The sequence below is a fragment of the Papaver somniferum genome, chromosome 7, assembly GCF_003573695.1.
Source record: "Papaver somniferum cultivar HN1 chromosome 7, ASM357369v1, whole genome shotgun sequence".
Taxonomy (NCBI): Eukaryota; Viridiplantae; Streptophyta; class Magnoliopsida; order Ranunculales; family Papaveraceae; genus Papaver; species Papaver somniferum.
This window is the reverse complement of record NC_039364.1, coordinates 224,240-295,673: the sequence shown is the minus strand read 5'-3', so window position 1 is coordinate 295,673 and position 71,434 is coordinate 224,240. Positions and strand designations below refer to the sequence as shown.

At 36.3% G+C, this 71,434-nt stretch overlaps 6 protein-coding genes and 2 long non-coding RNA genes across 10 annotated transcripts; 4 read left to right on the top strand and 4 right to left on the bottom strand.

The window, feature by feature from the left end:
* Positions 1 to 25,625: 25,625 nt before the first annotated feature.
* Positions 25,626 to 31,736, top strand: LOC113293933 (exportin-T-like). Of its 2 annotated transcripts, XM_026542374.1 has the most exons (16): positions 25,629 to 25,744; positions 25,834 to 27,602; positions 27,714 to 27,809; positions 27,898 to 27,987; positions 28,178 to 28,282; positions 28,403 to 28,462; positions 28,823 to 28,885; positions 29,083 to 29,178; positions 29,373 to 29,537; positions 29,846 to 30,019; positions 30,142 to 30,207; positions 30,298 to 30,396; positions 30,514 to 30,660; positions 30,886 to 31,064; positions 31,150 to 31,200; positions 31,293 to 31,736. In XM_026542374.1, exons 2-14 carry the CDS (start codon positions 25,860 to 25,862, stop codon positions 30,973 to 30,975), a joined length of 2,994 nt encoding a protein of 997 aa, XP_026398159.1. In that variant the 5' UTR covers positions 25,629 to 25,744; positions 25,834 to 25,859; the 3' UTR covers positions 30,976 to 31,064; positions 31,150 to 31,200; positions 31,293 to 31,736. The 2 variants fall into 2 exon arrangements, with proteins under 2 accessions (XP_026398160.1, XP_026398159.1); XM_026542375.1 differs by lacking the exon at positions 30,142 to 30,207 and having other exon boundaries at positions 25,626 to 27,602.
* Positions 31,737 to 32,597: 861 nt separating this feature from the next.
* LOC113300494 lies at positions 32,598 to 32,930 on the bottom strand. The gene has a single exon (XM_026549694.1). It carries the CDS (start codon positions 32,928 to 32,930, stop codon positions 32,598 to 32,600), a length of 333 nt encoding a protein of 110 aa, XP_026405479.1.
* Positions 32,931 to 41,924: 8,994 nt separating this feature from the next.
* Positions 41,925 to 42,899, bottom strand: LOC113293314. Its single transcript, XR_003332208.1, has 3 exons — positions 42,810 to 42,899; positions 42,561 to 42,668; positions 41,925 to 42,272 (listed from the first exon to the last, which is right to left on the bottom strand). It is a non-coding gene; the product is annotated as an uncharacterized LOC113293314 (long non-coding RNA).
* Positions 42,900 to 51,781: 8,882 nt separating this feature from the next.
* Positions 51,782 to 52,306, top strand: LOC113300488 (uncharacterized mitochondrial protein AtMg00810-like). The gene has a single exon (XM_026549690.1). It carries the CDS (start codon positions 51,782 to 51,784, stop codon positions 52,304 to 52,306), a length of 525 nt encoding a protein of 174 aa, XP_026405475.1.
* A 1,161-nt stretch (positions 52,307 to 53,467) lies between these two features.
* On the top strand, positions 53,468 to 53,878 carry LOC113300487 (uncharacterized mitochondrial protein AtMg00240-like). The gene has a single exon (XM_026549689.1). The coding sequence runs from the start codon at positions 53,468 to 53,470 to the stop codon at positions 53,876 to 53,878; it is 411 nt and encodes a 136-aa protein (XP_026405474.1).
* Positions 53,879 to 56,365: 2,487 nt separating this feature from the next.
* On the top strand, positions 56,366 to 58,947 carry LOC113293923 (RING-box protein 1a). Its single transcript, XM_026542366.1, has 5 exons — positions 56,366 to 56,653; positions 56,774 to 56,824; positions 56,946 to 57,005; positions 58,392 to 58,463; positions 58,566 to 58,947. Exons 1-5 carry the CDS (start codon positions 56,494 to 56,496, stop codon positions 58,601 to 58,603), a joined length of 381 nt encoding a protein of 126 aa, XP_026398151.1. The 5' UTR covers positions 56,366 to 56,493; the 3' UTR covers positions 58,604 to 58,947.
* Positions 58,948 to 60,936: 1,989 nt separating this feature from the next.
* On the bottom strand, positions 60,937 to 64,222 carry LOC113300456 (protein OSB2, chloroplastic-like). Of its 2 annotated transcripts, none has more exons than XM_026549667.1 (7): positions 63,741 to 64,222; positions 62,776 to 62,914; positions 62,145 to 62,241; positions 61,945 to 62,033; positions 61,754 to 61,862; positions 61,464 to 61,600; positions 60,937 to 61,372 (listed from the first exon to the last, which is right to left on the bottom strand). In XM_026549667.1, exons 1-7 carry the CDS (start codon positions 64,118 to 64,120, stop codon positions 61,262 to 61,264), a joined length of 1,062 nt encoding a protein of 353 aa, XP_026405452.1. In that variant the 5' UTR covers positions 64,121 to 64,222; the 3' UTR covers positions 60,937 to 61,261. The 2 variants fall into 2 exon arrangements, with proteins under 2 accessions (XP_026405452.1, XP_026405453.1); XM_026549668.1 differs by having other exon boundaries at positions 61,464 to 61,597.
* Positions 64,223 to 66,019: 1,797 nt separating this feature from the next.
* Positions 66,020 to 67,846, bottom strand: LOC113300423. The gene is made up of 4 exons (XR_003335786.1): positions 67,718 to 67,846; positions 66,556 to 66,668; positions 66,298 to 66,360; positions 66,020 to 66,140 (listed from the first exon to the last, which is right to left on the bottom strand). It is a non-coding gene; the product is annotated as an uncharacterized LOC113300423 (long non-coding RNA).
* Positions 67,847 to 71,434: the final 3,588 nt, after the last annotated feature.

The following is a 71,434-nucleotide window of genomic DNA, read 5'->3' as shown; positions in this document are numbered from 1 at the left end:
CAGCAAGCCGTCCTCCCTAGTTTGTGACTAAGGTATGCTGAGCGTAGGTGAACCATCTTCGACTTATCTTAGTTCTTCCACTAAGCCCATGCGACTTGTGGGTGGTGATTACCCTGTCATGCGAGTTAAGAAGATTATACGGGTATGTTGCCTTCTCTTTTTTGAAATAATGGATGCTTATTTGTTTTGTTTGGAGAAAAATTCTTTTTTTAGTCTTTTTCTTTTCTTCGCAGAGATACCCATCTGGGACATGTGTGACCGTTATTGATGATGATGATCTGACTGCCCCCCTTGTCTTCAAATCTGAACGAGTCCACGGCTGCGATCTGAAAAATGTTGATTTGGGTATTTCTTTCCATGAATATCCTAGCACAGGTTTGCTATTCGAAATCCGTATGAAGTGTATGTCGTCCAGTTACCAAAACGTTGGGCAGTTCTTAGTGCGAAAGGAATTTGCGGATCTGTATATGAGAATATGGAGGAAATATGGCCATATTGCTACCAGAAATACGGTGAAGCATTGCTCGTCTGCTTTGGTTACCACAATAAATTGTCTTATGCCCATGATTGCCGAAATGGAGGGTATGTCCCTCCATACTGTTATGGAGTCGTCTGTCGAAAAGTTGAAAGGCATGGTGTCTACCTGTGAATCCCTTGAGTTTAATGTAAGTTGGTTGTGGCAGCGTCTCGACATTGTGAAGGTTCATAGAGATGGTATCATCGCGAACGTCGTTCCTTCCAAAAACGCCATTTTGGCAGAGGAGAAGGCTGTCGCCGTAGAGTCTCAAAAGGTGAAAGAAGCACTTCATCGCTTAGAAAGTAGGACCAAAAGGTACCATGACAGGTTGAGGATGATTTTTTCAAGGAAATATAACTTGTTGGACGGGGTTCTCTGAATGTAGTTGGGAAGATGCCTAATTTTATTTCGGGGTTTTGAATATGTATCTTGCCCTTTTGTATTTTGAGGAATAAGATGATTTTCATTAATGTATTTGTGTTGAATGAAATTGGATTATAGTGTAGAATAAAATTGGAAAAAATGCATGGGTATCCATGACGGGAGGCGGCGAGAGGAGGAACAATGATCAGGCGTAGTATGCTTTTAACCATTTACCGTTGATGACCGCTTACAGCTTGCCTCCATCTTCATTGATGACCTTTTAATAACCAGTGGTATATGCCCTGGTAACCACATAAGGCCCTTCCCATTTCGGGGAGAATTTTGGTGCAGACATGTCATGTTGGATGTGTTTAGTAGTTTTTAACACTAGATCCTCTGCTTGAAAGACTCGAGGTCTTACTGTCTTGTTATATGCGCGGGAAACTCTGTTTAGGTAAGCTCGTGCATGTTCTTCTTCCTTAGCTCCTCTGGAATCCAAGGTGTCCAGTTCTGTGATTCTGGCGTGGGATGCTTCGCTTTCGTTCCATTGGATTCCGCTTGCCTCGTCGATCCGGGCTGAATGAATTTTGATTTCCGCTGGAAGGATCGCATTTGCGCAATATACAAGGGAGTATGGCGAGAAACCAGTAGAGCTCCTTGGTGATGTCCCGTAATCCCAAAGTGCCAATGGTAGTTTTTCATGCCACGTCCGAGGATTTTCATGTATTATTCGGCTGAGAATTCGGATCAACGTCTTGTTGGTGCTTTCGGCTTGCCCATTCCCCTGAGGGTAATAAATTGTGGATAAGATCTGAGTGATTCCATATTTCTCGAGTAACTCTCGTACTTGTTTGTTGGCGAAAGGCGTACCGTTGTCGGTAATGATGTGTTTTGGTACACAGAAGCGGCAAATGATGTACTCTTTGATAAACGCAGAGATCGTGGCCTCAGTGGTTCCTCACAGTGGGATAGCTTCGACCCATTTGGTAAAATACTCCTTGCGTTTATAATGTATTCATGTTGCTTTGATGACGGCGGATTGATCTTTCCAATAATGTCAAGTCCCCAGCTGTAGAATGGCCACGGGCTGCTGATTGAATGCAAAGGAACGGAAGGCGAGCGGAGGAGATTCCCATGGACTTGACACTTGTGACATTTATGGATGAAGGAGGCTGCATCATCTTCCATAGTCGGCCAGTAATATCGTTCATGTATTTGGAGTAACAATTTCTTATTCCCCTAATGTTCGCCTTCGTGCATTTCTTTTAGCATTATAGGAATCTCTGCCTCTCCTAGGCACCGCCATAAATCTCCTCCAAAACTCTTCCGATATAAGATTCCTTCGTGAAGCAAGAATCTTTTGGCTCTTTGTTTTACCTTGCTTGCGTTCCTCTTGGTGGTAGGGAGCACACCGTCTCGAAGGTAACTAATGTATGGGTTTTTCCAGTCCCCAGCATGGTTGATGTTGAAAGATTCTAACGGATGAGGTGGTGCTTGACATCTGGAAGCTCGGGATTTTTCTTCCATTTCAGGCTAGTAGTAACAAAGGTGTTAGAGACGAAGATAGAGTGGTACTACCAGGTTTGCCCGCATACTTCGTCATGGATGAGTTCAAGTCGTTGTTGCGCTTCTTTTCTTTCAAGGTATCTTGACAGGGAGCCGTCTGGGTTTCGATAATATTGCATCCCATGGAGCATGAAGAAATTTCGTAGGGTTTTGAGACCAACGTTTCCCTGAGAAAGTGAGTTGTTGAGCTCTTGAATGATCGGCGTTCTCCAGTCGTTGTTTTAGGGTTCCTTAGATTGCGAGAGCCATGTTGACTCAATTATTCGTATCTCCACTGTCAAGGTTTCCTTTAAACCTTCGAATTGTAGTTTCGACGCCTGAGTGGCTAGGCAGTCTGCATGTTTAGTACTGCTACGACCAATATGTTTTATTGTTGCATCAGAAAAGTGATTTAGCAACTTCTGCGCCTCGGATCTATATGGGGATAGTGTGACTTCCTTTTGTGTGTATTTTCTGTTCATTTGGTTAACTAGCAGCTTAGAAACTCCCCTTATCTCCAGTCGTGTGGCTCCGGCTTGTTTGTCCAGGGACAACCCTATTAGAAAGGCTTCATACTCCGCCGAATTATTAGTGCAGTGGAAATCCAATTTGAAAGAATGCGAAAAGACTTCACCGGTTGGGGATACCAATACTACGCCTGATCCTCCGGTGTCGTTGCTAAAGTTGGCTGAACCATCAAAGAATAGTTGCCATGCTTCCTCTTTGATGAAGGAAATTTCCGGAAAATCCCCAAGAAGGTCTTCGTGTGGTGTTGTGGCATCTTCTCTTGGGAAGGCTGCTAGTAAATCCGCAACTGCTTGTCCCTTGATGGCGCGAGGTGAGTTGCATGTTATATTGAATTATGACATCTGTAGGAGCCATTTGGCCGGCCTTCCCTATCAGGGCTGGTTTTGATAGTAGGAACTTCACAGGGTCGAACTTGGATATCAATACCACTTTTTTCGAGAGTAAATAATGTCTGAACTTCTGGATGGAATGAATTAGGGACAGGAACGCTTTTTCCGCTTTGGGGTATCTGAGTTCAGCATTTCTCAAGGTTCGACTAAAGTAGTACACGGGGTATTCGACCCCGGCGTCGTCTTATTGGGTGAGAACGGCTCCGACGGCAGTTTCACTGAAGGCGATGTACAAGTACAATGGTTTACCTTGCACGGGAGATTTCATTATGGTCGGGGACAATAGTATTTGTTGGATCTTCTGGAATGCTTCCTGTTGTAGTTTCGCCCAGACAAAACTTGCTCATTTTTTCAACAAAGGAGTGAATGAGGCAATAAGTTTATCCATCCCTGGTATGAAGCGTTGGATGTAATTTACTTTACCCATGAATCTTTGCAGTTCCTTCACAGTCTGCGGAGGCGGCATCGTAAGGATGGATTAAGTTTTGGACGGATCGACTTTGATTCCTTTGGCAGTCACCTGGAAGCCTAGGAATTTGCCTGAAGAGACCCCAAAAACGCATTTCAGGGGATTCATCTTCAACTTATACTCGCGGCACCTTTCGAGCAATTGTTGTAGGACTTCTACATGGGCTTCTCGAGTCCTTGATTTAACCACTACGTCGTCCACATAGTCTTCAACTTGTTTGTGCATCATGTCGTGGAAAATTGCAGTCATAGCGCATTGATAGGTGGCGCCAGCATTCTTCAAGACGAAAGGAATTACGGTATAGTAGAAGTTCCCGAGAGGAGTCCGAAATGCAGTTTTGCTGGCGTCGTGTTCAACATTTTTATTTGATTGTAACCAATATAACCGTCCATGAAAGAGAACATACCGTTCCCTCTGGTAGTATCTACGAGCATATCTATGTTGGGGACCGGGAAGTCGTCTTTAGGGAAGCACTTGTTTAGATTTCTGAAATCGACTCAGCACCTAATCTGCCCATTCTTCTTCTTCACCGTCACTACGTTGTCCAACATAAGCTTCTCGAATAGCTTTATTGGTTCAAAAAATGCAATATTTGCAAGCAACATTACATAATATCAGCAACGCCTATAATAATATATGTGGCACTTAATCCCTAAAATGCAAAAACATGTACAATAAGGCAAATACCATTCGACATGTTCAAGTCAAGTACTTCAATTTAACTAAGATGGATCCCTCCAACATAGGACACTCTATGTACGGTAAAGATCTCGGATTGTTTTAGTCTAATGTAACAATTATTACTGAACTTGCCTGAAGACGTCGATATTCGGTAAACTTGTTTTGGTCGTAACTTCTTCGTCCGAACTTGGAAGGACCTCATTATTTTTGAATTCTCTTCCTCTTTGAATTCTCTTCAAAATAGAGATGATAAATCTTGAATTTGGATGAGTTAAGATTGGTATTTGTCCTGCCTATTTTTTTGAGTGTTTTGCTCCGTCTCGTGGCACTTGTTCCACTTCTCTTGTACTTGGGTACTTGGATTCTTGGAGTACTACTCTTCTAAGATCATTTGTAGATTTTACAAGAATGTTGTTGGTGAATCACAAAGAATGAAGTTCAATAAAGGGCAGTAACACACATTACTATGGGATTCTTGAATGTTCACAATCATTTTATGTGAACTATGGTGCATGGTCGTTAATGACTTTGTATGATCTTCCTTGTTAAGAAAATCTTTTTATACGCTGTTGGTAGCTATTCTTGGTGTAAATCCGGGAGAAAAAGATTGATTCTACCCTCTAAGGACAAATCATCTTATGTGTACATTACGAGTTTTTCTTGGTGCCTAGTAAATCTTATTTTATTGTTTTATTTCGAAGAATAACTAGAGTTTGAAATAGCCATTATCGTGATTACACATACCTATGTCCAACATTTTCATCTTCATGTTTTTAGGTTTATTTGTTTAAATTCTAAAAAATTGTTTGGAAGATGATTTTTGCAGTATTAATCTTTATGGTTTTATATATTGCAACCTTTTTATGGGATATGTGTGTTTGCGTCCGTGAACTGTGATTATCTCATACCTTGTCAAAAGTAAAGTCTTTCGAAAATCGATATGCATGTATTGATAAAAGAATGAACGTACTTTTGACAAAATACAAAAGTTAAGCCTATTATGTCAATTATTGATGGAAGATAGGTTAAAATCTTTTGTTTGCAAGGATTATGTCTATTGTATGTCGTTATACAAAAAGTGATGGAAAATTGAATGAATCCTTGTATATTCCGCAATATTGATCTTCCCTGATCCATAATCTTTTATGTATTACTGTGAGGCTCCGTAAGTTTTCTTATGTTGAGCACTATTGACTGAATTGATTATTTCTTATGATTAACTTAGTTATTGCTCCAAATATTTTCTTATGTCGAACATGATCAATCAAATTGATTACTCTTTGTGGTTAATTTGGTTGTGTATTCCGATTAGATTGATTATGAGTTCTCTTGTGATTAATCTAATTGAGTATTTTTGGGTCTCCATAAGTTCAGTTATGTTGAGCATTTCCGATTAAATTAATCATAGATTCTCTTTTGGTTAATTTAGTTGAGTATTTTTTGGATTGAAATTCATATTCGTATGTGATTTGTTATATCCAAAGAAATCCTTATTTTCTTCTGAAATTAAGGTCGCTCTTGTTGTTCTTTCGGGAATGACATTTAATGGGGGAGAGTTCTTTTGAACTTGCACTTAATTGCCATATCTTTGTGAGGAGTGTGACTGTGGAATATTATAGGGGTTATCTTGTATCTTTAAACTCCTTGATGAATGCATTTTTCTCCGATTTTATGAGTGCATCTAAAGAACAAGTTGATATATGCTTTGTTTTAGTCATGAAATGTCTCTTTTGGAAATTTCATTAGGATCCCGTTCTTGTACCTTTGCCAATTTAATTGACAAAAAGGGGGGGAATTAATATGTAATTCACACTACAAATACATATGGTTTTCAGATCATTATGTAAGGAGGAGTGGTTTCAATGTGAGATGGAGTATTGAATAAGGGGGAGTGATATATATCACCATAGTATTGTTTTCAAGGTTGTGATACAATTGAACTTTGATACTGTGTAATGATACTATGACACTGTATAACAATGATCGAGAATTTTGTTTTCTCATTGTTATAGCTACGGATTTTCAACAACGATGATGCTGAACTTACAACCTTTGGGATCATTGGACTACTTGGAAGAGACGAAGATTTCGAGTAATGTTGAAGATTAGACATGTGGAATAGAAGCTTCAAAAATGTATTTATCTTTTTTGTATTGCATATGTATTAATAGTTTTGTCACTAAGATTGACAAAGGGGGAGATTGTTAGAGCATTTCTCGGCCGAACTCGCATGCGTTGCTATTTCAAGCATGTTTTTCAATGTTAGTGATCAAAACTATAAGTCTTGATTTCTAGTCTACTATAGATAAGTCTCGGACTAGGATAGAAAGTGTAGTTGAGATCAAGAACTCCATGGCGGATCATCATACAAGCCGAAGAACTACTCAAGGAACTGGTGGAACTTCATCGACAAAAAGGTATGTGGAGACTTGAACTTATCTATCACTCAAAAGTCTATTTACTCTATCTCCTATCTTGAGACAAAGGTCGTTTTGCTATATAGATGATTGAAATGAGAGTTTAGATTATATAACCATTGATGGATATAAGCATTGTTGTGGAAACACATATATGTATAAGTCCTTATTCCTTGAATCGAAGTTTTCCAACTTTGTTGTTCAAGAGAACCAGAATAGTGGCGTGAGCTAAGTCCGCGAACTGGTGGAAGTTCTCAACCCGAGAAATTCTGCTGGAGTTTGTGAACTCCTTCCGGGAACTTAAGTCCGCGAACCCAGTTTGCGAACTTGAATTGGTTATATCTAAAAACGATTGTTTCTGAACTCATGTATATAAACTAAGGAATGCTATTTGCAAACCGTCGGTATAAAGTTCATGAACCGATTCAAGTGAATCAAATCGTTTTTGCTTCAATTGTGTCTTGTGTAGTACATAAGATTTCCTTGCAATTGAAAAACTCTCTAACTAGTTCATTTGAGTCGTTTGAACTAGTTATGGTGAAGAAGAATATGGTTGATATGAAAGTGCTCATATGGCTAAACATTTGGTTAACTATTGTTGAACCAACAAATGTACATGTTTGGGTACGGTCACACAAACCTATAAACGTGCATTTCATTTGTGTGTAACAAGCTAGGTTTTCGATCTAAAGGTTGAAAGATATTAGCTTGAATCTAATCAGGTTTTTCATCTAACAGCGAATATTGAATGCTTTGTTACTAAGCTAACATTGATTGCAAACCCTGATTTGAAAGACTATATAAGGGAGAACTCTAGCAAGTGGGAAACCTAGTCCCCACACCTTACGTGTGATACTAGTTGTAAGCTAGACTCAATTCTCCTTTAACCTTTGGTTTTCTTTTCTCAAACCAGGTTAACGACTTAAAGACTTCATTGGGATTGTGAAGCCAGACCGATACTACTTTCTCGTAGTTGTGTGATCTGATCTTGCTATTTCTATCGTACGAGTACAATCACAAAGATTGGCTTGAGATTGATATCTCCGATAGGCAAGATATAAAAGCAATCACAAATATCTCCGTCTCATCGTTTGTGATTCCGCAATATCTTCTTTCGCCGCGTCGATTAAGATTATTGTGAGGTGATTGATAATACTAGGATGTTCTTCGGGAATATAATTCCGGGTTATTAATTGGTTCCTTTTCACCTTGATTTATCAAAAGACGGAACAAAAACTCTTGGGTAGTTCTGTGGCCTTGACAATATAAGCTTTCACGTTAAACGGTGATGAAACCCTCGCTTCTTATTGGCCGAAATAAACCTTTTCTAATGTACAAGCTATGCTGAGGACACTTGGTGAAACTCTATTAGTCGAGATATTAAAATTTTACTTACACTTTGTTTATATCAGGTATTTAACCACTCGTTAGTAACCGTGTCAACAAAAAAGTAGGTGGAGAAAACTTCGGTTAAATTTTAAATTAAATAATTCTATTACTCTAGGTTTACACCAAATACTTAATTGTACGTGATAACACCGTTAGAGGTGTACAACAGTTACGTCGAACCACGAAAATTTTTGTTAGAAAAATTTTTACGTCAAGGAGAAAAGTGATTTTGTTTGTTTCCAGCTTATTATGGAAGTCGTGTTAGTAAGGAATTCGGATGATTCATCTAATCTTTTTTTTTTAAAACAAAAGAACATCAAAAAACGACCAAATATAGATTTACTGTAAAAAAAAAAATCACCAAATATAGTTTTACCGTAAAAAAAATAATTCGGTAATTAGAGGTAGATACAACCTTGAAACATACGGTGATGGCACCAGAGAAGAAACGCAGTCAACTATTCTTTACCACCTCCACCTCTCTTTACCCATCTCTGACACTTTTACGCTGCCTGAGAAACTAATGGTATACCTCCAGGTACTCAATTGTTCTTCTTTACCATCTCCGTCGCTTCCATAGGTCGTCTTCCTCAATACACATTCTAATTTCTAGGTTTTTCCATTCAATATGGTGATACTGTGATTTATACAGTTAGGGTTTTGTAGAAGGCCTTTGTGATTAAGCTCAACTCAATCTGATTTAATGTTTGAAATTGATTTTTACCGTTTAACCAATTCCTAATTCCAAGTTCTGATGCTAACTTTAATGATTCTCTTTTGTTTTCTACTTTTCCAAATATGTCGCTTTGCCTCAATTTTTAATCTCACGGAATTAAGATCCTGTTTCCATAAGTAGATTGTAAGCACCGGTGAAGTTAATTTCAAATCCTTAAGCTTTATCTTTCAAAAACTGGGGTTTTGGTTTTTTTTTTTGGCTGGACTTGCAGGAATTTACAGTTAACATGGGGCATCTATATGGTAGTACATTCAGGGTATGTTAAGCTGATGCAACATTCTGTTTCGTTACAATTGTTGTTTTTCATGTTCACCTAAAAGCAATTTTTTTTTGGTTGCAGAATTTTTGTTTCTAGTTATCCAAAGAGTCACACATATTGGTTTGTCTGACTAGATAAAGCAAGGTTTGTACAAGCTCCATGAGAAACAAAATTCTCATCACAATGCTTACATTGATTAGAAAACAAAACCCAGAATTCCAAGCATCCAGACGAGTGTATTTGTATATCTCAATGCACATGGAAAACCGGAAAAGGTTCTATGACATTACTAGATATATTAGATATATGTATTACTTGGCCACAAACGAAGGTTAAAAATAGGAAACGCCAACGATTGTTGGGTTTATATTGCCACTATTTCCTAATGATAGTTAATGCGAAGATTTCATTCAGGCAATGGTATTGTTGTGAAAGGTATAGTAGAAGAGGGTTTTTAGCAAATTTGGGTTTGTCTCCAATTTCAATTATTAAATTGTGTATGTTTTATCGGTTGCAGGATATGGTGTTTGGTGCAGGGTACCAGTTTGGTGATTGAGTGTTTTTTTCCAATAGCAGTGGTGATCTTGCTCTTATATGGTAAGAGAGATATTATGTTGTTTTCCATTCACCAGTGGTACAACTATTTTAGCTTTGCATCATTTGGTTTATTTGTCCCCAAATTAGAACTGTTTATACCCTTTGCAATGGCGCTTGGGCTTTCAAACAATTGTCATATAGCATCACCAAAAACTGACAAAATGTTGTCACCAAATCGTAGTTGTGATTGCAGAACCACCATTCATCATGATCCCAGTACGCGAAGTCTAGATTTTTAGCTTCTGCTCCTTCAACTTGATAGAAAATAATTTCTTTTTCTGTATCATAGCTCTGCACATTTTATTGTTCAGCGAGATCCTTGCAATTGCAGCTAGAAATGCAAACTTTTAAATGCATAGCCTCATTCATGTCTCATACTACCTTTTCAATTATGGACCAGGTGGTAGAAACATTAAAAATATTATTTTAACGTTTTTCTTTAGTCACCCACGGTTTATATATTGGTTTAATTAAATATTAAAAACTGCATCATCACGACAATGTCGGTTTCTTTTTTCTTCCCGATTATTCTTCGCTTTTCAATGTTACATTGTTGTGCTTTTTCTCTAGATCTATTGTGGGCTTTGTTTAATTTTGATTATGAGGTGGCTTCCCAAGTCAGAATATCGTTGATCTAATGTTTATTTTGTTTGTTCGTTGCTATTTGTACATCACATTTTTTCTTTTTTCTTCTTGCTTTTGATATTATGCAACAAAAACTTCCTTTGATGTTCATGGAGGACCAGAATAAGGAGTATACAAGATTGCATTGTTAAAAATAAATCCAAGAAGTTAATGCATCCTTTGAGGCATGCAAATTAAGGCCACCTCATGCCACTAATAAAAGGTCACAGGCTATTGTGATTCTGCTGCTGCTGCTACCTGACTTTGATAGGTATGGAAATTCTGGATGTTGCTTTCATGGTCTATTTGCATATTTATTATGTTGCACTGCTAGACCTTTGGCTTTGAATTCATTTATTGAACTATGTTTTGGCTATATGTTTGAAGGAGAACCAACTACGAATTCATAAGTTTTTAGGAAATTGGATTAACTTATAAGCGATGAACATGAATCACAGGTGAGTTATTTCACTCTGATCCTACCATTCCAAAAGCAGCGTGGTTACCATGCGGGAGGAAGATAAAACTATTTCGAGTGTGATAATATTTGATGTCAGAGATCTTGCTGTTTGTCAATTTGCTAACTCAGCATTTAAATTAATTTGTATAGATCATCTCGATGTTTAGATGCAAGTTATAATATTGGATGACCTGCACATGCTCATTCAGCTATTTTTCCAAATACAGTGGTAAATATTACCTTCGAGCTGGTGCCAATCAAACTTACGGAGTACATAAAGGATACTATTTTAGTTATCAAGAAAATCCTAATTCCTGGAGTAGGGTTTGAGATTCCAAACGGTAGAACCATGACTCAAGGGTAAGTTTTACTATAATTATATTTCAGTGTTATATCCCTTGATTATTTTTTTGAAACTATTGTTTCCCTGCGGTCCTGTTTAATGCTTTGTACTGAGATTGGTCTTATGAAATTTAATTATTAGATAGACTGCAAAGCATGAAAATGGCGTGATTTTTGTAAGAATGTTTAATACTGAATATCATGTTAAAAGCATTAGTTATTGATAATTCTGTCTAATATTGAATGGAATATGGAATGCTGTACTGCTACTGTGACGGTGAATTTTAGGGCTTCGTTTATGTTTTATCAACCTACGCCTGGGCTTAGTTTCTGGTGGTCCTTTGATTCTCAAAAGACGACTAATATCTTAGTCCTTGGAACTTCAGATGGAAATGAATAACATGGAGGAAATAAAATCTGAATTATTGAACAAACTCGATTCCCAGCTTCTGAAATTATTTCTGTAAGTCACTATTATCGGTGAATCGTATCTATTTGATATGAATTGATTTATAATTCAGTGAGGGTGGGACTGATAATTTCCACTACTTTTTACTTATGTGTCACATTCAGAATTTCAGATATAGTGCTTGTGAAACGAGACTTTACTGTTAGGATCCATAACATAATTTCCGGATCATGAGATTTGTTCCAAGTCACATCCTTTGCCCATCTACCCAGAAGATTTTAATTTTTGGGTTTTAATATAAAGTTAGGGGAATAGATATGAACACGTACCTGGTGGTGTTCACTTGGAAATGGGTTGGGAATTACAAAAAAGCTGGTGCGGAAGTTTGGTTAGCCACTGACTCATATAGTTCAATAGTCTAATAAGAAAATTGAATTAATTACGTACCTAACTGAACCTACCATATGAGTTTTATACTATATCACACGTAGTATTATTATAAGTGATTATGATACTACCAAAATTGTTGAGTTTAAATTTTTGTGTTGTTGGTAGGGTCGAACGGAATCTATTAACTCATCAAGTGCTGACTATCTGGGAACTCATGATCAAGGTCCGCTTAGGAGGGTAACCACAAACCATCTTAGTTACAAATATTGTAATCTTCATATTGTAATCATCTTTGTAACGTTGATTTAAGTAACCCCAGATATCAGCACCAAGTATCATCTAATATCGTTTGGTAGGTTGCTAGCAAAGATGCAAAGGATTGTGGATACAGGATCCATCTACCCATCAATGTTCAAGAATTCCATGTTGAAAGAATAGATATCAAAGGTAGTGGGCAGAAGAAACCTACAAACATAGCCTTCACTGAGCAAAGTTGATTATTTAATTTGGTTGTTCGAGTTTTTGGAAAGTAAGGAAAGGAGTTGAGAAATACAAAAGTATTATCTGCAACATGTACAGTTTGCTCCGACTAAGAATTGACAGGAAACATAGACGGATTAACCTGATATAGGGCTAGGCTGTCGGCAGCAGCGTAGAAATATTTTACCACCTACAATTTATACTCAGGCTGCAATTTAACCTAGGAAATACAAAATTACGTCAATAAAGGAAACCATATTATTGTGGTGAAATATATTTATTCACCTCTTTCTGAGATTAGATAATACAAAAGTATTATCTGCAACATGAAGCTTACCCAACATCACTTGGAAATGGGTTGGGAAACATAGCCTTCATTTTAGCCGTCATTAACTTAGGAAATACAGGATCCCATTAGTGAGATTTAGAACTATTAACGAGTTGCATACGACTCTAATCTCAGAAAACCTATGCTTCACAGCAAGTGCGACACCAGCCTTTACACCCAATATCACTTGTGCTGAGAACATGGCTGAAGCAGTAATTGGTTTTGCGTCATTATCGCGCAAAATAACTCCATATCCTCCGTAGCCTTTATCTTTACTATGATAAGCATACGCATGAATCCAAGCAAAACGTGTTTGATAATTTTTCACTTTCCAGGAATCAACCCAACCTTCAAGTGGTGGCCAAGACTCTCTAGAATGAGCAAAATATTCGGAATTCGAGTCAGAGTCCTCCTCATATCATCTTCCCATGTATAGGGAGAGATAATTCTTAGAGTGCCATCCTGCAACGCGGGCTTGTTTTAATCTTCCGCTCTACATGTATAAGCCAAATCTTCCGACTCCCAGTCAGAGAAAGGTTTCGAAGAGTCCTGATCATCTTCAGAGATAAGCTTCATAGAGTTCTTGTTATGTATTGTTGAGTCTACGTTCTGAATGATTGAAGTTAAAGGTGTCGCACTGTCACGCACTTCAGATTTCCAATTGTGTGACACTGGCAAAATTGATCGACTGTTCAACAACGAATGCATGGATACGTCTTTTCATTTAGGTTTCCCTTTAGACTTCAAATTTTTCTTCGGTTTGGGTTACGACTCTTCATTGAAATAAATAATATATGCATGCCAAAATACACAATACTCGGTCGACTCGATACCATAATAACAACCTTTGCTCTTCATTATTTTATGTTCAATCATAATTTCATAAATATGTAAAATCATAATCAGTTCTGTAAACTCCTTTCTGCTTCATCTTCTAATAATATCAAATTCGGATTTGATCTAATGAAGATATTTTCTTGATTTTGCTTTGTATATCCAGGTTCAGGTATCCAAGAGCCATTAAGGGATAAGAATCATTTGGGACTGGAAAATGTGTTACACAGTTATGATGGAAATGGTTGCACCCGAAGCATGATATAGTTTGTTCGGGAAACTTCTTTCACTGGGATGGATGTTTGCTAATCTCTTTCTGACGATATAACTTCATTAAGCATCTCTATCGGCATACTAAGCAGTATTACGCAGCCTACCGATGAATTTTCTAACCTTGACATCATTCTTTTTATTATTCCATTATGCACGGAATTGCAAAGGGGGATTTTTCTAACAAAAGGGCTTCGTGACTAAAATGGTGTTGTACGTTTTGTTTAAATAGATAGAAAATTATTGTTTTTTAAAAAGTGAAAGTTATATTAAAGTTTAAACCTCAAAGAGGTCTACTACCTACAAATCCGGTTAGTTAGGGGGAAAAAGAGAAAAAATCCCCCACTCCGATGCCGACGAGTATTAAACTCAGGTCGCTGGTATCATCCCTCAACGACTTTACCACTGTACCACAATGACATCTGACGAGCTATGACTTTGTTTTTTTGTTCCTTAATTGTAAAGGCACACTGGAAGCTTTGGGTTATGGGGTATGTAAGAAAAACATACATAGAGTTTATGTATATATAGGTGTAATGTCTGAGGTTATTTGACACTTGTATGCAATCACAAGGAGGTGACAGGGAATTGATATGATTGCTACTATAGATTTTCTGATTACATGCAATCCAATAACTGTAGATTCTTGCCACTTGTGCAGAACTGCTCATCATTTCTTATTTATAATAACTAGAAATAGTTCTAAAGTTTTTAGGTGAAGCAATACTACTCAAGGAAATTGACACTTGGTGCATAATGTCGATATAACCGAAGCTTTGATAAAAAAAAAAAGTCACTGACATTGATGATAATGCTGATTCTATAACTGACAAGAAGATTACTGTTGCTGCTCTTCCCGTTTTTGAAGTATTTCTCAAGTAATTTTTAAGTCTGAGAATAATGATTACTTCATTAGAATAATAATCCTGAATTGGCTTGAGAGGATTGTCCTTACCCAAGCTAAAAGATCCTTTTCTTGCACCCAAGGAAAATCCCTTTTGCTGACTAGAGAAACCTTGTGAACATTGTAACAATTATATCCTTCACGCAAAGAAGCGGTTGACCGGAGATGGCCCCAACTGAGCATTAGCTCCAATAAAGCTACTCCTGCATAAACGGAGAAGCAGGCAACATATTGTGAAAATAAAACAAAAGTTATAATTGCTCATCTTAAAAACCCTAAAAAAAAAAAATTAGAAGTTTGAAAAACAGAAATTAATATTTGCAGGCAACATATTGTGAAAATAAAACAAAAGTTATAATTGCTCATCTTAAAAACCCTAAAAAAAAAATTAGAAGTTTGAAAAACAAAAATTAAGCTTATCAAAACGGGCACCAGGAGAAGGAAAAAAAAAACAGTTAAATTGGATAAAAGAATCTAATTATAGAAAATTTGAAAGAAATCAGGAAGGAAATGAAAGGGAGAAAGATCAGGAGAACCTTGAAACACTTGACAAGAAAAACTACGAACTAGTATATAAAAAAACAGAGAAAAGTTGTCAATTAAAACCAGGACAGGTCAATAGAAAAAGGAAGATTGGGGTTAGTAATAATCTTCAATCAACAAAAATCAGAGCTTCATGGAAAAAATTGGATCGAAGTGGGACAGATTTGTGATCAATTGCTTGAATGCAACATTTTCTTTTTCAATTTACAAAAATATTTTGGGTCAGACTACTGCTTTTCAGGTTTGTAACTACCTTCCTAAAACCTTTTCTACTCATTTTTTTTCTCGTAAAATCTATGCTTCGAAATCAGTTGTTTAACTTGAAGAAAGGGTCTGACTCTGTTAGAGAGTTCTTATAGAAAATTAAAGAAATTTTCTGGTGCTTTATCTGCTAGTAGTGTACGTCTAAGTGATTCAGATTTGGTTATGCATGTCTTGAATGGTCTTGGTCGTGATTTTGATAATTTTGCGGTATCTGTACAAAATCGTGATGTCGATGTTTTAATGAGTTAGAATCTCGTCTCATTCAACATGAGCAGTGGATGAAGAATCAGTTTACTGAAACCACTATGGCTCTTCCATTAACATCTTAGCTTACTGTAGTATTTTAATAAACTGACGAGATTACAAGTCAACACAATTTTATGTTGAAACAAGAAAGAAGTCAACACAATTTTATCTTAAATGAATCAAGAGGACTACGCTCACAGACTTCACAGGTAACTTGGTAGATGACGGTCTAAGAAAATTAAGCTATCGATTGTTACCTTGTTGTACAGGGAACTGATGTCACTGCCAAGGATTTATGAATCTTGAATCTGAGATGCTGAGCTTGGTGCGAGTTGGTTGTGCTGCAGGTGTTATGCATCTAAAAAATTTTGTTGTATAACTTGTTATGCAGTCCCGAAAATGGTTGCATAACACGTTATGAAGCTATTGTTGTAGGTGGATGACAAGTTATGCAACCTTTTTTTTTTTGAATAACTTGTTATGCAGTACAAAGAATGATTACATAACACGTTATGCAGCTACTTTTTGTTAGTATTGAAACCAAAAAAAAACAAGGCTACATAACACGTTATGCACTTATAATAATATCTGCATAACATGTTATGCAATCGAGAAAATGGATGCATAACCTGTTATGCATCCGAAAATATGACTGCATAATGCATTATGCATCGAGAAAATTGTTGCACAATGTTTTATGCATCGGGAAAATAGATGCATAACCTGATATGCATCCGTAAATATAGATGCATACTGCATTATGCATCAAATTTTTGTATGTACGCACTAAAATCAACCAAAACAATGGTTACATAACTTGTTATAGATGCATAACTTTGTTACCCAAATGCATAATTTGTTATGCAGTGGAGAAATGGTTGCAAAATTCGTTATGCATCTTTTTTGGTGGCTGCATAATGGTTATGTATCAAGTTTTTGAAATTTTTGCCTAATATGATGATCACCTCCGATTTTTTCGTGAAAAACAAAAATTTGATATTCTTGTTTGTACTCGTTGCATAGCTCTCTTAAAAATATATCCAGCGATGTAAAATTTGCAAAATTCTAAGAGGCGGATTTTTAGATATGTTATATCCAAGTTGCGGTACCAATTATATCCCTGATGCATAACCCATCATGCGGAAGCATAATCCGTCATGCAACCATTTTTAATAATTTCATATAATTATGGGTGTCACGGAACTAGAAATTAATTGTGGGCCTGACAATGAGAATATTATTTATTTTGGGTTTGCGCCTAATTTTCCCTTAATTTTACTTGTAATAATTGGGCCGACCGACCGGAGGGCCCGAAAGGCCCGTAGGGAGGGAGTCCCTTTCATGGCCATTTTTTTGTAAATTGAAACCTAACAAAAATGTTGGAAATGAATTTGGTGATGACCTTTGGGACATGAAAAACCTAAAATGTCCCTCCTTTTGGTCTAATTATCATAATTCCTTATACATCCTATTTTTCCAGGGCATAATTGGTAATTAAACTTTAATATAACATATTTAAAAATCCGTGCCTTAAAATTTTACAAATTTTATATCATTGGAAAGGATTTTAAAAAATCTACACAACAATATAAAATTTAGGGTTTTTACGAATAATTCGATAGTGACTATTAAAATTTAATGCGTAGCTATTATGCAAAGCACCACAAAGAATGCATGATACATGGAAATTGGTGTAAAGTGCAAACCACCACAAATAATACATAGCACATGAAGTAAATTGATTTAAACCACCACAAAAGATGCATAAAAATAAAAAAATGGGGGAAATTTATGTAAACTACCATAAATTGAATGCATATTAGTTTTAACCTTTTAGCACAATTACGCATAACGGTGTTTCGATTTTCTTCGGTCGGCCCTCCACACCGTGGCAGAGGTGATCTTTAATATACGAATAATCTCATGTTTAAGTGGTTACTGTTTAATTACCTTTAAAATAACCCACAATTGGTGGATATCAAAACTAATTGCAGGATATGAATTACTTCCCCAACTAATAGTGTCTGCTAAGGGATGTTTTATGGGGCAAAAATACTAAAATACCCTTCCCTCAAAATAAAATTTAAAAAACTTAAAATCAAAAAACAAAATCATATCCTCCATTTCCATCTTCACCTCTTATTAATCTCTTTTAGGGATTGTTTTTTGAAACCTAAATATTCCCCACTCCCTTTCAAATTTTAAATTTTCCCCACTCCCTTTCAAATTCTCTTCTCCTTCTCTGACGGCTCCTCATTTTGAATTTTTTAACATTCTGAAGTGATGAAGACCATGCTGAAAATGATGAATACCATGGTGGAAATGATGAATACCACGCCGGAAATAATGAAGACCATGTCGGAAGTGGTGAATACCATGCTGGAAGTGATGAAGACCATGCCGGTATAGATGAAGACCATGACGGTATTGATGAAGACCATGCCGATAGTGATGAATACCATGTATGAAATAATCTTTTTTACATCGCCGGAAGTGATGAATACCATGCCGGAATAAGGTGCCGGCATGCTTGGTAACTAACATTCAATGTCATTACTAAGTGACGGCATGCTCGATAAAAATTTATCAATTCCGGCAGTCAAGTGGAAAAAAAATCAAGTTTCTAGATACTTTACATCATGTGCCGGAAAAGAAATTCAAGCAACATACCATGCCGGTAGCAGTACCGGCATGCTCGATAATTATGAAATTGTGTCGGCAATGGACTCAAAACCAGAAAAAAAAATTTAAAACGGAATAGGTTTTGAATTTGAAAACCAGAAAAAATTTCCAACACCGAAAACTCTGCGTAGTGGCAAACATGTATGAAAATTTTCAACAAATGCCGGCCTGGTTTTTTGGTTGAATACTATGCCGGCACTGAGCTTTTTCAGCTGCAAAAATGGTGGATGAAAAGAAAAAAAATCAAATTTTCAACCTCTTAGCAACAATTCTCTCTTCACAATCATCCTTCATTTTCACCAAAAAAAAGTTCTCACTCAAATATTTTTTCCCTCCTACTCTCACCTCACTCACCCAAATTCAAATAAAAATACACAGTAATCATTTAACAAATACTTAAGATTTTTAGTAATCTTAATTAACCACTAAACCTGATTAGTGAGGGGTAGATTAGGATTTAAAAAATATTTACATAAGAGGTGACCCTGATTGGATATTTAGATCAAGTTTTTGTACTTTTTCTCTATCCCCCAATTAATTTTGAGATCCCTCAATCACTCGTTTCTTTAAAATACAAGCCATGAAATAATTTGTAACCTTTAGTCAGGGATTTGTAAAAAAAAATGAGTCTTCACTGTTGTTATGCATTTATTTTTGGTGAATTTTAATTTTTAACCTTGAAAAGGTAGGGAAAAAACATCAGTCGGTTCAAAAAATACGATCAAATAAGAGCTAATAAAATAGATTTCATTGCAAAAAAAAAAAAAAGTTCATCAAGAAATGAAGAATCAATCACAAAAAAAATGAAGTATTAATGGAACTATTTGCCAGGAAATGGACAATGTCTAATATTAGGATCAAATTGCCATTTATACGAAATTAAACCCACTGTCAAAAAAAAAAAAAAATCAAACTAACTTCGACACCAACTTGCCTCAACGGAACAAATTACAACCACATCAATCGTAACGCGTTGAGGCTCAATAGAGCACCATTGGCTTGTTTCATTGAATTTGTAAAACTTACACAGTTAGCCTTCATACGTTACTATACATGCAGTCATGCACCCGTATCCATTAGCATCGTCTACCATTACTTTGTTTAATTAATAACCTAAACGTAAGGTATCTTTCCATTTCGATCATTTAAAAAGGTCCATGAATTAGCCTGAACCAAGTATTCATTATCAAGGAGAAGATGCAATATAGAAATGGTGAGGAAGATGAATTTGGCTATGGTGGCCATGATGATACTGGCATTGCTGTTCGTAACAAACATGGTCGTAGCACAATCTAGTGCAAATGCAGAGGCAGCAAGTGCTCCTATTACTCATGCAGAGACACCCATTCGCAAACATTGTTTTTACAAGCTTTTCAGACGCTGCATCTCGGGCTCGGGAAGTATCTGGGATGAACCCGCTGCAGGTTGGTGTCGTAGATTCGCCATGAAACATTGTCAGAGAAATTAAGGACATCACATAGGAACAATGCTACGATTACTTTATCGAATCAGGTAGCGGAGGGCACATGTGGGATGACCAGTTTTATAGAAGAGATTGCCCAGAGTTGGCCAAAAATAATTGTCAGAAATATAAAATCAATCTAAATTAGTTTTTGCTTTCCTTGTAATTGCAAAAGAATAATACTAATAATTTATTTTTCCCTGTCTAAAACTCTAAGCATTTGTGAACTTTGATTTATATGAGTGTCAGAGATAAACCCAAAACAACCCCAATAAATTTGTTTGTTGTAAAATACATATTAATCCGCGACCTAAGTGTTGCTGAATAAGCTAGAATTATGTTTCAAAAAGAAAAAAAAAAAAGCTAAAATGAAAAAGTAATTTTAATTTTTTTTCCAAAAGAAAAATATTAAAATGAAAAAGTGACAAAAAGAAATTTCCGGAAAAAAGAGGAAGTACGATTCAAGAAGCAAAGATCCACATAATATATGAACGAATGATTTTGATGACAGTGATCACGATGATAGTGGCAACGTTGTTCGTAACGAACACGATCGTACCACAGTCTAGTTCTGCTCAGCAAAGCCAACAAGTTCTTTTATTCTTCCCAAAACACTCGATTTACATTGTTACTCTTTATTTCCTCAAAGGGTGCTTATTTACCCCTCAAATCTACGGTGAACCGGATCCTACCGGTGCCGGTTACCTCCTGGCCACAGTATGCTTCAGTATATTGTACTGCGGTGTACATTGATCTATTGAACTCTGAGTATGAGAGACATCATCACCGTTGGATAATATGAGGGAACAAAATATCTCACTTTCTCGTGATGACGGATTCGACAGGATTTTTGTCCATAATGAAGCGGGCCCACAAAAGGATTCTCTCGAAAGCCGAGATTCTTCATTGGTCTCATGTAACTACGCACGTGCTTGTTCTGACCGGAGACCACTTGTATGTGGTGATAGATTGAAATAAGGGGAACGATTTTAACTATAATTTTATTTATTTTTATGGATGATGGAAGAACATGTTGAAAGGTACGTAAAAGGTGGACAGATTAACATGAGCGGTCTGTTACAAATTTTTGTTATAATATGTATCGATATTTTTTTCATCAAGTATGTGTAAAAACGAGTTTTTGAGAAATGATAAATACTAATAGCAATTGCAGTGGTACGATCATAACCAAAAATCAAAGACCAAAACGATCGATCAAATTTGAGTTTTGTCTGCAGTGTGACGCTATGGTTTGGGATTATATTTAATCGAGCGGATGTATAATTTATGTTTGATTGTGGAGCGTACATATAAATTTCGTCCTGTTGAGGCCTAGATATTGTGGGGCGTTGTCAAAGATTATGCGACTTGTGGGGCGTGCATATAGTTCACGTCGGGAGAAGGGACGTAGGTATAATCCACGACTGTTGGGACGAATGGTTAAGCGACCCCTGGATGAGCTGCACACATTTGACTTATTCGGTTGACCTAGAAAAAAGAATTTTACATGCTCCACCTAATGAAGACCATTCATAAAAACAGAATAGAAGAGAAAATTGGACAAGAAATCTTGTTAAATATTTCATGAGACACGTATGAGAAAAGCAGACTTTCTTTTGTCCACGCACCGAGCCAAATGTTTTTGTAAGCGGGAAGTGGTTAATAGATGGTATGTATGTAATTTTTTAAGAACAAAGAAATTGATTCACTTCATTATAAACTATGCTAGTGTGACGTTAATATTATGTACGCCTCAATGGGGCGTTAACTATATGAACGTCTGATGCCAGGCGTAAACTTCAGCAACGTCCAATCAGGCATACATTTCAGCAACGCTCCATTGGGCATAGTTTATATGAACGTCTCTTCGTGGGACGATGACTATACATGCGTTTCATGTGAAGCGTAGTTTATATATCTGCCCAGTGACAAACGAACATTATACGCTCGACTATATTTAGTTTTGGTCTTGGTCCCAGACAAAATATAGTCTGAGATTTGGTTTTGATCCGGCTTTTACTCGATAGTCTGTCCCGCTGTGTCTCGCTTCTTGACCAAATATATAGGTTTGATCGTCCACTGTGGTTTCTCTAAGGATCACCTTTATTCACTAATAGATCTAAGATAACTTGTTTTGAGCCCCTAGTTGAGAAGATGAAACTCATAATGCTTAGTTTGAAAGGGACAGATCTGAACACATTGGGGAAAACAGTTATAGTAAAAAATGTCACAACTTCCTTATATGTCTACCAAATGAACTGTTTTAAGATACCGATAAAAAATTTTAACGACATAACCAAGATACAGAGATACTACTGGTGGGGGAAAAATGAAAACAGACTAAATGAGAATGGAAAAAAAGGAGTGAACCTTAAAAATTGTCCTTCTATATGTAAGTCTTTAGAAGAAGGAGGACTAGGAATTAAAAATATTCGAAAATTTAATCTGGCCATGATAGCAAAGATGGGATGGAGACTACAGGAGAAACCCGATTCTCTTTGTGCAACCATTCTTAAAGATAAGTATTACCCAAATAATGACATTATGCATATGAAAACGACACCAAACATGAAAGATAGCTGGATATGGAAAGTATGTTCACAGGAATTAACCAATTAAAAAGATACTGCTTTTGGGAGAACAAATATCGATATTTGGAATGACTTTTGGATTCCAGAAGTAATACCGCCTCTTCTAAAACCACCACACAACACGGAGGGAATTGAAAAGGTAAGTGATTTGATTACAGTAAATTATCATTGGGATATGGAAAAACTGGTTAGATGTTTTGATGCAGAAATCATAGAGAAAATAAAGAAAATCCACTTAAGTGATGATAATGGAGAAGACACTCCCCTTTGGTCCTTAAACCACTCGGGTAAATTTTCTGTGAAATCTCTCTGTAACCAAATAAATTCTAATGACGATGCTAATGACAAATGGAAAAGTATATGGAGTATGAACACTAGTCCTGCAGTGAAAATCTTCATCTGGAGAGCTGCTCACACTATACTTCCAAATAGTATGAGAATGGCGGCTATTCTACCATAGATCAATACAATCTGTAACGTATGCACAGAGGGGCATGAAACCTTAACTCATTTGTTTTTAGACTGTAAATATGCTAAAGAAGTTTGGATGCACTTTAACTTCGATATGCATTACATAAAAAATGGTACAAACAATTTTCATGATTGGCTAACCAATTGTTTTGAGAATACTGATAGAGGATGTTATGGTATTGAATGGCCAGTCTTATGTAGTATAATTATATGGCACATATGGAAAGTTAGGTATAATATAACTTTCAAAAAGGAAAGCCAAAGTAGTGCTGAAACAGCAAATGATGTCATTAAATTCATAAATAGCTATGGGGCAACCAACAAAGTAGATTATGACATAATGCAACTTTTGTACTATAATCTCCTAAATGATGACAGTTTAAAGGGCATTATTAATCAATTGCAGGATAAAATTGGAGCTATAGATTTGAAATTTGATATTTTTCTAGCTATGATGGATTCGGGAGCCAAAGCAGGAATTGGACTAACTCTCTGTGATCAAACATGAACCATCAAAGAAGCTAGAGGACTTCATGCTGATTGCACAACCAGAGAACAATTAGAGAAAACTGCAACGGACACGGCTTTTCAATGGGCATTATATCAATTTCAGAAGTGATTCTGAGCATACTCTCGAGCAACTGATAGGAAAGTATGCTGAAGCAAAAGAGTCGAGATATAAGAAGAGTGCAGAAAATGGCAATACAACAAAATTGGACATAAACTTTAAAGTCCGAGCTTTTACTGTTGTTTTGAGAAGTAATGTAATGTGGGCAGCAAAAATTTCAGTTTTCTGTAACAAGTATATTATTAAACATTGTTGGAACGGGGATAGCTTACGGGACATCCTAAACTACCTAAATATCCAAACATGGAACGAAGATGTAACATTTTACCAGAACTCTTCCTATAGAGAGTATGGTCCTTTCTTATCAATTCATTTAGGGAAACCTCTTTTTCGAGAAAAAAAAAGAGTCGTCGTGGTATTTTTAATGTAATTTTTTGTATTTAATTGTAATCATGGGTGGAGCCAAGATTTCTAACAGGGTGGAGAAATTTGTTTTGGGTAGACTAAAAAATTTAGGGGTGGAAAATGCAAAATTAGGCTTATAGATAGTTAAAAATATTTGCTTTGGGTCCAAATTAAGCTTTGGAGCCAGCTGGGCCGGGGTGCAAGTGTACACCCCTATACTGAGCGGAAAATGGGTCATTTGCCCAAATATTTGTAAAACATGGTTCTAGTGGACGAGTAAAAATTAGTGTGGGTGAAATGAACACCAAAAAAAATTACAAGATTGAAACTGGATTCATCCTGGCTTAAACTTATAAAAGAACGAGGATGAAACTGGATGCATCATGATGTAAATTAAAAATAAGAAAAAATATTTGAAAATGGATATGATGAAAATGTTTACATCCTAGCTATTTTTACATTCTCGTCTATTTAAACAATATCAAATCTTACATGTCTTTTTCACTCAGGAATTATCATTATTGGGTTAATTGACCAATTTTGTGTATATTACTGGCTCCGCCGTTGATTGTAGTCTTCTTAACATATGAGATAATATTCTATGAATGCGCATAAAATTGAGACTCCAAAACTTCCTCAGAAAACTCTTACAAGTTTTATGTTATTTCTCTAACTCAGTTCACTAGTCTGAATCTTTGTAGGCAGTTTTTCCCAACTCCTAACTTATCAAACCAGATCCCAAATATTTTCAAGGAAGATGTATCATATTAATTATACGATTCTGACCTCAAATGAGACACCACTTAAATGAATATTTCTTTTATCAGACTATCATTATTTAGCTCTTGATTTTCAAACCAGATACCAAAAAAATGAAAAACAAACTACTCGATGTCTGGCTTGAATTAAGAATAATGTCGAGTCAGAAAGATTATGTTATACAACCAAAATAAACTATCAAGTTATTTGTTTTCTTTTTTCTGACTCAACTAACTCCTTTGGATCAAAACCAGACTCGTTACATCTAAATCTGACCCATTTCGTTTTACTCAAGAAAGTATTAGAGTTATAGAAAATAGGACTTTTAAATCCAAACAGATATGTATCCCAAATCACGTAGAAATGATACCCGATTACAAATAATCTCAAGTCAAATACATGAGCCGAGTCAGATCGAACCAGACATACACCTAGAATCCAAACCATACAAGGTATTTGTCGATTCCAAGTAAGTAGATTATCCACCTGTTCCAACCTAAAAAAAATCAAAAGAATTTGCTGTCCAAACCAGTCCAAGTAAGTAGATTATCCAAGTTGTCAAAAGTCGTGACTGTACACTTGAACTCCAAGTATAAAATACAACTCAGTCCCCTCCCCGTAATTCCAACGCTAACTCAAACCCAATTTCGGCAATACCCCTTCCCTATAAAAACCACACCTCCTTTCATCTCAATTCCTTCTTCTTCGTTAACAAAATATCCCCATCTCCCATCACAACCTCACGCAGTCTTTCACTCTAAAACCCTAATTAAACCCTAAAATCTCCCAAATCTCAATCCAAAATCACTGTTTCTGATGAAGGTAAGTATTGGATCTATCCATTAAATCGCCATTTTCATGTAATCTCGATCCAACCCTAATTTTTTTTGAATTTTTTTGAATTAAATTAGGGTAGATTGTGAATTAATCTTCAATCATGGATGATTTGGAGAAGGCGATTTTGTTCAGATTTGATGAATCTGGTTCAATTGATCCTAATCTTAAACTAGAAGCAGTAAAATACTGTGAATCATTGAAGGAATCCACGCCGTCGATTTGTAGATTATGTATTGAACGATTCCAGTTTACGACATACGTTCAGGTTCAGTTTTGGTGTTTACAGACACTTCACGAGGTTGTTCGAACTCGTTACTCGATGATTAGTGCCGATGAGATGGAGTTTGTTAGGAAATCGGTGTTATCTATGGCTTGTGGAGGCGGTGGGGGTGGTGGTGAGGATGATAAGAGTAATGTTGGTGGTGTTTTAGAAGGGCCGGTTTTTATTAAGAATAAGTTTGCGCAAGTGTTTGTTACTTTAATTTATTTCGAGTATCCTTTGATTTGGTCGTCTTGTTTTGTTGATTTTGTGCCCAATTTGGTTAAGGGGAATGCAGTTATTGATATGTTTTGTAGAGTTTTGAATGCGTTAGATGATGAATTGATTAGTTTGGATTATCCGCGGAGTGGGGAAGATGTGGCCGTTGCAGGGAGAGTTAAGGATGCAATGAGGCAACAATGTATTGCGCAGATTGTACGTGCCTGGTATGAGATTTTGAACATGTATAAGAATTCGGATGCGGAGTTGTGTACGGCTGTTTTGGATTGTATGAGGAGGTATATTTCTTGGATTGACATTGGGTTGATTGCGAATGATGCGTTTGTACCGTTGTTGTTTGAGTTTATTTTGGTTGAGGGGTTGCCAGAACAGTTAAGGGGAGCGGGGGCGGGATGTCTATTGGCTATAGTTTCTAAAAGGATGGATTCTGCATCAAAGTTGTCGCTTCTTAGGAGCTTACAGATTAATCGCGTTTTTGGTTTGGTGGCTGGGGATGTGGATTCTGAGTTGGTCTCAAAGATTGGCCTTTTGCTTACTGGTTTTGCAACTGAGGCGCTTGAATGCTCGAAGCGTTTAGACTCAGAGGAGATGAAAGTTGTTGCGACGGAGCTATTGGATGAAGTTTTGCCCTCAGTGTTCTATGTGATGCAGAATTGTGAAATGGATGCAACGTTTAATATTGTGCAGTTCTTATCAGGTTATGTATCTACGTTGAAAACTCTTACCCCGTTGAAGGAGAAACAAGTTGTACATGTTCAACAGATTTTGGAGGTGATACATGTTAGAATCTGCTATGATCCTGAGTACAGAGAGAATCTTAGCATTCCAGATAAAATTGGGATTGAAGAGGAAGAGCGGATGATTGAGTACCGAAAGGACTTGTTTGTGTTGCTTCGAAGTGTAAGCCGAGTGGCTCCTGATATTACTCAGATGTTTATTAGAAATTTATTTGCTGGTGCACTTGTGACTTCTTCAGATAGGAATGTTGAAGAGGTTGAAGCAGCACTCTCTATTTTTTATGCACTTGGAGAGTATTTGAATGAAGAGGCAGTGAGAAATGGAAATCCACTTGTGAGGGAATTGCTACCAATGCTGTTATCAGCAAGGTTTCCATGCCATTCTAATCGCTTGGTAGCACTAGTATACTTGGAGACAATAACTAGGTATGTGAAGTTTGTTCAGGATAATGATCAATGTACACCTCTCATTCTTGCTGCCTTTTTGGATGAAAGGGGCATACACCATCCAAATATCAATGTGAGTCGAAGGGCCAGTTACCTCTTCATGAGAGTTGTGAAAAGCATGAAATCCCAGCTTATTCCTTTCATCGAAAAGATATTGCAGGTTAGTATTCTCCACTAGTTTGAAACTGATTTTTTGTTGCATCCCATGTGTGTTAGTCCACTTACATTGTTTTTCTTGGCTTTGCCTTTATAAATGAAAATCTGTTTTCAGAGTCTCCAAGACAGAGTGGCCCAGTTTACGCAGTTGGACTGGAAGTCGGGAGATATGACAAATTCAGGATCTGAAGATGGGAGTCACATATTTGAGGTATACTTGCTATATCCTTACAAGATTTTTCTTACGCCAGTCTATAGGTTTTGCCCGTGTTTTCTGATTTACTGCCATTGGAGTGCAGGCAATTGGCTTACTAATTGGGATGGAAGATGTACCACAAGAGAAGCAAGCCGAGTATCTGTCGTCACTGCTTATCCCTTTATGCAATCAGGTAAAGGATAAATCTTTTCTTAATGCAAGTTATTAGTTGGGCAGGGTCGCAGGGGAAGACATTTCTGCTAGTTGTTAGTTGGAAAGTTTGAGTTTACCTTGCTCTTACATGCATGGAGTAACTTCCATTCTGGTCTAGTTGATTTATATAATGCTTTTCTATTTTCTAGTCTAATTTTTCTCCTATTCAGGTCCAGGAGCTGCTCTTAAATGCCAACGTACAAAATCAGGAAGAATCTTATGCTAAAATTGCTAATATACAGCAGTTAATCATGGCAATTAATGCACTGAGCAAGGTATTCTTGTTGAGTCCTCCAATTTGTATACTCTCGTTTTTTTTTTCTTAGGTCCACTTCACGTTTGCGCTCTTTACTTTATATAAAGTTTCTCACCCAAGATAAATATGGTTTCTTTAGGGCTTCAGCGAACGTCTTGTCACTGCTAGTCGCCCTGCAATTGGTAGTATGTTCAAGCAGGTTGGTGGTTTTAAGCCGTTTTTGAATTTATATCTGGTAATACATGTGTATTTCAGTACATCTCATTGTAAGTTTTCATGAATGGGGGATCCTCCATAACTGGCTATCATTGGAGACTGTGATTCTCCTCTTCCAATTATCAAGTATTTACTCTATTAGGAAATTGATCATAAAGTATAGCTGTTCTGTGCACCAACGTCCGCATGAACATTTCCTGATGTGAGGTCTTATGTGTCACCATAAGATTAAGCTAATGTGGATTTGTATTTCCTCGCACTACTATTTTTATATCAAACATGTTGCTGTTGCGTTAGTTTGATGACATGTCTGAATTTTCACTCTGGTTTTTCTTTGTGGCAGACGTTGGATGTTCTCCTTCAAATTCTTGTGGTGTTTCCTAAGGTTGATCCTCTACGTAGTAAGGTAATACATTATCCTTAGCTGAGCTTAAACAATAGGTTCAAACTCAAAATAGAAAACTGAAGGGAAAGAATTATCTTTGTAACATGATTTTTGGATCAAATGAAAAAAGAACTTGTTGTCCGGATTGTAACCCTGAGTTTGAGCCAGGCTTCCTGTTTAGAAAGCTGTTACATGGTATTAATTTCGGTAATATGCAGGTGACGTCATTTATTCACCGGATGGTAGAGGTTTTAGGAGCAGCTGTCTTTCCCTACCTCCCCAGGGCACTTGAGCAATTGCTTGCGAACTGTGAGGTAAAGTACTTGCCTTATATGTATGTGTATGGTATATTGCTTCTGACGAAAATTAGACTGCCTATACTGCGGGTATTAAATTCGTTGAAATATATTTTGGCTGGTTGTATTGTGTGTTTCTAAGCGGCATTGTAATTTCATTGTAGTATAAAATGTCAAACGTTTATTGACTCTTCAAAGTTTTGAAATTGCAGCCCAAAGAAATGGTTGGTCTGCTTGTGCTTCTCAATCAGCTCATCTGCAAATTCAGTGTTTTGATGCGTGATATCTTGGAAAAAATATTTCCTATCATTGCAAGTAGAGTGTTTGATGTTCTTCTCACACGTGAAATTCCTTCAGGGCCTGGAAGTAACACTGAGGTACGAGCTTTGGTTGCTAGTAAGGTGTCAATATGTTTTACTAGCATCTGTCACCAAAATGTTATATATATATATATATCGAAAAGTAACATCGTAATGGTGAACCTTGCGCTACTGTTGCATGTTTCTGCAAGATTCATCGTACCGTAAGTTTAGGTATCTCAAAAAGTTTCTCCAGTAGGATATGTTTAGGCTTATAGAAGCTTTACATCAAAAACTGAATGGCACATGCTCATTGGAATTGACCTGGTGTTCTAATAATGATTTGGCTAACATTTCTCATTTTTTCCTTTCTTTTGGTTCCGCAGGAAAACCGTGAACTTCAAGAGCTTCAGAAAACATTGTACACATTTCTTCATGTAATTACTACTCATGACCTGTCTTCAGTGTTCCTTACCGCTGAAGGAAAGAACTACTTAAAATCTATTATGCCCTTGCTATTGCATAATTCCTGCTATCACAAGGAAACTACTGTGAGAAAGGTATGTATTATGTATTAACAATTAAGTTGCTTTTTTTGCTGATGCTGGAGAGTTATTACTTCCTCTATTATCACATCAGCAGTATACCGATTCCTATTATCTTCGACATGTCTGCTTTCCAGTCATGTGTGCAGATATTTATTAGACTAATTAAAGACTGGTGCACCGGATCTAATGAAGAGGAAAGGGTAATCTGGGCTACGATCAATCCTAGATAATTATTTTTTGTTAGCTTGGGTAAAGTATATTCCATATACTAATCTAATCAATTATTTTAGGTACCTGGTTTCCGTAACTTCATAATTGAGACCTTCGCTCCAAGCTGCTGCTTGTACAGTGTTCTCGACAAGTCTTTTGAGTTCCGTGATGCCAATACTGTAAGACCTTCATATCACTTGACTTTTTGACTGCCAAGTATAAACCCATGCTTGTGCTACATTTTTGCACACTACGTGAATTAATAGCCTAAAGATCGTGTACATGTTTTGTGGCAGCTTGTTCTTTTCGGGGAAATTGTGGTAGCTCAGAAGATCATGTATGAGAAGCTTGGTGACGAGTTTCTTGTTCATTTTGTGATGAAAGGGTTTCAAACGGCAAACTGCCCACAAAATCTAGCTGAAGAGTATTGTCAAAAGCTGCAGGTAATAAAGACATATTCAAGGAAGCATTGTGGGTGTTGACATGTTTTGGTTGTGGTTCTGAATCTTGCCTGCTAGATCACATACTAGCATTTCGACCACCAACTGAATTTTTTTCCTGCACAATAATGCGAACTGTTAAAGATCCACCGTGATGTCTTTGTAAACAAGTCCAGGCTTGATTTTCTTTCATATGTAGTTTCTAACTTTGCTTTATTTACTCCACAGGGAAGTGATATCAAAGCCCTTAAAACATTTTACCAGTCTCTCATTGAGGATTTGAGACGTCAACAAAATGGAACATTCGTCTTCAGATAGCAGTGCCTTATGACTATAAGAGATTGAATTTCAAAGTTAACTTCCTTGGAATTCTTCATGGTGGCCCTCCATTTCACTTGAAGAGATGGGTAAGATGTGAAACTGATGCATTTTTCATTAATTTTACCCGACATGGGATTTTGTTTTGATACTAAATGTTGGTGAATATTGCAGGATGCTTTACACTGTATATAATATTTATGCAAACCTAGAACAGAAGAGAAGGTACGTTCATACAGCTTCTGACACTTGGTATTTGACATAATTAAACCCATGTTGCTGCTAAGATTAGTGTGATTTGGCTCTTTCTTGAACAGATGTACATTTCCGGGAGCAGCTTTGTTTTACAAACAAATGGTGAGAAGGCACAACTGCTGAAGGCGCGCGCTGAACAACTGTAAAATTAATATCTTGATAATGTTGACGAGAAGTTTTGTCATGTCCTTTCGTCATAGAAAAAAAAACTGTTTAGGATAATTTCATTGTTTCATAACTTCGCATCATAAAAAATTTTGATACCGGTAACCCGTCTAATACGTGAATGTTTTGATTGTGTCATGTGTCATATTAGAAATCAGTTATAGAAGAAGCTTTCTACTAACTGCAGTCGTCCGAGTAAATAGAAGAACAGTCGGATTTCCGTCATAGTTGTCAGTTTTTGTTTTTTTTTCACGGTTCACTGTGAAACCACTAGTTTTTTTTTTGAATTTTTGTGTGGGTTATCTTAGTTTCTATTAAAAATTTACAGCCTCAAGTTTCTCTGGTTGTGGTGTTTTTCACTTCAAAAAAACTCTTTCTTTTGAAGCACATGGGATTTCAAATGGAGTTAGAATGTGTGACAGAGAATTATTCCATTTATAGCCTTGGAAACTTTAATGATATGGGGAACAAAAGAAGAAAGTAGGTGCATCCTACCTCATCCATCACTTGATGATATGGTAGTACTGATACATCAACCTATATCCATCACTATAGGAAAACAAAGTGTTTCAATTTCTCTCCAGAAGCTTAATTTCTGAAATTGCAACTTGGCAATTACTACTGTGTTGGTTGTGTAGGTGTTGCCCTTTTTCTCTTTTCCACTGGTGCTTGCAAGTGGTCCTTTTGTCCCATTTTTCGGTCTTTTTCACAGCATGTCGTTCCCCGCCAGGACCGGGTTCTATGGTGGTTGGTTTCCATTGTGCTTGTAATCAGACAGGTTTCATGGCCTGTTTCAATGTGTTGCTGATTCTTGATTGTACTTGTAATCGGACTGAGGATTTAAGGACCCGCAGGTGAAGCAACAAAAGGAGAATAAAAAAACCGTGACACTAACATTTATAGTCTGTTTGGATACTAAAAGCACTTATGTTTCTCCAGAATTAAGTCAAAAACATATTTATGCTAGAAATCATTCTGAAATTGTGTACCTAAACTAGTTTTTGCCCTTCTTGTTTTGATAAATAAAAAAACAACTTCTGGAATGGTATTCAAACCGACTATTAATTAGAGACTGATGTTACAGAAACAATACAATCTAAAACACAGACAATAAGTGCTTCATAAACAGATGATTAAGAGACTAAGGCACATACACGTACATAAGTAGGTATAGCAATAGAGAAATTGTTCTTGTTTTCTTTTCAAGTCTTAGAGTGAGCTCTATTAGGACCAATGAAAGAAGTTATACCAGCAGAAGGAACAGCCATAATAGGAACAGCAGAGAAGTAACTTTCATTCATAATGCGATGTTGGATCGATTCGAACGTCGATCCAGCTTCAATAAGATCTTTCAAAACTGCATAGTAAGTATCTTTAAGCTTCTTTAACATACATGAATACTGCAATTTCAACCACTTGAGTCTAATTCCCCTCAACAACTTCACTATTATCAAACCTCTCCGTGGTTTCTTCGAATCACCTCCTAGGCGTACCGTCGGTATTTTTCGGCGGCGACCGAGAGGTTTTCTCCGCATCGACCACCGGGAATTCGACCTCTTGCAGGGAGTTTGGCTCATGAGGTTGGAAGTTTCACTGTTGGCTTTGACCTCCATGGAGTTGGATGGGGATGATGGTTGATAAGAGAGGGAAATGATATAAGAACAACAACTGTTATGTCAGAAAAGCATATTATAAAAGGCATGGTTGTAGGTCCAATTTTTTAATGGGGATAGTAACAGCTAACCAGTGTCATGAATTATTGAAGATTTGTTTAAATCTTTTTAACTTATTGGAGATTTATGATTATGTTGGAATCATTGATTAAACCATGACTAATTTTTTTAGTACTTGTTTTCAATTTTTGTATTATGATACCTCTCTAACAATACTATGAAGTCGATGATTTTCAATCCAAAAAAAAAATTAGTTGTTATAGCAATCGAATCGGTTCTCTGATGTTATAATTATATAGTGATAAAGTTATTGGGTGATGATATTGGTGACCTGAGTTCATAATTGCCAGTATTAAATTCTTTATAGATCAAGTTAAGTTGGCTCTACCAGATACCATTTAGACTATCTAATAGATTGATAAAATTGTTAAGATGTTTATTAAAGAACGCGCCAATGGGAGATACTTATATTCCCTTTGTCCCATTATTAAGTGATCTAGTTCAAGTTTGCACAAATTTTAAGGCAAGCAAGGGAAAAAAGTATTTTTAAGTATTTTTATACAATTATACCCTTATGATTCAAACTAAACCATGAATAATAATTAGTGAAATTTTGAAATGATTTATCTTTCAAACTACACCATGGATGTTCGCAAACTTTGAACCATTGAAAAGCATTTTAAAACACTTATGTAACGAATATAAACATGTCTATCAAATTATGGATGTTTCTTATATTTCTTATAATCAATTAAAATAATAATTTTAGAAATATCTCCTTGTTTAGTGATATAGGTCACTTAATAGCGGGACAAAATCTAAAAGTAAATAGGTCACTTAATAGTGGGACGGAGGGAGTATTAACTGGGGGATATATATTACTTTCCCCAACCAATAGTGTCTGCCAAGGGGTGTTTGTTGGGGGCGGAAATACCAAAATACCCTTTGGTTAATTAAAAACATTATACTACCTTTCCAACAAAATAACAATCTTAAAATCAAAAACCAAAATCAGTATCCCCCGTTCATTCAGTTCCGGCACTCTTCTTAGGTTAAGGTTTTGAAAAAAAGATTTATTATTCATCGTTCTTCATCGTCGATTCAAAAAATATCTTCATCGATTACCCGAATCTGTCTATAACCATGCCTCCACGAAAGAAACCCAATCCCAATCCGCAATCAAAATCAATATCAGTTGCTCAACAAAAACAAGAAGAAGTAATCAATCAGATTGCTCTTGAAGAAGAAGAGGAGTCGGAACATCAAACTCTCGAACAAATGACTACTATGAGAAGGTAAGTGATTTTGAATTGTTCTATAAGTGTTTCCATCGATTTAAGGCATTGGGTTTAGGTTAGAATCACGAAACCTAACTCAAATAGTTGAGTTACAGTCAATGACGACATTGAAATTAGTATGAATGGAATGCCGGTACCGATTTACGACATTGAATTTCGGATGAATATCATGCCGGTAGTTTGTTCCGGAATCGAATTTAGTATGAATACTATGTCAGCTACAAAGCTAAAATCACCTGAAACTGAATGTTTTGTCCCGGCATTGATTTTAGGTTGAACACCATGTTGGTAGTTTGTTTTAATATACAATAAAACCCAAGGAATTTGTTAACAGTGCCGGAAGTGAAATTAGGATGAATACTATTACCTGGTTACGACATTGTTTTGAATTCTTAAGCTGTTTCGGCGGTGTTTTTTTGGTGTACAGGAACATCCTAAGAATTACCTAAGAGTATTGGCATTGTCGACATTTATTCGAAAATGCCGGCATCGTGTCCCGGCATAGTTGTTTTGTTAAATTACTATGCCGTTTTTTGGTCTCGGCATGGTCGATATTACTTGAACCAATTCCGGTAGTGATGATTATATGTCGTTATAAAGTATATTTATGCCGGCATCAAATATGATTGTGAGTTGGATTATATTTATTTCGTGTTTCTTTTGATATAGGGCTAAAGCCAAGGAAGCTAAGAAATCAAAAGCTAAAGATGCTAGCATTAAGAAAAGAAAGAAAAACGATCTTGGTACTCCTGAGTCTCTGCCTCCTCGGGGGAAAGCAGTTGGTCGCAACAAGCGTTTGGGGGCATCTAGAAGAGGGAAAAAATGGGAGAGTGGTGGTGACCGCATCCGTGAACCTACTGGAACAGTTGAGCACGGTGAGAAATATGAAGAGAAAAGTCGGGAGGAAGATAATGAGGTTGATCCAAGTCAATTAGCAACCCAAACTGAAGTTTTAGAGGAAGTTGTTGGGCCAAGTTAATAACTGAAGCATGTCAAAGTAAAAGTTAAAGATTTTCACCTTCCTCATATTGATGACATGATACCTGACCTTGATCGTTGGAATTAGGGTGAAGCTCCGGAACCGAAAACGGTGTTTGGCTACAAGGACACGTGGGCTCGTACTATTAATCAAACCTATGTAAGAATTTTTATCTGATGCATATGTATTGTTTTGTATTTATGTAAAATCTCTTAATTGCATTATCTCCTAATTGTAGGATCATAAGAAGGTTGTGCGTGTTTTTCGAAACCAAGCCGTGACTCATTGGGACTTGGCTACAGAATTTGAAGAGGTCCAAACATTAGTAAGGGAGTTTGGGCTATATGCTTTGGTTGAAAATTATGTGAAGTGTGATTCTGTGACAGTCAATTGATTCGTCGAAAGGTATTATGGTGAAACTGATACCATGCACTTCCCTTTTGGAGATATTACCTTGATCCTTGATGATGCTCAGAACATTGTAGGCTTGAATGTTATCGGAAATCTGTTGCAGAAGGAGATAAGTGTCCGTACTTAGAATGGTCAAAGTTTCACGCTCTAACTAACAAGATGTTTGGTTGGAACTAAAAAACTTCTTTTAAAAGCTTTTATGTATCTAACAATAGTAGGACAAAGACCAACAAGCTGAAGCTGATTAAGGAGACCTTTGAAAAAACAGAGGAGAGAAAAGACAAGGATGGATGGGAACCTGCACAAATTCGTTATACAGTCGTTGCGTACTTGTTATTAATATTGGGAACTAAGGTATTCCCTGACGCTAGTGGAAACAGGGCTAGTGAAAACCACCATCAATACTTGGATCCCTTGGAAGAGGTCTGTAACTATTCTTGGGACACCGTGGTAATGGCACATTTGATGGCGGAGATGAGAAGGGCCTCTAAGGCTGTTACAAACCAATTTTTCGGGAATTTCACTCTACTCCAGTAATTTTGTTTTTAAACTTATGTTCTTATGTATATTTTCACATGTACCGTTATTATGAACTCAGAAATAAAATTTACTGCTTCTTATATGTATCATTCCACATTGGTACAGGTGTTGTCTTATGAACACTTCCCGACATTGTTCATGAACTACAAATTATTGAAGATCAAAAATCTTTCCGAACCTAAGGCGCATAGAGCTAGGAGATACGAATTCGATAATATTCCAAAGCCCGGTAATAATAGTTTATTGACAAATATGATATTGATTTGGACGTGATGGCTACCAAAGAGGTTGTGTTCGACCCTTACAAGGAGACTAGAGAGAACCACCAAGTTTTGAGGTATAATAACGTTGCATTTTACAACGGACCGTTGTTCCACCCAAAGGGATACGTTATGGTTGATCCCCGACGTGTCATGTGGAAAATTAGATATAAGCAATTACCTTATTCCGAGAAATCCTCTCTTGAAAGGTACGTTGTTGACCATTCTCTGAGTCATTCAACTTTCTTAAGTATGAAGGTATAACATGAGCCAACTCCAGAACCAATACATTGGAGGGATATGGAACCACGTCGTTTGATACATATTAGTAACTGGGAGATTACGAAAAACGGTAATGAAGCCCACCCGGACTACATGTTTTATTACCTGCAAGAGTCATATCCTTTTTTCGTGCCCCCGGACGACGTCAAAGTTCCACCCCAAAAAAAACCTCCTGTCCAACTCCTATAGAGGCACCACCTACAATGGCCGAACTTCAGAAGACCGTTGGATTGCTAGTAAGTATTGTTAATTTCTTAGTCAATTAATGTGTTTGTGTGTATATATATATATATACTAATTATGTGTTGGATGTACGCAACTAGTGACGTCGGCTTGGAAAGTTGAGAAGGATGTTTGGTTGCAAGAACGGGAAAAAAGAGGTGCTATCCCCTAAAGAAATGTAGAAAGTTGAGGAAAAGCTTGATAAAATGGAAGACCCTAATGCAAAAGCTTTGTTCGGGGAAACGAGGAAGGTGGTCGTGGCCAAGAATCAAAAGACCAAGTGATATAGGATTTGTATTTGTGTTTCTTTATTTGAACGGTCGTTGTTACGTTTTGAACAATTTGGAACTTGTTTTTGTTTTTAACTCATGATGAACTCTTTCGTTATTTGGTTTACTTTTGGTTTATGATAGTTGGATTAAGAAAATTTACGCAAAATTCGGTTGTTTGGTTTATGTTGAACATGTTTAGATTTCACTAAAAAGAAATAATTATAAGTTTTCATTACACCAAAGGCGTCGGCATTGAAATGTTTAGGTTCAACAACGCCATCATAGTTCCCGGCGGAGATAAGTAATTATAATTCCATGCCGCAACTAATACTGACATTAAATTTTTTTTCTAAAACGATGCCGTAAAGTGGGGACGGAAGGGTCCAAGTTCCTGTATAGAATTTGGACTGTGTCGGCGAGGAAATATTTATTAAATCCATGTCGGAAATCTGAAACTTGGATAATTTTCCATAAAATCGGCATGATAAATAAGATATATGTCCATGCCGGCATTCTGTAAATCCTTCAGAAATTAAATATTTCAAGAATTCCGGCATTGGTTTGGATAAATCTACAATGTCGGGATTGATTATAGATCGTTACGAATGCTCTTTTTATTTCGTTCCTAGATAATCTATTACATTAGATTTGAAATTTTAAATTAAAACATACTAAAAAACATGAAACTTTAAATTAAAATATACCAAAAAACATGCGAATGGAGTACTTTTGGTTTAAGATGATCTCGTAATCTATTTCAACAATTACGTTTTTTTTTAGCCTTTCGTGAATATCTTCGAAGACATCATCTGAAATCTCGGTGTCAAGGACCATCCACATTGGTTCATCTTCTATTTCAACATATTCCTTTCCCTTCATATAACATCCATCACACCTATCAATAGGATTGCATTGGCCTTTGTGTTTTTCTCTTGATTCCGACAGTTCAGCAGCTTTGTCTAACCATTGAAACTCTTCGCATTTTGGGTGATTCAAACACCTTAGAAAGATTCTTCAATTTTTGGCATCATCAGTTTTTGCAATTCAAAATCGGTGTGTCCCATCAAAGTTTCTACACTTCGAATAAATAAAAGGACAGTCCATGGCTAAATGAGAAGGTATGATGTGACTTGCAAATTTGACAGCTGCAATGATGACTCTGTAAGAAAAGATTATATTAGTGATATGTCCATATATTGTTAGTAATGTTGAATCTACTTACTTTGAAGGTAGAACTTGATGACGGTTTGCAAATAGAGCTTATTGATGAATCTCCCATGCTTGTGAAGCTTGAATCGTGCTTGCATGATCTATTTTCTGAGGCTTGCTTTCTTGAGAGAAGGATTTTATTATTTGATGGGTGCTTTATGTAAATTTTTCCAAAGAAATTGGGACGTATTATATAGAATGAAGCTCTAACGGTTTTATTTAGCCGTTTTTTTCCCTTTAAATTCCGGTATGCCGGCATGGTCGCATAAATATAACCACTGCCCCTAGTTTATGCCAGCGTTGTATGTTGGTGTTGCAACCATGCCGGCGTTTACTTCAGACTGGGCCCAATCTCTGTACATAATAAAAAGTACCGGCATGGATATTGAATAGTAATCAATACCTGGACCAGATGCCGGCGTTTATATCTATATTAATATCAACAAGTAAAGTGCACGTGCGTTGCACGTCGTCAAACCGTAACTTTTTCACGTTTATCTTACATGTTCCCAGAACAATGACACTCCGCTACTCTTGTTAGCCAATATTGTTTCTCTTACATCAAAATTAGTAGTGAATTAATATTGATCCTCTCACATGGAAATTAGTAGTGAATTAAAATGCAAAAGCAGACTGTTCAGCAACATAACTAACACCCAATTGCAAAATTGGATAAGTTTTTCTGTCACCATATTTGGGGCATGTTTTTGGATCCTCGTAAAGCCAAGAATGAAAAGTTCTTTCATTTTAATATAAGTTCATTTCTTAGCTCGTGCAATTCACTTCTTCTTTCAACTCTTTAGTACTTAGGTTCATTTAATTGGTGCATTCATAAATAGGAACAAGACCAGAGATAGGGATCGGCAATAATGAGCCAAGCTAGTATTTGCAGTGAATCCACCCGTTAAATAGTCATGCATTACAATAGGATCTCCCATATCTCTAGCAAATACATCCCTTTTCAAAGAATGGGCTTCCCTTCGACCGATACCTCCCGAAGAACCAAACTAATTTTGGCGTAGCAAGGCATCCTATCAATTTCGTGTTCTGATCTCTCCGGGCCTCTTCTTAAGTTTCGAGTACCCCCTCGTCTTGCTTGCTTCTGGCGAAGCTTCTTGCACTCTTTCGCCAATATCTTGGTCATTTAACCAAGGAGCATCATGTTGGCTTTGAAGCACCTGCATGGTATTGGCATTTTGTAGATGTGGTTTGATTATTCCCATTTGTCTCTATCTATTGGTTGTCGTCAACCGGATTTCCCTTCCATGACGAATCTTATAGAACCTGAATCAATCGTATATAAAACCTATCCGAAGTGGACTGCCAATAATTAAAACATAACCTCAGTATAAGAAGGAGTAAAAAAAAAAGAAGAAATGAATCCAAGCAGCAAGTTGCTTACCTACACATGTCAACTTTCCGGGGACCAACCATACTAAAAGACTTCACTCGTGTATCCTAACAATGTTTGCCATTCTTACGGCAACTGCGATGCATGGCTATTGTTGCATTTTGCATACATGGAGGCTTCCTTAACATTCTTAACCTTATCGAGCATCAAGTGAAGATTAACTTGAAACTGAGTACCCCATTCAGAGATGCCACGGACTGCATATATACCAATTGAATTGTAAATAATGAATAATATTTCTGCGTAAACCTTCTACAAAATTTTTAGCCCTGTGGAAGTCCTTCCTACACAAATCAAACAGTTTAACAAATTTTCTCGTCCTCTTCCTCCTGAATGTTTGCTTTTGTTATATGAAGACTAACTTGGATTGGGATAAATAGTTAAATTCACATATGCATCCAACACTTTAAACTTAAATAAATCAAAAACATATTAACCCCCTAAATAGACATCATAAAATTATTACAGTGAGAATGATTTTGAATTTTTGATAGTATGAGTACATACCTAATGGAGAAAAATAGTCATTCAATTGTTGATCTCCAGCATGAACTGTTCGAAACCCAGTTGAACATTAGTGTTATCATTGAATAACCAACCCTTCAAAACCATTGATAAACACAATGATATTAAATTAAACCCCTAAAATAAACAGAACCCTAGGTTTTGACAATATGAAGAGATGCATGTACATAACTAATGGATGAAAAGCAAAACAGTAGATTCAATTGTATATCCTCGCTATCAATTGCTGGAAAGTCAATCGAAGATTCTTGTGGAATTTTCGCTGTTGAGAAGAGGGAGAGATTTGAGGGAGAAGAAGAAGAATTTTCGAAGAGAAAGAAGAGAGGTGTTAGACTGTTGTTTATGTATACCGGACATTTCTAGTGTTCTAGATCGACGGCTGTAGTTAGGGATGGACATAATCCTACGATGGAAAACAAAAATACGCGTGAGAGAGGAAAAATACGTGAGGGATACGAAAGATACGTGCGAGAGGCGAAAATATAGTAACGTTTTTGGGAAATTCTTGCTGCTATTAAAGGTGGGGAGATGCCGGCATCTGTGATTTCAAAAAAACTAGTCGTTGAGGTTTTTCTCTGTATAAAGAGAGCTAATATTTGAACCCAATTGCCCAAAATTCGTGTGTTACACTAGTACAAAAAGGGCTTTTAGTCACGGTATTTAACCGTGTCCAAATATCTATGGTCACGGTAATCCATTTTTGAAAAACCATGACTAAAGCCTGCGAGGCCAAAAGTCCGCCATATTTGGTCACGGTCATTTCCGTGGCTACTTTATCAAACCCACCGTGACCACAACTTTAACAGTCACGGTCTTTTATTGTACACCGTGACAAGCTCACTCTTTAGTCACAGGATGCTAAAATACACCGTGACTAAAGTTGATCAGTGGACAGGAATTCTTTAATAGACCGTGACCGATAGGTAATATGCCCAAATTATCTAGGATTCTTGGATGGCTTGCAAAAAAGAAAATGGCAGACCACCGAAATAATTTTTAAATTAAAATTCTTAACATTGCATTGAATTTGATAATATCTTACAAAATCAACATATTTTACATTTAGCAAGAGTTGATATCAAGGACATATCAATAAATCAGCAAGTATCAAAACTATACGCATTTGCATTGAAGAGTACGAAGCCTTCAACAAAGTTTTGGAAGAACAAATGCACTTCCTTTGCATGCCTAATCCAGGTCTTGTGTACTGAAGATACCTGTGAACACTCACACTGCAAAAGCTCCTCAAAACTTTGCCGCTAGGATGTCGCTTAGCTGCATAAGATAAAAGCAAAACAAAGTATAGTTGTCAAAGTTAAACATAAACCAGTGACACCGTAAACCATAAACATAAAACAGGCAAGGAACTAACAGAAAAATTTCCTGAATTTATATTGCAAATCAAACAATTTATCCAGAATATGCAAGTTTTTGCTCCTTATGGGGAAGGGCCCAATAAGGACAGCACACCCCCCACTTTCAAGCGCACCTCTGTATCGACTGAGAATATGTTCTAGTCGGTGGAACCGGCGAACCACGTGAGCTGGTTAGATGCGTGGGGCAGAGGGCTCGTAGTACCCCCTTTGATCCAGCTTCGGAATCACCAACTCAAGGGACAGGCCTGACGGCAGGCGGTGGACTCTTTCAGGGAAGAAGGGGCCTAAGAACGGCAGATGCCGTACACTTGAGTGACAAAGGAAAGAGCGAGACCTCACAAGATTCTGAAGCTTTATGTTCCTCCATTTTTCCAAGTGTCATGACTTCCCCTTTATAAAATGAAGTCAGGTGATTAACCCTGTGAGATGGCGGAACGACATTTGAAGATCAATATTGTAGAAAAAGAAATATCTTGCAAGAAAATAGAGACCAGATTGCCTGTCAACTATCAAGTGTAAAGGTCTACAATACAACAAAAAATAAAAAAAAACTAAGGAGCAGAATCTCTTCTTATTGACAAAAACAAGAAGAAAACTCTTCATTTTTCATTTTTCTCATGTTTCTCGTTATTTGGCAGTGGAAAAAACCAAAATCAGTTTTGTGGTTCTGGTTCCCTGTAACTTCTAAGGTTCTAGTAAGGCTTTACCTAGTTCATGCTCCACTTGCAATTCGCCAGTTACAAGCGCTTGCTACATCTTTGTTTACAAGATTATTGTCAATTAGGAGCTTGACCATTTCCTGAAGGCTGAAACTCCTGAAATCCAAAATGAAGTAATAAAGGATGAGATAGAGACAGACAGACATACAAAAGGTACCTAAGAGAGAGAGAGAGAGAGAGAGTATAGTTTGTTTTGACTGAAGATGATAGAAGCAGGGAAGGAAGATATAGTATTACCGGGCAACTGCTTTATCAGTTTAACAAGCAGGCTAATATCTTTCTTTCTAGCAGGGTAACAACTCATTTATTTGGCTCGAAGTGAGAATCTGTCAACTGATATATTGCGTCACATAATACATATCAGCAAGGCTCAACAATATAATACTAGTTTAACATCAGAAAACTCAACAATATAATACTAGTTTAACATCAGAAAACTCGACAGGCTTATATTACCAAGGCTTCATGTTAGCTTGACATAGTGAGATAACCAGCTAGTCGAGCTGTAAAAAAATAAGTTTAATGCATAACGATTTACATGCATAACCAGCTAGGTGATGATTTAATCCCACATCAGGAAGACTAAATGAAGAAAAAAATAAGCCTACAAATAAACCTGTCAGAATGAACTCAGTTTTAAAGTTATCTTCATCGACAAAGCCATAGTTCACTAAAATCCTTACATTTGATTGTGGCCCGCATCCACAGAATTAAAAAACCAACTTCACATATCAGATATAACACCGTAGAATAATCACTTAAAGCAATACTGGCCATAGTAAAGGCAGAACTGAGTGATCTTGTGAAAACAGAAACGTTCAGTTTCACTAAGAAGTTACAAAATTGTTTCCTAAAAGCAAACTCAACATGCAGGAAAGGGATCAGTCTATAAAACTTGCATCAATTGCACTTGATTTTCTATTATACATCCAACTTTTCAGATAATTTAGATAAACAAATTGTTGTATGATAAGTGGATGAAAGACATGCAGAAGAAAGGTAATCACACCACTTAAAAATCAGATATTGAATACCTCATCTGAAGAGACAAAAGGTTACCTGCAATTGAACCACATACAACTGAACAATAACAAAGCCAGAGCTCTAAAATTTCATACGGAAAGGCCTCGGTAGGTTTATATATAATATATAGGTTCTGCTGGAAAATCAAATCAAAGTCACATTAGGTTAAGGATATGAGTATATTGAATCAAGCACCAACGAAGGAGAATAATCTCAGGAAAGGAGTTCGATTTTTTATACAGCCTTCTAAGTGCAAGAATCTAATGTCAACTGGATTAGACGTTACGATCTTTGGGTTCACTGTCAAAGCAACATAGAAAACCAATCCATCTTTAAAATAGGTTTGAACACAAAATAAGATGCTGAGGAAGAAACTAATTAGCTTTCAAATAAAGAGAGAAGGAATGGATCATCTGTACACTCTAGCAATGCTTATCTTAGGGTACCTAATTTCAAATTCGAACATAATCAAAATTGGAAAAGTTAATGTGCCAATATTTCAAATAAGAAAACCCTAAAATACAAAGAATTCCCTCTTCAACACGAGCAAATAATTACATCTATTAACCAAAAGTGAGTCAAAGAATTAACGACTTTAGACTCTTACCGGAAAAACCTCAAGCCACTTAAACTTGATTTCCATCAGTTTCACCATCATATAGCGAAACGTCGTTGTTTACTGCATACTCTTCTAATTTCAGCCATAAAATTTTCTGAACTACGCAATAGAGATCCAGAGAGAGAGAGAAAAAAAACCCATTGATTGATTGAAACTTCCGATTCAAACTCCATAGGAAAATGAAATTAGATCGAAAAGGGAAAATAGATCAAATGGGGGTTGATATTTGAGATTGATAGACAGAAAGATGAGTAGAGAGGATTCAGAGGAATGATTTCCCTAAAACGTAAGAAGGTGGGCGGAGTGTAGATCGTGGTGGAGTGTAGAAGGTGGGTTAAGAAACCAAGGCGGTTCTAAGTTCCAACTTCTATCTTTTACTCGAGAAACTGGGTCTTCATTAAATTATACACGCGTCAGACACACCCGTATCCAAAGAGATATATGTAATGGTTACGGAAACGTATTCGACCGGGACAAACAAAACTTCAGTCACGTTTATGGGTAGAACCGTGACAAGGTCAGCCGTGACCAAAGGCCATAGTTGTACTAGTGTTATATATATCCTTGAGACTCTTAACTTATGAAACCCTAAATTCTAGAAGAGTGCATCCATAAATAGCTTAGTATAGAACCTACTTCCACATATAACAAATAATATCGGTTGACTCCGAGGAAGATTTAACAATCACCCAAGCATGGTACACCACAACTCGAGTTGGAATTATAGATAACAGTTCGGGGGAGAACATGTGGTTGAATATTTTTAAAAAATTTAGGCACGATTATGGGAACCGAAAGGAAGAACTGATCAACAAATCGAGCAACGTCACAACATCATCCTAGATTGTCCCTTCAACAACTAGTAAGTATTATATGATTAATTCGACGCGATCCACTCATTACAAACTAAGTTTGTGGATTATTTTTGTAGCACGAAGTCGTGAAAGCGCGTTACTTACAGGAAAATGGGGGAGCATTCATGTTTGATGAAAACGTGAACCACATGGAAACAAAAGTCACATAGTACCACCAGCTGGGTGAATCGGAGACAGATTTTTCGTAAGAAGATTGATAAGTTTAGTGGTTTTTGATTAGGTTTTTAGGATAGTTTTTGGTAATGTTTTATAGGTAGATATTTATGTAAAACTTCACGACACTATAACTCGTCCACTTGGGTCATCAAGTGGTTCGAAGGCTTGATGCACGTGCTAACTGCATCCGTGCTTTCGGCGACAAGGATTATATTTGAAATAAATTATAGTTATGGCATAAAATGCTAACATAATTCAATGCCGTTACCATGCCTGTGTAGATAGTATATATAACTATATGCGGGGATAGAGTGTCAAAATGTTATGGTTTCTGTATACAATAAACCTTATTCCGGCATTTGCCTTTATATACAAATCCAAAACGGAATTGTATGGCGGCATGCTCGTCATCCTTAATTCAATGCCGACATTTAACATTTTGAAAACTAAGAAGCTTTTATCCGAATTTCAATGCCCAATGACTATTTTTTTTAAACTATAAATTAGTAAAGGGAACTGCTGGCGTGGATGTTAATCTACTGACAATGACATTTTGATAAAGAGAAGAAAAAAAAGTCGTTGTGTCCTCCTCTATTTAAAGCAATGGATACACCCATTTCACTTGATGCCTCAAAAAGAAAAATTAGCAAGCTCCACCACATATCTCCAATGCCAAATCCATTATCAACTACCGATTTCTTCGTTTCCATGGAAAAAGAAAAATTTAAGATGAAAAAATTATCCACTCATGTAGGATATCAATTGTATTTATTTGTCTTGTATGTGCAATCCATCATAAGAACACCAAAACATGTATGAGCAAATTTTTCAAGCAAATGATGCGAAATGAATATTTAAAGGGGCTTGTTGTCCGGCCCTCGTTTAATGATACGCGTGTAGTTGTGATCTCAAAATATCTTCTCAAATTCTTGCATAACATTCCTCCCTTTCTATTCCACCATTCTAATACTTTCTTGTGCGTTATATATTGTACTTAGAGAAGACATGTTCATCCGATCCTTTTCCTTGAAGCCTCAGAGAATTTGTCTTGGTTTGGTACATGCTTTTGTCAATTTATTTACATCCTCCATTTCATGAGGTCTTAGCTTCGCAAATAGGGAGTGACCAACAAAATCTTCCGGATCCGGGTGGTTATGACGGCCGAACCACACCGTATAATCACACTCCTTGTCCTTGTCTCTTAAATGGAATATACAAGCTTAAAAGGGCAATTATCATTCCTCGTACGAGTCTTGTATACCATATTAGTATTCTTTGGATATACATAACCCTTTCTATTATGGATATTCTTCTCCTTGTATTCCCCACTTCTCTCGCAAACCATCTCAAAACGAATCTATGAACCTTGGGTATTCCTCACCAACACAAACATGTTCTTAAGAGCCGTCTCTTTAGACCAATCACCTTGCTTCCTTTTTAGATTTTATTCCCTACATAAGGACAACAATGAGAGATTATAAGGTTCATTACAAGCAATCTATTAGTAAAATTCAAGTAGGTGAAAAGTATTCTTTGGTAATATACCTGAGGTATTTTATAGTACTCAAGTAGGTGAAAAGTATCCTTTGGATCAATATATGTAACAGTCTAAGGATCGAATGAAAAGAAAATAAATTAGTTCAAAAAAAAATTAAAATACTATGCCGGACTACAGTTCCGCCATGCTCGACCAAAGTTCCAGCATGGTCGAACTGAACCGAAACTGAAGACCAATTTTGAAATGCTTTCCGGCATAAATATTTCATTTGAAATCAATGCCGGAAACATAGGTGCCGGAATGCTCGTTATCTATGGTTCCACGCCGGTACAATGTGCCAACATGGTCGATAATTAATCAACCATGCCGGTAGTTAGCTTTGGAAGACACTAATTCCTGAATGTTTTTTGGGAAGTACCGGCAAGGTAACTTTATAATTGAACCATGTCAGTAGCATATTCCGTAAAATATTTCGTGGTAGGTAAACAATAACTTTTGTACTGGCATGGTGCTTTCGGTTGAATACAATGTCGGCTTGCCTTTCAAAATGGGGGATATTTTTGGCCAGCATGGACGAGTATGAATACTACGCCGGGAATGTTACTGTCGGCATTGTATTCATATACGTCCATGCTTGCACCGAGTTATTCAGCTGCAACAATGGTGGATTCAAAGAAAAAAAATCAAATTTTCAATACATTGACACCTTTACCTGATTATTGGGAGTGCTTGTATGTTGAACTAGTTTACTTTCTTGGGTTGGTTCTTCACGAAACACTTCATGCTCATAAAAATCATGATCCAAGGGTGTTGGTTCCACAAATATTTGCAATTTTGAGTTGTTGTCATTAGCATAACATTGAAGATATGGTCATTGTTTTAGTTGAGCTAAAGATTCAGCAACAATTCTCTCTTCACAATCATCCTCCATTTTCACCAAAAAAGTTCTCTCTCAATTTTTTTCCCTCCTTCTACTCTTACCTCACCCACCCAAAAACAAATAAAAATACAAACTAATCATTTAACAAATACTTATGAATTTTCCTAATTATAACTAAACACTAAACCTGATTAGTAAGGGGTAGATTAAGAATTAGGTAAAATACATAGATAAGGGGTGACCCTGATTTGATATCTAAATCCAGATTTTGTCCTTTGCCTCTATCCCCCAATTAATATAAGTATCCGTAACTGCGCGTTCTTATTAAATCCTGGGTTCCAAATGATAAAGTATTTTGACTTTCAATTAAAAAATCAAGTTATAGAAGAGCGCAACTATGAATACAAGAGTTTACCTCTTGGTAAGGGTTAAGCAAGAAATCTAGCTACGGAGAAGCAAAACTCTTGCTAAAGGGTGTAATAATCGTACTCGGAAACTCAGTTTTAAAAAAAAAATAGACTACTGTTGAAGATTAAACCAATACATAGTTGATAGAAGCAACTAGTCGAAGTTGTGTTGTCTGAGTAAAGAAACAAGAAGAAGTTGATGCTGCTATATGGAAGCAACTAAGTGAAGTTGATGTGGAGTTATGGGAGCAACTAGAAGTATTTGATGCCGTCATAGTGAAGTTTTATGTGGAAACAACTAGTACAAGTTGATTCAAGTCATTGTGAACGTATAGTAAAGTGAGAAACCAGTTTACCAGTTTTTAGAAGTTTGGCTACGTATAGTGTGTACGTATAGAGTTTAGAATACTCTAGAAGTATATTTAATTAGAGTTTGATGTGTTAGGAAATAGTCTTTGCTTGGGAGTCAAGTTTGTTAATCTATAAATAGGTTGTAAAGCCATGAGATTTTTTACATCAATATAGAGATTTGTTTGAGTTACGTTTGTGTTCATTAAGTCTTTGATATCAGATTTTCTACATTTGGTATCAGAGCACTGGTATCAGATTCTAGGGCTGTGGGTATGGGAAATCAAGTTGAAGAAGATGACAAGTTTGAGTTCAATCAAGGTGCCAGTGTTTGAAGGAAAGAACTTTGAACATTGGAGGTTACAGATGGAGAATATTTTTATCTACCAAGAGGTATGGGAGATTGTGAAAGATGGTTATGTTTAACCAGCAGAAGGGGTTTTTCAAACACCAGAACAACAAACAGCTTTAACAGCAAACATGAAGAATAATTCGAAAGCAACCTATATTTTTCATCAAGGTATTCATGAATCTCTCATGGACAGATTTATTTACATCAAACAAGCTAAAACAGCATGGGATGGTTTGGTTAGCTATTACACAGGTTCTAAAAAGAAAGTATCAATTATTACAGATGGAAGTTAGTGAGACAATATCATAATTCTTCTCAAAGACATTGAATCTTGTCAATGATATGAAAGCTAATGGTGATATTGTAGAAGATTCAGTAGTTGTTGAATTTTTTTTAAGGAGTTTACATGAGAAGTATGAAGCAAAAGTAACTGCTATCGAGGAGTGTAATATTGCTGCAACTATGTCTCTTAATGAATTATTAGCTTCATTACAGGCTTATGAGCTGAGATTTTGTGAAAAACAGCTGCTGCAAAACCAATAGAAGAAGCTCTACAAAGTCAAGTTACATGGAGTAATAAAAAAGGAAACTAAAGTTCTGGAGGAAGACCCAACAATGGAGGTTACCAAGGAAGAAATAATACTGGAGGAAGATCTAATAATGCAGGTTATCAAGGAAGAAAACCATTAGACTTATCAAAGGTGCAGTGTTATAATTTTGGAATTTATGGACACTTTGCTACTACATGTACAAAACCTAGAAGGACAACTGCTAATAATTATAAATCAAACTTCAAGGCAAACATAGTAGAAGAAGAAGGAAAAGAAGAAGATGATTTGAAAGATGAGAATATGTTACTAGCTTGTCACACAACTGAAGAACAATTTCATCACAAGTGGTATTTAGATACAGGTTGCAGCAATCATATGTGTGGAAGAAAATATCTATTTGATAATCTTGATGAGTCCATAAGATCAACAATTAATTTTGGTAATAATTTTACCATTCCAATTATGGGAAAAGGAAGAATTGGAATAGTTCTTAAGAATGGTACAAAAACATACATTATGGATGTATTCTATGTACCAGGTTTACATTAGAATTTGTTGAGTATGTGACAATTATCAGAAAGAGGTTATTCTATGAACATATTCAATGGAGTGTGTTCAATAAGAGATAGATATAGAAGACTCGTTGCAAAGGTATAGATGACAAAGAACAGATTATTTCCTTTGAATATTCAATATCAAAGTGCAAGTTGTTATAGTACTCATGAAAGCAACCAAAGTTGGTTGTGGCACAAAAGAATGGGTCATGTAAACTTTAACAGTTTACAAGCTTTATCTAAGAAGGAGATGGTGACAGGTCTACCAGTCATTGATCTTCCAGAATCAAGGTGTGAGAATTGTATCTTTGGAAAACAACACAGAGATCCATTCCCAGTGAACAAAGCTAAAAGAGCAGAACAACAGTTGGAGATTATACATAGTGATTTGTGTGGTCCTATTGAAGTTACATCACATATAGGTAATAATTATTTCATAACTTTCATTGATGATTTTAGTAGAAAGGCTTGGGTATATCTGCTTATACAAAAAAGTGATGCTTTTCATGCTTTTAAAAGCTTTAAAGCGTATTCTGAGAAGAAAATTGGAAAGAATATCAATATACTAAGAACTGATAGGAACAGAATATACAGTTGTTGATAGTTTTATGGAAGAACATGGCATTATACATCAATTAACAACAAGATATACACCTCAACAAAATGGTATTGCAGAAAGAAATAATAGAACAATAATGGAGATGGCAAGAACTATAAGAAGAATAAAAGATTTTCCAAAGAACTTCTGGAGTTATGCAGTTGATACAACAATGTATTTACTTAATAGATATCAAACAAATAGTTTGAATACTCAAACACCAGAAGAAGCTTGGAGAGGTGCAAGACCAAGTGTAAGACATCTGAGAGTTTTTGGGTGCATTTCTTATGCACATGTACCTAAAGAACTTAGGAAGAAGCTAGATGTTAAGAGTGAAAAGTGTATTCTTGTTGGTTATAGTTCAGTAACTAAAGGATATAAACTTTACAATCCTATAACAGGGAAAATAGTTATAAGTAGAGATGAAACTTTGATGAAGATTCTCAGTGGAATTGGAAAGATATCAGCTCAACAAATGAAACTGTTAGAACAGTTCCAATAACAGTTAAAGAACAAGTAAATACTCAAGATGGAGTTACTGAACAACAAGAAGAAAGAAGAACTGAAGAAGCAATAACTGAAGAGGTAAGAATTGATGTGATACCACAACAAGAGACTGCAAGACCAAGAAGAAAATATGTTATACCATAAAGAATGAAAGATTATGTGATAACAAGAGATGATGATACTGATGGAGATGAATTTTGCTTTATATTTAGATTGTGATCCTGTTGTTTATGAAGAAGCTTCTAAATATAATGGATGGGTACAAGCAATGGAAGCAGAGATAAACTCAATAGAAAAGAACAATACATGAGAACTTACAGAACTTCCAGAAGGAAATAAAAAAATTGGAGTCAAATGGGTTTACAAGACAAAATACAAATCAGATGGTGAAGTCGATAAATTGAAAGCAAGGTTAGTTGCTAAAGGATATAGACAAAAACAAAGAATAGACTATTTTGAAGTCTTTGTACCAGTTGCAAGACTTGATACAGTTCGATTGATCATTGCTCTAGCTGCTCAGAAGCAATGGAAGATTTTTCAGATGGATGTGAAGAGTGCATTCTTGAATGGTGTACTAAAAGAAGAAGTATATGTTGAGCAACCAACAGGTTATGTTATGGAGGGGAAGGAGAATCAAGTGTACAAGCTAAACAAAGCTTTGTATGGTTTGAAACAAGCAACAAGTGCTTGATATACAAGAATAGATTCATACTTCATTGAGAAAGGTTTTACAAGGTGTCCACATGAGCATACGCTGTATTTGAAAGCTGATAAACTTGGCAATCATATTATAGTTTGTTTGTATGTGGATGATCTTATTTTTACTGGCGGTAACTGATATATGATCAAGGAATTCAGGGAGGATATGGTGAAAGAATTTGAGATGACAGATCTTGGATTAATGTCATACTTTCTTGGCATTGAAGTACAACAAACAGAAAGAGGAATCTTTATTAATCAACAGAGATATGCAGATGGAATACTTAAGCGTTTCAAGATGGATAATTGCAATCCAATTTTAACACCAACTGAAGAGAGGATGAAGTTAACAAAAGATGAATCAGGAGAACTTGTGAACTCAACAGATTTTAAGAGTCTTGTTGGATGTTTGAGATACTTAACTTCTACAAGACCAGACATTATGTATGCAGTCGGATTGGTTAGTAGGTTTATGAAATTACCAAGACAGTCACATTTACAAGCTGCAAAGAGGATTTTAAAGTATGTCAAAGGAACAATTAGTTTGGGAATTCTTTACACAGTTTCAGAAGATCCTAAATTTGTTGGTTATACAGATAGTGATTGGGATGGAGACACAAAAGGAAGGAAGAGTACATCATGCTATGTGTTCCATTTAGAAATATGATTCTTTTCTTGGTCATCAAAGAAACAACAAGTTGTTGCTTTGTCTACAACAAAAGTTGAATACATAGCTGCTGTAAATTATGTTACACAAACTGTTTGACTGAGGATGATGCTGAAGTCTCTTTTCAATGAGCAGATTACACCTACAACAATAATATGTGATAACAAGTCCTCAATATCATTAAAAAAGAATCCTGTGTTTCATGGAAGGAGTAAACACATTGATATCAAATATCATTATATTAGATAGCTTGTCAACAATTAGGAGATTTCTGTGGAATTTTGTTAAAGTAAAGATCAAGTGGCTGATATTTTTACCAAGTCTTTGAAGTCTAATACTTTCATCTATTGCGCGGAAATATTGGAATGATTAGTAAAGAATATCTTGGTTTAAGGGAGGATGTTGAAGATTAAACCAAGATATAGTTGATAGAAGAAACTAGTCGAAGTTGTGTTGTCTGAGTAAAGAAACAAGAAGAAGTTGATGCTGCTATATGGAAGCAACTGAGTGAAGTTGATGTGGAGTTATGGGAGCAACTAGAAGTATTTGATGCCGTCATAGTGAAGTTTTATGTGGAAACAACTAGTACAAGTTGATTCAAGTCATTGTGAAGGTATAGTAAAGTGAGAAACCAGTTTACCAGTTTTTAGAAGTTTGGCTACGTATAGTGTGTACGTATAGAGTTTAGAATACTCTAGAAGTATATTTAATTAGAGTTTGATGTGTTAGGAAATAGTCTTTGCTTGGGAGTCAAGTTTGTTAATCTATAAATAGGTTGTAAAGCCATGAGATTTTTTACATCAATATAGAGATTTGTTTGAGTTACGTTTGTGTTCATTAAGTCTTTGATATCAGATTTTCTACATTTGGTATCAGAGCACTGGTATCAGATTCTAGGGCTGTGGGTATGGGAAATTAAGTTGAAGAAGATGACAAGTTTGAGTTCAATCAAGGTGCCAGTGTTTGAAGGAAAGAACTTTGAACATTGGAGGTTACAGATGGAGAATATTTTTATCTACCAAGAGGTATGGGAGATTGTGAAAGATGGTTATGTTTAACCAGCAGAAGGGGTTTTTCAAACACCAGAACAACAAACAGCTTTAACAGCAAACATTGAAGTACTACAAACAGAAATAAGAATCTTTATTAATAAGCAGAGCTATGCATGGAATACTTAAGCGTTTCAAGATGGATAATTGCAATCCAATTTTAACACCAACTGAAGAGAGGTTGAAGTTAACAAAAGATGAATCAGAAGAACTTGTGAACTCAACAGATTTTAAGAGTCTTGTTGGATGTTTGAGATACTTAACTGCTACAAGACCAGACATTATGTATGCAATCAGATTGGTTAACAGGTTTATGGAATTACCAAGACAATCACATTTACAAGCTGCAAAGAGGATTTTAAAGTATGTCAAAGGAACAATTAGTTTGGGAATTCTTTACACAGTTTTAGAAGATCCTAAATTGGTTGGTTATACAGATAGTGCTTGGGCTGGAGACACAGAAGGAAGGAAGAGGACATCAGGCTATGCATTCCATTTAGGAATAGGATTATTTTCTTGGTAATCAAAGAAACAGCAAGTTGTTTCTTTGTCTACAACAAAAGATGAATACATAGCTGCTGGAAATTGTGCTACATAAGCTGTTTAGCTGAGGATGATGCCAAAGTCTCTTTTCAATGAGCAAATTACACCTACAACAATAATATGTGATAACAAGTCCTCAATTTCATTAACAAAGAATCCTATGTTTCGTGGAAGGAGTAAACACAATTATATCAAATATCATTATATTAGAGAGCTTGTCAGCAATAAGGAGATTGCTGTGGAATTTTGTGAAAGTAAAGATCAAGTGGCTGATATTTTTACCAAGTCTTTGAAGTCTAATACTTTCATCTGTTTGCGTGGAAAACTTGGAATGGTTAGTAAAGAATATCTTGGTTTAAGGGAGAATGTTGAAGATTAAGATATAGTTGATAGAAACAACTAGTCGAAGTTGTGTTGTCTGAGTAAAGAAACAAGAAGAAGTTGATGCTCCAATATGGAAGCAATTGAGTGAAGTTGTTGTGGAGTTCTGGGAGCAACTAGAAGTAGTTGATGCCGTCAAAGTGAAGTTTTATGTGGAAACAACTAGTACAAGTTGATTCAAGTCATTGTGAAAGTATAGTAAACGTGAGAAACAAGTTTACCAGTTTTTAGAAGTTTGGATACGTATAGTATATACGTACAGAGTTTAGATTACTATAGAAGTATCTTTAATTAGAGTTTGATATGTTAGGAAAGAGTCTTTGCTTGAGAGTCAAGTTTGTAAATCTATAAATAGGCTGTAAAGCCATGAGATTTTTTACATCAATATAGAGATTTGTTTGAGTTACGTTTGTGTTCATTAAGTCTTTGATATCATATTTTCTACAACTATGGAAACAGCTAGGATGGATGCTTCAAGCTGACTCAGTTTCGGTGTTGGTTAGGTAAGGGATGCATTTTTCCCACAACGAGATGACTTTTGGGCACATTTCGCTACGCTTGAAATAAGGGATAGCTAAGGAATATCACTTATCATGGTGGTTGACCTAACCTAGTCAGACTAGAGTCATCCACCGTGTTGACCTGCCCCAGAATTAGTCGGATATTATACAACTCCTAAATCGTAAATGATACACTTAATGCAGGTTGAATCCTCGGTGTGTACCAACTGAGGGAGAATGGGGTGGTCTCCTAATCCGACGATTTAGCAGGGGATGGGTTTACTGTGGCTACCACCTCTTTTCAGTTGGTACAACTCACAGAATATATATTATTTTCGCTGGGGCCGTTTAAAAAAGTTTGGATTACAAAAGGCAATTTGGATTACAAAAGGCTAGCACATCTTTTCAAATTCCAAAGAGTTTACCAATTTCCAAAATTACTGTAGTTTACTACCCATAAGAGTTTACCAATTACCAAAATTACTGTAGATTACCACCCTAGAAGAAACCGCAGTAAATTCTTTTTCCCGTCAGTTACATAAAACCGACAAGCACCTCTTAATGCACATTCCATAAATATCCAACTGTCAACTTCTCAGAACCGACTGTCTTTACAAATTCCCACCACCCATATAAATCACCCACCTTCTCTCCACTTTTATTCAGTCCCACTTGTTTTACTGCCTCGCGAGTCTTTCTCTCTCTCTAGATTTTACTCCTCCGGCGTCTAGATTTTCTCCACCACCCGCCACCGTCCTTCGTCGTCAACATCGTCATCGTCATGGCAGCAACTCTAGATTCAGATGTGAACATGATACCAGCAGATGAAACACCATCAAAAACTTTTGCTGGTTCTTCTTCATGTTGTTCTTCAAAGAAGAACGACAAACCTAAAAGATTTGAGATCAAGAAGTGGAACGTTGTTGCTCTTTGGGCTTGGGGTAAATTCAAAACCCTAATAATCTTTCTGGTTTTGATATGCCGTTGTTCTTGATTATTGATTCCGATATTTGTGTTTTGAATTAGGGTTTTGATGTGGGTTTTTTTTCTTTTTATTTCAGATATTGTGGTGGATAATTGTGCGATTTGCAGGAATCACATTATGGATCTATGTAAGGTAACAGTGATGGTGATAACAATGATGGAGATACACTCACTACAGGTTGAATCCTCGATGTGTACCAACTGAGGGAGAATGGGATGGTCGCCTAATCAGACGGTTTAGCAGGGGTGAGTTTAGTCTGGCTCCCACCTCTTTTCAGTTGGTACATCTCACGGAATATACATTATTTCCGCCGGAGATGATGTATATTCCAAAGAGTTGGATTACAAAAGGTTAGCACATATCGTCAAATTCCAAATAGTTTACCAAAATTACTGTAGTTTACTACCCATAAGAGTTTACCAATTACCAAAATTACTGTAGAATACCACCCTAGAAGAAACCCTAGTAAATTATTTTTCCCGTCAGTTACGGAAAACCGACAAGCACCTCTTAATGCACATTCCATAAATATCCAACTGTCAACTTCTCAGAACCCACTGTCTTTACAAATTCCCACCACCCATATAAATCACCCACCTTCTCTCCACTTTTATTCAGTCCCACCTTTTTTACTGCCTCGCGAGACTTTTTCTCTCTCTCTAGATTTTACTCCTCCGTCGTCTACATTTTCTCCACCACCCGCCACCGTCCTCCGTCGTCAACATCGTCATGGCAGCAACTCTAGATACAGATGTGAACATGATACCAGCTGGTGAAACACCATCAACAGCTGTTGCTGGTTCTTCTTCATGTTGTTCTTCAAATAAAAACGACAAACCTAAAAGATTTGAGATCAAGAAGTGGAACGCTGTTGCTCTTTGGGCTTGGGGTAAGTTCAAAACCCTAATAATCTTTCTGGTTTTGATATGCCGTTGTTCTTGATTATTGATTCCGATATTTGTGTTTTGAATTAGGGTTTTGATGTGTGTTTTTTTTCTTTTTGTTTCAGATATTGTGGTGGATAATTGTGCGATTTGCAGGAATCACATTATGGATCTATGTAAGTTCGATGTTTTGATTGTTTAGGGTTTTCTTGATTTTGATGAAATTGTAAATTAGGGTTTTCTTGATTTTTGATTTTGTAAGTGAAATTGTAATTAGGGTTTTGTTTCTTGTTTTAGGTATTGAATGTCAAGCAAATCAGGCAAGTGCGACTAGTGAGGAGTGTACTGTCGCTTGGGGTATGTATCTCTTTGCAAAACCCTAACTGATTTATACATGTATGGCTTATTCTTATGGAATTTGATGTTGGGTGGTGGTGGTTTTGTTGGGTTGGCTTGTGTACATGGGTAGGATAGGCAGAGCAGCCTCTGGTGAATTCATAAGTCTATGAGATATCTTTTGAAACCTTTATGTTGAATTTGGTGGTGGTGTGTAGTGGTGGCACTGATAGGTTGTGGGGGATGTCTTGTACAAAGATGGGTCTGACCCAACTATCACTTACCCCTACCAGCACCACCATGAACATCCATCACCCACCTCGAGGGTAGGATAGGATAGGCAATGTTTATTGTAATGGTTTTGTGGTGTGTTCTGTCTGATGCTAAAATTGTGGATTACTGGAGGTTGACATTGTAATTGATGGTGTTGGTTTGCTTAGTGTAGTCTAAGGTGGGAATATGAATATGCATGATTTTTTGTTTGACTTGTTAGCTAAAGATGAACAAAATTAAAGGAATGATGAGCTGATATTGGTAGATTGGTCTAGTCTTTGTTGCAGGAGGCTTTGTTGTGTGTTATATTCCTAAGTCCTTTGCTGGAAACTGGGGACAGGACATTTGCCACCAATATAAACATGCTAGAGAAAATCATCTTCTTGTGTTTAAGTTGCAGAAGTGAGCTTTGAAGATTTTACATTGTCAGTTATGTGTTTCCTTGAATGTATTTTAATGTGGCATGGTATGTGTTTACTGATAGAGCTCACTTCACTCTGAAACGTCATGTCTATTTTAGTTTTGTGTCTGTTATAACTTGCGGATATATCTTATGAACATGCTAGGTGTTTAGACATACTACAATATGTATTTAGACATGAGATTCAAGACAAGGTATAGTGGTAGGACAGTAATAACAATCATTCTATTCAGCCCACAGTCAAACCCACCATCAAGGCCATTTTCTTCTTCCGGAGATACTTTCGATAGCACGTGGGTAAGTGGACCTACTAGCATATGGAACAAAATTCCGAAAATGGAAAACTAGGTTTGACAGTGGGTTTGACCGTGGGCTAAATAGAATGATTGTTAAAACAAGAACTAGTCGTAGTGAAGGTCAGTAAACCATCTCCCAATTGTAGATTTAATATCAATAAGATGCTACATGTCACATAGTACATGGATACTGAAGCTGTTTTGTTCCTTGGGTTTTGGAACTCTTATTGCAAGTAAGTTGTCAGCTGATTAGACATTAGGGCAAAGTTTGTCACGTATGAATCATTGTCACCATTGTTACAGTATAACCAAAATCAGCATTCTCATATAATTGTAGACATGTACAGGGATGTGGTTTATGTTTCTTCCCTTCCTTTTATTTATTTAGAGATACTCATTGGAGTTTGACTTGTGTAGGGGTTTGCAACCATGCCTTCCACTTCCACTGCATCAGTCGTTGGCTCAAGACTCGTCAAGTTTGTCCATTGGGTATGCTGAACTTCCCTGCCTCTTTGCCTTCACTTTGTAATTGTCTATCCCTAGTAGGACTTGTCAACCTAATGCTGTGTGCGGTGTATTGTGGTCTTGCAGATAACAGCGAGTGGGAATTCCAGAAGTACGGTCACTAGTGCTACACTGATGACAAGCAAGTCAAGATATATGACCTTGTATCTTCTTCCTTCACTCTGACAACTCTTGTAGTAAAGCCTGTATCTGAATTTCTCATGCTTTTGCACGCTTTTCTTTTGTTTTTCTCCCGATCATCTTGAATTTTTGGGGTGTGAAGTTTCTCCAGTTCCATTCAAATATTAAAACTCATTTAAGATGTTCATTAGTTACTACTGGGGGCAAAATATGTAAGACAGGTAGGTCTTGAGTTGTTAGACCTGGATGATAAATCCTCTGTTGATAAATGCTTATTTGTTTCTGTTGATCAATTTGGGAAATCAAAGGTCAATGACGGTAAGGAAAAGTGTGTTTGATTCAACAGCAAGTGTTTATCATTTCGCTAGAAGTCCTACGATAGAGGACTGGGATTCTCTAAAAAGCCAAGGTCATGGGTGGCTAAGAGGGCCATATGCATCAATCCTTAAAGTTAAAGACCAATCGACTCAAAACTGAAAATGATCCAAATCCAAAGCCTTTTCTAGTAGTAGCGAGTACCGGTCCGACTAGAGAATATCTCATAAAAATATAACATAATTTTTATACCGGCTTGTTAGAGCCTTGCACTACGGCAACCAAAACTGAAAATGATCACAAACCTAAAATACTACAGTTTCTTTCTGTCTACTTCTATATTGTTTTCACAACTTAAGCCAAATTCCTACAGTTTCTTTCCATTTACTTCTATATTGTTTTCACAACGTAAGCCAAATTGGAAAAATGAAAGTACCAGTGCACTTTAAACCTTTCTCAGACAGGTAGAAACTGGTCCGGGATTGAACACAAACTGGGCTTAAGCCCGGCCCTGATTCTGCCCCTGGTCTCAGATAGAAACTTATGGTCCGGCTGATTACTAAGGAACCGTTTTTTGGGGACCATGGTTTTTTTGGGGACCATGGTTCTATTTTGGTTAAGACATTGGAAGTAATTCTAGGTCACCCCATATCTACATTGGAACTAATACACATATTTAGTGTTTTATTTTATTTATTATAATTGTCTTTTACTTTTTCTTAAATTTTATTATCATTTTATTTATTTACTAAAACTATAATTAGGTGACGATTTTCATTCTAATATATTACCAAGTGAAAGGACAATGATTTTGAAATATCTAATAATCAAGTGTCACAACATAGGCTAGCTAATTCGGAAAGAACCCGTATCGAGAAGAAAAATAAAAATACCGGATATCGGAGATTTTAAGCCGCCTTATATTTTGACTTGAGGAGAAGATATTATTTGTGCCAAAGAATTTACTTGTAATTAGTAACAAGTATGTACAGATAAAAATAAGAAGAAATGAGAACTAAAATAAAAAGTTGGACTAACAAAAAATAAAAATAGAGAAAGAAAAAATCCAAATTCTAATACTATCTCCAATAGAGTGAAAATCTTATTTTTACATGACACATAGGATTTTAGATCTCCATTTAGCATAAATTCATCTCCAATAGTTAAATCCCATAGGGATGAAATACTATATATGAAGGTGTTAAAGAAAATCTTAACTACACGTTCAAATGCACCTCCACGTCATTAGTTTTAATTAAAAACATTCATATTCAATGCAAAACTATACTAAAGGAAGAATATTTTTATATTTATCTAAATCTAAAATACAGGGTACAACCTCAACTATTGAAGATAAGTTTTGAACAAAAGGTCTTATTTGGAGAGCTGTTTACTGAAACAAGACTTGAAAAAGGATAAAATTCTCGCACTTATTGTTCCTGGTCTGAAATAACATTTTGGACTTTTAAAAATTGTTTTATATCTTTTTTATCCTCGAAAATAGACTTTTAGCAACTATTTAGGTCAAATGAGGACTCATTGAGTCCCACAACCGTACCTTGAAATACCATTGGCCATTAACTATTCCAGTTAACTGACCCCAGTACTCGGACGCACTTCTACCGGACACTCGAAAATTGTAATGTTGATCGTTGACTAAATAGTGTCTGAGTGTTGTTGACCATGAACATGAGTCCAGTTGACTGGTCAATATTTCGAACGCACTGGGCTTAAGCCCGGGCACCCTCATTCTGCCCCTGACTTTCAGATAGAAACTTAAGCTCCTTGTCAAAAAAAAAAAAAAAAACTAAGGCTCCTGATTACTAAGTACTGCTGGTTTCTTGGTTGGTTTTGATGAAAATTGTGATGATGGAAAAGTCGTTAGATTGTTGATTGTGATAATCAACACCCACACCCACCACCACCACTATGCCTAAACTAGTACTACCAGATTCTCTTGATCAATTCTGGAAATCAAAGGTCAAATGACAGTAGTGCATGCAGACGAAGAGAAGTGTTAGCCATTTAACAGCCAAGTATTTGTCATTTCTTTACATCATTAAACATAGCCATTTAACACCTACAGTTTCTTGTCATCCACAATGTAAAAAGTGAACTGTGAACGTACCAGCAAAAGAACTACGTAATATTTAAGAACAGCCTTAAACAAGAATACCCCAAAATGACCCTACATCTAGCTACTAAATTTTACTTCAGAATCACCAATTGCTGGAGGCAACTTTACCCGATACATGAGCATCAAATCCCCAAAGGTGTTTTCTGATCTCAGATAGTAAATTGAGTTTTACAGAAAGATCAAGTTATCTTTAGTACGTTTGCACAGGAGGCAACTTATCCGATACCCAAGCTGGTGCACTGCTAAGCCATATACCTTCACGTGTGACTTTGTTCCTAAAATCAGGAGCCTTCGGATTGAGCTAATGAACAGTGAAAAAGAAAAGTGTTAAAACAAGTTCATAAGCTAACCAATGCAAATAATTGAAAACACATAATTGAAAGGACTGTTACCTTTTTAGCTCTGTTATCCCACCAGTTTGTTGGATCGTCAATCAAGTTTTTCCAAGACTCCTCTGAACTCTTTTTTGTACGGCCATGGGAGGAGCTTTCCTGTTGTGTTTGAGCATTGCTCCGAGAAAACTCCTCTGCTTCAAAGAATTTCATTTAAAAATGTTAACGTAGGTGCAAAGACCAACAACATATAAACTTGTCCAACGAAAACAAAAGCAGATAATTCTACATAAATGACATAAACTAGTAAAGTTGAGAATCAGAGAAGATGCTACTTCGATTAAGCTCACCTTTCCCGAATGTGATTTGAAGTTCTGAAATTGCCCATTTTGGTGCACCGTCAATCCATAGGGCTTGGCCACCATCCTTGCGCTTGAAATCTGGAAACTTCGGTTTTACCTGCGCTCACATTTGTTTAACAGTTATTATCTAGCACTAAAACCACAATATTAGTCATGTATTTAGAGGAACAGGTGATCACCAATCCATCAAGTTTATCCTTCCTGTAATCAGTCCACTGACTTGGGTTGTCAATTAGGTCTCTCCAAGAGTTATCCTTTGACGTATTAACTGAAACACGAGAGAAAGAAACAGAGATCATTCATACCTATGCGAACGATATCACATTCGCTGGAGAGACACACTAGTGAATAGAAAGAAAAATAACGCATCAAAATTTACCTGACAGGCTGGAAGCTCGTTGGTCTTGCTTACTAGTTGTGCAGTTTTCCTTGCCTCGAGTGGATTCGTTGACAAAACTTATATTACGCACCATAAGCTATAATGGATATCACTGAATGTTAATTTCATTTCATTCACATCTTAAAGGTAGTAGCTTATACTCATACTAGTTGGGACCCTAAATTAAGCACAGTAAAGAGACAAAGATGGAGCGAGATTCAAACTAAATGTCAGTTGGAATGAGATATTCAAGTTGGTGAAGTCCAACTGGGACAAAGCTTAATCCAACAGTGGTTACATATTCCAATATAAAGGAGTACTATTTGGAAAGCCTACATTGTCAGTTCTTCAAATATTTCAAAAGAATCAGGCTCCACAAAACAAAAGAGTTCTGCAGTTTTCAAGCAACAAACTACAAGGACCCTGCTTTATGTATTTTACTTCCCATCCCTACTTTATTGAAGCAGTTTCAAAACTCCCGGATCAATTGGATTTGGAACAATCAAGTGCATATGGATCTTCCTCTATGATCCAACCATCAAAAGACGGTCTTCTAGATACTCAGACCATTTGCAATTCACAGAACACATGGATAAGAATTATTTATGCAATTTGGTTCAGCAAACAGTACCTGGATACTTGAATGACCACGTTCTTTAGAAAGTTCTGGTGATTCTCCAGTTAAATGTCCAGATACGTGAATAAGGTCACTTTCTTTCAAATGGCAAGCAGCAATATGTGCTAGATAACCTTCGAAGACTAGAGGGATCCTGGTTATCAGAGGACAAAAGTGAATTACGCCCAATCCAAATTTTAATAAAGAAGGATGGAAAAGTCTCATGGCTGCAGATACATAGTCCAAATAACAATAAACCGAAAAGTACACTACATTGCACTACTCATTATTTAAAAAAAAACAACACGAGCATACCAAGGGATCTGCAGGACCCTTACTGCATATCACACGGTTATACAATCAGTCATATACTAAAAAAGGTAAAAACAATTGAAGTCGCAGAAATTGCAAATTTCTCCCCTCTCTTATACATCACAAGCGTTCCAACCAGGTTGTACAACAAGCAATCGGTCCGTAGTTGAACTAAAACTCAATGACCCTATAAATTGCATGAAACAAGCAAACTATTGTTCTTGTTCTCCTCTTTCCTGTACAAGGATAGTTAAGCGTCATCTATCACCCACCGCCGCCACCACCAAACACCAACCTCCACCACAAAACCCTATGCAATTCATTAATACTCATGAAACATGTAAGCTATAGTTCATCTATTCTACAATTGTATACAAGGATAGTTGTTCTATGCAGACCCAGCTACCATCACCCACCACCAGTCCCCCATCCTCTACCATTACTGACCCTATGAATTCAATTTCATAGATTTATGGAAACTGCAAATTATTGTTCGTATTCTCTCTTATTTTATACAAGGATAGTTGGAGACAAACAAACCTAGCCAACACCACCACCACCACTTACAATGCTAAACCCCAAAATCATTAAAAAAAAAAAAAAAAAAAGCGAACCAAATACTCAAAAAATTCACTAAAAACTGAAATTGAGTGAAATGTTTAACATACCAAAGATGAGTAGAACCCAGGGTTTTCTCCATTGAAAGAATAGTACCAGCTCTAAACTTGCCATCATCAGATTCTTCAAACTGAACAGGTATAGAAACAGAACCAATTAAGTTAACAGAATTAGCAATACTTGATTGCCAAGGTATTTCCTTTGGTTTTGGAACATCCAGTACAACATATTCCTGAAGTGGGTTTGTAGTCTTAAATGGAAATCCAAGCTCCTCCTGATTACCAAATAGTTCCGGAACTTCTGATTCTTTTAGGGTTTTGATTGGTTTTGATGAAAATTGTGAGGATTGAAGGACTAGTAATGGATTCAATAGACGTTTTATTGTTGATTTTGCTGATAAGATCTCTGTAAATGATTTGCAGAGATTCATGGTTTAGGGTTTAAGGATTTTTGATTTGAAGGAGAAAAGAAATGGAAAAGGGCAAGGGACGGAGAAATTTTATAAGGAAAATTTGTCATTAGGCAAAAATGTTATAATAGGGTCCAACCCGGAAACAAACTTAATCCAGGGTCCATAGTTGTTTTAAACAAGTAAAAGACATCACTACCCATCATAATAGCACGTGTGGCGCGGCGATAACAAAATTTAGAACACGCTTAAAAAGAATGAGAAATAAAATATGCAGAAGAATAGCTTTACTCCATCTTTTTTCTCCCACTTCTCCCAAGATTTCAATGAGATCGATGGAGTTTGGTTGCTGTGTAAAAACTGGATCTCGATCTCTCGTAAAAATTATATCTCGATCTCTCGTCTTTTGCTCCCTAAATTAACAAAAGAATGTAGTTGAGTTTCAGTTGGATCTCTCCTGTCAGATTAGTCTCTCCATCTTTCATTTTCTTTCAATCTTTTAGATTTTAGATAACAGGTAGTGGTGATGGTGTTGGCGGCGGTGAAGGCGTTGGAATTGAAGATCTGTAAATATGTTTAATTCGTATAATTTTTCTCCTTCTCTGTCTTCTGTTCTTTTTTGTTTTGTTTTAATCATGGTGTAGATTTTGGTTGCTAGTGTACCAGCAATTGTTGATATAAGAAAAATAAAGTTAATTATACAATCCTAGAGTATATATATGTTGTACTAATAAATTATCTAGGTCGGTTTTGACATTATCAACTCTCGGGACGTATTAGCCATACTGAAAAAAATTGACACTAGAAACTTTCGGTACATATTTGCTATACTGAAAAGTATTGGCTAAACTTTCAGTACGTACTAGCTATACTGAAAATTTTGCTATCATTAACCTTCAGTACATATTGGTTGCACCAAAGAGATTAGGTCGGTTTTGACATTTTCAATTGCCAGTACAAATGTTCGTCGGGGAATAAATTCCTAGGTCATTTTAATTGATTTATACATTAGGATCAATACTGATACTGAAAAAAATTACAGAAATCTGTTGGGTTTTTCATTAAGTTAGATAGACAACGATTAACCGACAGACACATCAGTTACAATTACATCCTCTTTTCTAAAAAGTGAAAACAAAATTACATGAGCCCATAGAACCCTGAACCAATGATCCATCACTTATAAAATAGACTAAGATAGTACAAATCACATGTTGTAGAAATTGAATTAATACAATTAAGAATATACTCGGAGACCTCTCACAAATACATGAAATTTGAAGGATTCAGGTGTTCTTCATTAATGGATCATGAATCCCCAAAAGGGTATTATCGCAGGCACAAGTATAGCAACTCTATGTTTAGGACTTGAATGTTTGTTGAACATCACCCTGAGCTTATGTTCAGCAACAGAGATTGCAGAGGCACACAATATCGATGAACTGAACATTACCACCGCGCATCAAACTTAACTCTGCGGGTGAAAAGAACAACATGTTATATATCTAAATAATAGTACAACAACAAGCCAAGCATTTTAGATTGCCAGCTACATAAGAATGATAAAATGCTATCAAATTAAAAAGTACATCCTAACAAACTGCAATTTCCTATATATATGGTTAAAATCGAAACAGAAGCACACACGCACAGTATTTGGTCATTGATTTCTATTGAGCGCAACGTTTATACACCGAGAAATAACACAGTACATCATATATACACTGATAAAATAACACAGTACATCGTTTATACACTAATTTTATTTGGAGTGCAGAGTTTATACACTGTCCAAGAATAGATACAATCCTAAAATGTCAAAATCCTATATAGTACATATAAATTCCATGGAAAAACTTGTACCTGCCAATCTATGTGGTCCTCAATACCATCAAAACGTTGTGCCCATCCATCCACAATGACCGGATAAGCTTCCTTCCGCCGCAGAACAGATGCAAAGAAATACTTCCAAACAATGGTGTTATACTAATTTATTAGAGTACATACCTGTTGCACCTCAAGTACATACCCGCTGCACTGACTACAAATAAACGTAAAACAAAAATCAAAGTGAAATATACTTTAATTTGAATTACATTATCTACAAAAAGTAAAGAAATGTCAAAATGTACTAATTTTTTGGTGGCAGTCATTGTCCAGACAGTTTAATCATCTAAAGGAAGTTTAAAATACCAAACCTGAGACAGTCGATCAAGAATAGCTTGTTAACCCGTAGTTCCAAATCGACCTTCTCTGCCAGCCTGCGAAGAGAAATGTATACTTAGTTAAGAAAATTTATTTTTTTACAGAGGGGGTGCTGCCTCTCAATCTTGCTTGGTTACTTTGCAGAAGAATACATTAAAATTACAATTAATAAAAAATTACAGAAAATCAAGTTTAGCACTGCACTGCTAAATTATATACAAAAATATGGGTTCACTTAGAATCAAACTCACCATGGCACCATCTGACAACATTTTCTGCAAGTAAAAAGATGCAGATATGTACATACAGAAACTTGATTCCCCCGATAGCCTACAACCCATCAAAATCCCCTTCAAACTCCAACCTTCACATAAATTTCAAAGATGATAAACACTATATTCCATTAAAATCGCTACTATTCTATTCTGGTAAAAAATGAGTACATAATAAAAGCACTTTGTGGAACTGAGAGTACATAAGAAGCGTACTCCCAAAAAAGAACCAATATTAGCATCAAAGCTCAAAAATATTCCCTCTCTATTACAACACATTATATTATTATCAACACTACAAATGCTAAAACAGCATTAAGCATCTCCGTTTGAAAACCGTAGTAGTTATATCAAGTTGTTCGCCGTCAAGCCCCTCCACATATAAGTTATTTCCAGGAGGGCATCTACATCTAGTAAGCAAAAAATGGAATATACACACTCAACGATGATAAATAAATAATCAGCACCATCACTCGAATATGCACCATTTCTCGACTACCAAAACCTAAAAAATGCAAGTCATTCACGGTAAGTCAAATCCTAAACACTCAAGATTAAGATAAGTTTACGGTATGTTTATAATTCGTTAATCACAAGTCTACAAAACATTAAACAGTATCCAAACAAAGAGTAACTATAATCATGCATAGTCGTGCTCAGTCTATAAAAGTTGTACTCAATTTTTATGACAGTACACCAAATATACACCCAATTCATTTCTTTTTTTTTTACTGAAAGGTCTCAATTCATTCTTTATACATCAATAAATAACATTCCAGATAAGCATTTCAAGCCTGTATCCTTGAATAACCCCAATCCATGACTATATTACTAAGTAATTTAAACAATTTTCGATCTCAAATTAACATATCAGTTTTTCCCATAACGTATTTAATAGCCAAAATATCATACCAAACAGATCGTCAAAAATACATCGAATCAATTTACGGATAAGCAATCAAACATCCAAAATTTGATTACTAATAAACTGTAACTAATAGATCTAATCCAACGCATCATTCCAATTTAAGCAAGATCATACCAATTGATGCAATTACCACAAATAAAAAACTCAGATCTGAAAATAATATCTCAAAACCATAATAAAAAAATGAAAATAAGACTAAATTAAGCATCTCACCATTTTTTGGGGTTGTTGGAATAATCAATCGAAGGAGATAAAGAAGATTAAATCCAGGGCACTAAATCTTAGGTGCAAAAACTGATCTGTCGATCAAAGACCTAGCAAGAATATTCATCGCCAGCCGCCATAGCTCTTCAAACCGAGAGAGAAAATGAAAATAAATGAATTAGGACTGGTTCCACCATAAATATATATTATGGGCTTTTTCGGTATTTTGGACGCTCCAATTTCCTAGCACACGTGTGGCAGGACTTGTGAATAAAAATTTGGGTCCAAAATTCTTTTCTGTTTCTTATTATGGACCGACGTTTAACAGGCTCTTAATGGTGGACCTACCATTAACTAGGCCCATAATAATAGTACCTATTGGTAATTCCTACATTTTATAAAGGCACTTTCTTGTTCTGGATATCCACACCCAGTAAGTTAATTAGGGCGCACACTACAAAATAGTAGCCTGGCCGCAAAATGTTTAACTTTCTTGTTCTATGTAGGTAATTACTCTCTCTTATGTATAACTCTCAAATTTTCAGAGTCGAATAATTTCTGAGAATTAGTATGAGTATGTAGCATGATAGTATAGATTAATACAATCGTTTCCACGGTGGAAGGACCGACCGAAGAACTTCACGAAACGACATCACTATGTGATTACAATGGTTCAGATTTGTAAAGGAAAAAAAAAATGTAAAAGAGATGTTCAAATTTTTTTTATCATAATTCTAATTTGTAAAAAAAAATTATATTAAGTTGATAATGTAAATAAGATATTTTTCTGTTCAAATCTTTAGAAATTCTTGAGTTGTAATTGCATGTTGTAATCGTTGTTCTTCTACGCGCCTTTTTTTAATCCCATAACATCTTTCTATTCTCTCTAGTCTTTAGAAATAAAACATTGGAAAGAACACAAGGTATCTAAGTCACCTTGTCCGTGACAATGCCACAAATGTCATACCGAGTCTCTCTGCGGTTCCGATATTCACAACATCCAGATCAAGTGTCAACTCTTGGCTTTAGTGAACAGTTATTTCCCAACACAAGATAAGTGGTAATTTGAACCGTTGGCATGGCACACCAGAAGATGATATCCAGTTTGTTATGACCGGAATGATATGAACCACAATGGATTTCTTCATACGCCCTTGGACCGTTATACTTGTCGAATTCAATCAGAACAGCAATCATAATAAAATCTGGGTGGTTCCTCTCCTTCCTTGTATATAATGTCCTTAACAGTTCCTGTTAAACCATTAATCAAACCAAATTGAGTGAAATAATTTTTCTGCAACATCACCTTTTCTTCCTTTAACAATAACTAAATGTTTTGTAACCCTTTCGCGTCATCAGAACTTGCTCCCTCAGCTGTTGGAAAGTTATTAATTAATGGGATATGCGCAACAGAAAACTCAAGCTCTTTGAGGCGTTCTTCATTATAACTGGTAGCTTTATCTTTACTGGAAACTGACGAAGAGCATGCCTAAAGGTGTATTTCTCTTAGACTGACAGGGTCGCGTAGCTCCTAGTGGAAAACAGTTTCCAATCGGCAACAGTCGACTTTCCATCACTTAATCTCGACAAAGCTTCTTTGTATTCTGACTCCTTAACTCCAGACTGCCGGAAAAAATTTCAAGGCAAACACATTGTTTAAACTAACAGGGGGTTAGTCCTCGAGTGATTTCGGGGGAGTTGAGTGTATTTTAAATCTCAGGGATTTTGAGAGAGTTTGAGATAGTGTAGGGAGTTTGAGAGAGTTTTGTGTTTTTGAGTTCAAGGAGTTTGGGGGAGTGTAGGGAGTTTGAGAGAGTTTATTAGAGGGAGTTTGGGGGAGTTTGAGAGAGTTCACTCCTAATTCATTCTCTTTTAAGAAACAATAAACCCTTATTTGCAAATAACATTGATCTTTAATCAAAAGAAAAAAATAAATGAAAATGATCATATCTCTGTATCAATAGTATGTTATTTTGTGCAACGAGATAATTTTTTTCCCTTCAATTTAACGGTCCATACAATTCTAACTCCCTTTGTTCACGAACATTTTCCCTCATCTGAACGGTATTCTTTTCTTAAGAAGTTGTGTAGGCCTGCACAAGCTGTCATTATCTCCGCTTGCACCAGATACGGAAATGGAGGTTGAGACTTAAAGATCAAGAAACGAGACTTCACAACACCGAACAATCTTTCAACTACATTCCTCAAAGAAGCATGACGCATGTTAAATAATTCTTCAGCCTTTTTCGCATGATTACCCGTACCAGAAAATTCTTTCAAATGATAATGTTGGCCACGAAATGGTGTTAAACAATATCATCGGTTTGCAAACCCACCATCCCCCAAGTAATATTTACCTGAAGAAAACACATATTCAGATTGTCCAATCTTTGCAGTACTAATACTTACCTGATCCTCTTGAAATTTTTACGGTACACTTACAACTCAATATTCCACAACACACTCAAAAATCATAGCATTCCAACGGTTCATTAAAAAGATACATTACTCAGAACCCGACTACTTTCAATACGTGCATACAGAATTCAGTTCCGGATTTCTCACACTTTGGTGTACCTAAAGTGATCAGAACTTCATGAAATTTCTACAGTAGGAAACCTTCATATATACAAACATCATACTAAAATTTCATCTTTGTCCGATAAGCGGAGAATGAGATAAATAGGAATCAGTCCTCTATTCGGGATTTAAACTCAGCAGACCATAGTCATATATTGTGCAAGCTTTGCAGTAGCAAACGTGACCTGATCTTGGTGAAAATTTTACGGTACTTCTATAACAAAGTAAATTACGACATACTCAAATTTCATAATAGTCCAACGGTTGAATTTAAAGATATAATTATAACAAAAGCACCGTATGAATTGGCTGAAACACGCCAATACGGAATGAAGTACGCCACTGTATTGAACTTTGGCATATAGAATAGAAGAGAAGTATGTGTCTAAATAAGATGACTTAACAAGTGATAGTGATTCTCAATGACACCCATGCAAAGTAGCAAGCCAATTAATGCATGATGACATAAAAAATTATGAAGATAGCTGTAAAGGAATTCTGTTTCACCGAAACACAATTTCAGATTGTCCAATATTTGCAGTACTAATACTTACCTGATCCTCTTTAAATTTTTATGGTACACTTACAACTCAATATTCCACAACACACTCAAAAATCATAGCATTCCAACGGTTCATTAAAAAGATACATTACTTAGAACCCGACTACTTTCAATACGTGCATACAAAATTCAGTTCCGGATTTCTCACACTTTGGTGTACCTAAAGTGATCAGAACCTCATGAAATTTCTACAGTAGGTAACCTTCATATATACAAACATCATACTAAAATTTCAGCTTTGTCCGATAAGCGTAGAATGAGATAAATAGGAATCAGTCCCCTATTCGGGATTTAAACTCCGCAGACCATAGTCATATATTGTGCAAGCTTTGCAATAGCAAACGTGACCTGATCCGCGTGAAAATTTTACCGTACTTCTATAACAAAGTAAACTACGACATACTCAAACAGTTGAATTTAAAGATATCATTATAATCAAATCATGCAATTTCTTACCAAGATCTTTTTTTGACAAAGAGAGAGTACCCAAAAAAAAATCATACACATAATCAAAATAAACAATCATGGAGATCAAAGATATGAAAAACAATCAAAATAGTACACAAATCACCATCACTCCAGGC

What these genes read in the sequence shown, in the direction of transcription:
- LOC113300456 (XM_026549667.1), bottom strand. Translation starts at nt 64,120, where the DNA reads ATGAATCTCTGCAAATCATTTACAGAGATCTTATCAGCAAAATCAACA. An exon ending in GTGGTCATTCAAGTATCCAG is followed by an intron (nt 62,242 to 62,775) that starts GTACTGTTTGCT and finishes TATCCATTATAG; the next exon opens with CTTATGGTGCGTAATATAAG. An exon ending in AGGATAAACTTGATGGATTG is followed by an intron (nt 61,863 to 61,944) that starts GTGATCACCTGT and finishes ATGTGAGCGCAG; the next exon opens with GTAAAACCGAAGTTTCCAGA.
- LOC113293933 (XM_026542374.1), top strand. Translation starts at nt 25,860, where the DNA reads ATGGATGATTTGGAGAAGGCGATTTTGTTCAGATTTGATGAATCTGGT. An exon ending in GATCTAATGAAGAGGAAAGG is followed by an intron (nt 30,208 to 30,297) that starts GTAATCTGGGCT and finishes CAATTATTTTAG; the next exon opens with GTACCTGGTTTCCGTAACTT. An exon ending in AGTTCCGTGATGCCAATACT is followed by an intron (nt 30,397 to 30,513) that starts GTAAGACCTTCA and finishes GTTTTGTGGCAG; the next exon opens with CTTGTTCTTTTCGGGGAAAT.
- LOC113293923 (XM_026542366.1), top strand. Translation starts at nt 56,494, where the DNA reads ATGGCAGCAACTCTAGATACAGATGTGAACATGATACCAGCTGGTGAA. An exon ending in GAATCACATTATGGATCTAT is followed by an intron (nt 56,825 to 56,945) that starts GTAAGTTCGATG and finishes TTCTTGTTTTAG; the next exon opens with GTATTGAATGTCAAGCAAAT. An exon ending in GGAGTGTACTGTCGCTTGGG is followed by an intron (nt 57,006 to 58,391) that starts GTATGTATCTCT and finishes TGACTTGTGTAG; the next exon opens with GGGTTTGCAACCATGCCTTC.
- LOC113300487 (XM_026549689.1), top strand. Translation starts at nt 53,468, where the DNA reads ATGCATGGAATACTTAAGCGTTTCAAGATGGATAATTGCAATCCAATT.
- LOC113300488 (XM_026549690.1), top strand. Translation starts at nt 51,782, where the DNA reads ATGATCAAGGAATTCAGGGAGGATATGGTGAAAGAATTTGAGATGACA.
- LOC113300494 (XM_026549694.1), bottom strand. Translation starts at nt 32,930, where the DNA reads ATGCGGAGAAAACCTCTCGGTCGCCGCCGAAAAATACCGACGGTACGC.